Source organism: Cupressus sempervirens, chromosome 11 (genome assembly GCF_028749045.1).
Source record: "Cupressus sempervirens isolate cs-2001-9-10 chromosome 11, ASM2874904v1, whole genome shotgun sequence".
NCBI classification, from domain to species: domain Eukaryota; kingdom Viridiplantae; phylum Streptophyta; class Pinopsida; order Cupressales; family Cupressaceae; genus Cupressus; species Cupressus sempervirens.
In genome coordinates this window covers 683,725,987-683,798,075 of record NC_143128.1, presented here as the reverse complement: position 1 = coordinate 683,798,075, position 72,089 = coordinate 683,725,987, and positions in this window count along the sequence as shown.

Here is a 72,089-nt window from a genome sequence, read left to right as displayed (position 1 = left end):
TAGAGAAACTAGTAATAAAGGTAAGGGAAAGGTTGATGAGGAATACATCATTCCTAAACTAGACCCTCCATTAACTAAGGATCCATTCCTAAAATCCATCAAGGCATTGAATGGAAATTCCCTAGAAGGAAATCCTTTGTTTAGTGGAAAGATGGACACTAAATTTGTGATGGAATGGATTGAGGGGATGGAAAACCACTTCAAGTGTGAAAGTGTTATTGAAGCAAAAAAGATTAAAGTATGAAAATCTAGGCTAAGGGGATCAACACTGACCTTGTGGAAGTACCTCCAAGAAGAGAGGGAGAAGATGGGAAAGAAACTCATTGAAAATTGGAAAGTCATGGTGACTAAGGTAAAGGAACAATACTTACCTGATTATTACGAAATTCAATTTTACAAGAAAAGGAAAAGATTTAAACAAAAAGATATAGATGTGGAAACATATACTAAAGAATTCCAAAAGTTGTGTTTCAGATTAGGGATCCAAGAAAAGAGCCTTTTAAGGTGGCTAGGTATCTACGTGGGTTGAAGTGGAACATAAAAGAAGAAATTTGTTTATAGACACTTAGAACAACCTATAAATGTTTCCAATTAGCACTGAAAGTGGAAGAGAATAATAGAAAGAAATCAAACACTAATTTTAGAGACAAAGGTAGAGGTAGAGATGGTAGGAATCAAAAAGCTTATTGTGGCAGACATTTATATCCAAGGACCCAAGAGGAAACCAAGTTGACTAAACAATAGGAAGGGAATTTTAATAGAGGAAGTTTTAGTAGGGGAAGAAGCTGTAATAGTAGTGGGAGAGGAAGAAGCAAAAACCATGGTAGAGGATCATACTTTGTAATTGTAAAATGCTATAATTGCAACTAGATGGGACACCCTACATATAGATGCCCTATGAATTGTTAAAAATGCTATAATTGCAACTAGATGGGACACCCTACATATAGATTCCCTATAAAATGTTCTACTTCTGAAGGGAGTGTAAAAACAGGGTCAATTATATACAAGAAGAGTCTAGTAATAGTAAAAAACCATATGAAGTGCCTTTAGAATCAGAAGAAAAGGAAAATTTGATGATAAAGAGGACATTGATTAAATAATGCACAAAAGAAGAACCAAGCCAAATAAGACCACTATTTAGGGTGAAGTGTAAGATGATTGGAAAAGTGGGTAAGGCCATCATAGAATTAGGCTCCATAGATGATATTGTATCAGAGGAGGTAGCTAGCAGATTGAATATGAAAAGAGTTTGACATAATAATCCCAATAAAGTTTCATGGCTAAGAAAGGGAAAAAAATTTCTTGTAAGTGAACAAGCATGGGTGAAATTTTCAATAGGAAGGTATTATTGAATACAATTGGTTAATTGTGTATTGTCATTGATGCTACATGAAATGTCATATCATTTTCAGTTAGCTAGGTCAATGATGGGAGACCCCTCCAACATGGCCAATCATGGCAAGAGTTTGCAATAGTGGAAAAATTTCAAATCTGGGAACCATGGGGTACAAATTGTTTATGAAGTAGCAATATTATGTTTTAATGGTGAAATATAGCATTAAAATGTATTATAAAGGCATTTCCCTTGTATTAGGAAAGAAATCTCCATGAGGAGACAATAATGCATTAAAATAGGAAATATGGTTTTGTAACCATAACTATGTAACCGATTGCAACTCTTTAATAGAGAGCAAGTATAAGGAAAGAGGGGGATAGGGGAGAAAAGAGAGAGTTAGAGTTTTGAGATTCTTGAAGGGAAAAATATCTCAAGGGCTCTCTGGCAGCAGCCAGAGAGCCAAGCATTGTAAAAGCTTGGTTAAGCATTAATGAATAGTTTTTTTTGTGTGCAGTTTTGTTTTGTTCCTATCGTTTTGTTCTTCTCTTTATGCATTCGATTTTGCTTTAGATCTCTATTGAATGAGCATGGAAAAGAGTGATCATTATTTATTGGCAAAGAATATTGGTTTCAAAACTGTTATTGGAACCACGAACCAGCTTGGAAAAGTTGAGGAAAGCTGAGCATGAGCGACATCAACACATTAATTGGAGAAACATTTTGTTACAAAAATTTGGGTCTTCTTGCGAGGGTCATCTCTCACAAACCCACCGTTGGATTTTTGATATGTTTGAAAGAACCTAATTGCACAGCTTCTCACTAGAGCAATTTGGCAGATGTTATGTCTATAAAAATTTATTAAGGTCTGTTTACGAGTCTATGAAGAGAGGCAGCTTAAGTGTAGAAAGGTGGTAGCATTATTATTAAGGTGGTAAACAATATAGATTCAAATGCTATGATAATTAGAGTTTTATTTCTATAAGAATAAGCATAATGGAGCTAAGGTGATTAGTATGGTATTATCATAGCCCAATAATGTCCATCGTTAGGCTGATAGTGAGTATGACAACCCAAGAAACCTAAGAGCAATGCCAATTAGATTGAAGATTCAGTTATGAAAATGATTTAAGTCTGAAGATTGAAGCACCGGACAGACATTTAGTTGGTCTTTTCATTGAACATGGGGTTGAAGCATTTTTTTGTTACATCAGTCAAGCTCACTTAGGTGATAATATATTTTCCTACATCTTCCAAGAATTCCAAAGTTTTCCTAGTTTAGAAGACAATGTCTATGAAGTTCACTCCGGCGTCAAAGAAAACTTTGCAAAAGGTTGAGAGTTGACCAAGCTCACTCAATTAATGAAGGAAAAGTTGGATAGAACTAGTGTTAATCGAGCTCAATTGGTTACCAAAGGAACTTTGTGGAAATGTAGTTTTAACCAAGTTCACTTGGTTAACATAGGAAAATCATTTATGAGTTAGTGTTTAATGATTAGGTTCAAGAAACAAATGATTTTCTTGTTTTGGCATATTGAGTTTATTTAATTTGCTTGTTGGTTCTAGCAAACTAAGGAGATGAATATTAAGTATTCTAGGTTGTATTCAAGCCAACTTGATAATGTGTATGATATAAATATAAGGTCAAGTTGAGGAATGAATGTACATAAGTAAATAGAAGATTTGAAGATGCTCAGAGGAAGCAAATTACAAGGATAAAAAGAATATACATATTGAGTTGCATAGATACATTCAATTAGAAAGGATCAAGTATACAAGATAGAATTGAGATCTATAATAAAAAATTTAATTGCATTAGAAATCAAGTCATCTCATTGTTACTCTCTAACCATTTTAGTAGTGATCTAAATCTCTTAACAGAGTTGGCTTAACAACTATTTGTAAATCCTATAAGAAGGTGGCATTTTTAGATTGAAGTGTCTAAAGACCTCTAACAAAGTCATTCCTAATGAGGTGATTAAATCCTCTAAAAGTATCACACCTAATAGTGTGTTTTGTAACCTTTAGTAGGGTTGGCTCCTAATGGGGATCACTTTAGAAAAGTGAAAATCAATAACTAGTTACAATTGGTGGTTTTTCCCAAATTGGGTTTCCATGTTAAATCTTGGTGTCACTTGTGTGCATGCTATTTCTTTTATGTGTATACAACTAAGTTAAATATGATTAATCACTGATAATATCTTAAGATTTGGATTTGCTGAGTTACTATTGCTATTTTAGTGTTTTTTGAGTTACAACATTTATTAGTGTAAACTGAGTGCTTGTGTATTTATTGAGCATCAATATTTTTAGTGAAGTTTATGTATTGACATATAAGGGATCTAGGATTTATTTTGTGATAATTGATTTACCCTCTCCCCTCTTAGTCACTCCTCTTATATTTCCAAAAAATGGTATTGGAGCTTCTTGGTGCTCGTAGAAAAGGTCTGAAGGACCTAAGCTAAAGATCAAGATGTCTTACAGAAGCGAGATCAAAAAGGTGAATAGAGATAACTTCAAGGCATGGTAAGAACTCACGAGGATGCACTTGGAAACCATTGGAGATTCAGTGATAAAGTATCTAGATGCTAAACATGTGACACCTATTGGAACTATGACTATTGAAGAAATTGTTGAGAAGAAGAGTCATAACATCATGATGATTCATATTGCTTCATCTCTCAAATATGCCAAATTTGATGAGGTCAAAGACTATAGAACTGCTTATGAAATGTGGATCAAGCTGAAAGTCATCTATAGAGGAGATGATAATATAAGAATAGATAATTTGAAAGTATTAGAGGACAATTTGATCAGATAAAGATGAGAGAAGATGAGAACATTTCAAAATAAAATGATAGAATCAAAGCCAATGTTTGTGCTATCAAAGCTTTAGGAGGAAAGATTGAAGATGAAATAGTGGTAAGTAAATTTCTCAAAACACTTCTTCCTATATATGCAATCAGAGTATCAATAATTCAAGAAATGAGATGCAATCCAAAGAATGATATAACATTGGATGGAGTAGTTGGAAGATTGACAATATTTGAGCTAGATAACTATGATAATTATGTTCCTAGTTCTAGAAATCTTGAGTCTTCATTTGAAGCCAAGTTGTCATTCAAGAAGAAAGCCAAAAATTTAAAAGCCAAACAATCTGAATGTTAAGAGGAAGATAGTTTTGACAGTGATCTTGAAACTACTGAGGCATTACTTGCAAGAAAGAATCCCAAATGCAAATGAAAGTACAAAGGTAAAATCCCCTTGATCTGTTTCTCTTGTGAAGAAGTTGGACACATTGCTACAAGATGTCCAAACATAAAAGAAAAATATGAAAAGAAGCACATAAAGTAAAAATACAAGAATGATTTCAAGAGATACAAATACTACAAGGGAAAAGGTAAGAAATCTTGTTTTATGGCTAGAGATTCAGATACTTGTGAAAATGATGAAATGGTATATATTATTGTAAAAGATGAATTTGATGATGAAGGAGATAAAATGACACTTATATCTCATGTTAGAAAAAATGATACATGGATTATTGATAGTGGATAATCACATCAATTGAATGGTGAGAAAACAAAGTTTGAACATATGGAATATTATGATGGTGGAAGTGTTAGATTTTGAAACAATGAACCATGCTAGATAAAGGGAAAAGGTTGTATCTCACTAAACAATGAACTTAGATGTGATAACCCTTATTGGGTTGAAGGTCTACAGAATAATCTATTGAGTGTGGCACAATTGAATAACATTGGATTCAAGGTAGAATTCATGAATGGGAATGCCAAACTGTTGGATGGAAAAGGAAATCTAGTTGGGTCTGGTAATCAAACAAAAGATAACCTATTCTACCTAGACCACATTGAAAGTTCATTTTTTATTGCTCAAGTAGAAGAAAGATTATTATGGAATAAAAGGCTATTTCATGTGAACTTTGATAATATGATCAAGATAAGAAAAAATGAAAAAGTGAGAGGTATTCCTAGTTTGAGGAAACCTGACATGGGCCTATGCAAAAATTATCAAATTGGTAAGATGGGCAAGACAAGTTTCAAAAGCAAAAACTATCATTCTAAAGAAGTCTTGGAGATAGTTCATACATGCTTATGTGGACCTATTGGAATAGAAAGTTACAATGGAGATAAGTATTTTATTCTTTTTGTTGATGATTATTCTAGAATGATGACTATAATGTATCTAAAAGAAAAGTCTGAAGCATTTAAAAAATTTAAGTGTTATCTGGTAAGAGTAGAGAAAGAAATTGGAAAGAAGTTGAAGTGTTTGAGATTAGACAGAGGTGGTGAATTTATTTCCAATGAGTTCAATGAATTCTACATTGAAAGAAGAATTAAGAGACAAGTATCAGCCCCTAGTACACCACAATAAAATGGTATATCTAGAAGAAGGAATAGATCTATCATTGGTTGTGCAAGAACTTTAATGATAAAAAAGAGTGTTGCAATCAAACACTAGAAGGAAGCAATCAGGACTATAGTGCATACCTTGAACATAGCACAACTAAAGAAAGACTCAAATCAAACACCTTATGAATTATGTTATGGCTACAAACCTAATGTAAGTTACTTTAAAGTATTTGGTAGAAAATGGTATATCTTGAAGGAATCTAGGAAAGGTAAATTTTATGTCAAAGGTGATGAATGAATATTCCTAGGATACTCCTATAGAAGTAAAGCATGCAAATGTTTAAATTTGTCAACTCATAAGATCATAGAAAGTGAACATGTAAAAATTGATGAGCTTGCTAAAAAGAATGAAGAAGAAAGAAACAAACAACTTGAGGATTATAGAAAGTTTGTCTACTATGAACCCGATACATTGAAAAATCAAATTGGAATTCAACAGAACTTGCCTCCTAAGTCCCTAGAATCTCCAAAATCTACCGAGTTGCAACCAATGCAACCTAAGTCAGAGTCTGAAGATACCAAGCTACTGCCAGAGAAAATTGAGTCTAATGGACCTGAGTCATAGGCAGTGGGACCTGAGCTTGATATAGAAGATCATGGCAAGGCTAGTGGAACAAGTTCTAAATCCAAAGTACTTGTGTTAGAATGATATGTTAGAAGGAACCATGCACCTAATTAGATCATTGCAGACAAGTCAGATAGAATAATGACAAAAAATAAAATTGAAAGGTACATGTTTTCTTATTGAATTTGAAACTAGATTAGTGAAAGGTTATTTGAATAATGAAATTTGGATTAAAGATATGAATGAAGAAATAGAACAAATAGAGAGAAATAAGATTTGGAATCTTGTTCCTAGACCCTAGGATAAAAATGCAATTGGCACAAAGTAGGTTTTTAGAAATAAGTTGAATGAAGATGGAGAAGTTTACGTAGAATAACCAAAAGATTTTGTAGATCCTATTAAAAAGGATATGGTTTGTATACTAGAGAAGCTATTATATGGTCTCAAGCAAGCTCCCAAAGCTTGGTATGAAAGACTTCATATCTACTTGATAAAGATTGGTTTTCAAAGAACAAATAATAACAGTAGCCTTTATATCAAAGAAAGACCAGACAAGACGATTGTGTTGGCTAAAATATTTGTGGATGACACTTTATTTATAGGAAATGATGACTTATGAAAGGCATTTTCAAAAGAGATGAGTAAATAATTTGAGATGTCTATGTTTGAAGAGATGAAATTATTTTTTGAATTGTAGATCCAACCAAAGAAAGATGGTATCTATATCACTCAATCCAAATATATCAAGCAGATACTAAAGAAGTTTGGAATGGAAGAGTCAATACCAATTGGAAAACCTATGTCTATTGGACATAAGCTTTCCAAAAATGATGATTCAAAAGAGGTAGATTAGACCACAATAGATCAATGATTGGAAAATTACAATATGTAGTGCACACAAGGCCTGCTATTACATTAATAGTTGATATGGTGGCAATATTCTCTAAAAATCCCAAAGAAAATCATATGATGGAAATCAAGAGAATCATGTGTTGATATATGATTGAAAAGATTGTTTGAGTTAGAATATTGTTAAAGTGTTTTCAATCATTATTTTGTCACTAATGTCAAACCTGTTATATGTTGGTAAGACAATTGCTTATATATTTCAAGCACTATTACTTAGTTGATTGATGAAGAGAATTTGATCAACAAGATGTAACAAAAGTATCTAGAGGAAAGGTTGAGTTATGATTATGTACTGAAGTGCAAGAATTAGTTAAGATAGTGATAACATAATGTATAGATGATCTACTTGGGGTTACAAAATGATTGGATACACTTAGAAAGTTTAGATGAAAAAGATTGGAAAAAGTTCATTTGCTAAGCTTGATGAAGTTGATAGAAGGTGCCAAGTAAAGTTAGTGCAAGCCAAGCAAAATGTTAGTTAGAGCCAATTGAAAGCAATTTCTAGTGGATGCCAAGCAAACTAATAGGTATTGAGCAAGTTAGTAGATGTCGAGTGATTTTTAGTATGTGTTGGGCACTAGTAAAATCTAGTTGATGCTAAGTGATTTTATAGTAGATGCTGAGTAACACAGTATCATGTGTTAAGCATCAATAGATTGATAATGCTAAGCTACTACATTATGAAAAAGATTGAAGATTCACCAAATAAAAGATGACAAGTTTGTTTTCTTGAAACTTGAGAATTAGGAGGAAGATAAGATTGATGTGTTGGAGGCACAAAATCTTATGTAAACCATTTTGGAGGTGAATTCAAATGGATTCTAGGAGAAGTTTCTAGAGAATACAAGATATGGGGTAGATACATTGTATCCTACCTAATCCATCAATAACCCTAATTTTTGAGATGGATATTGAGCAGGAAAAAGAGTTCTAATTCCCTATATTTAGGAATGCCTGGTCATGAAGCAAAGGTTGAGAGGTCAAAGAGTTTATGGATGTGAAAATACAACAAGGTGAAGGAAGAAGGTTTGCTTCATCAGGTGACCTAAGTGAAGAATTTTGCAATGGAAAGCTAAGAAAGAAGGCTAGAGAAAGATGAATGCTTGAAGGGTGAACAAGCTATCAGAACTGCAAAGATTGGAAGCCAAGAAGAGATGATGAATGAATAGTGATTTGTAATCTGCAAGTAAGGTTGTAAGTGGTATCAAACCAAACCTATACTATTACTTTCTAACAATTGTATCAGATTAGGTTAAATCCTTTGGAGAAAGGTTGACTTAACAATCATTAGAAAATCCTTTAATAGGGTGACATTCTAGGTAAATGGCCTAAAGTCCTCTAACAAGGCTCACTTTTAACAAGGTGATTGAAATCCCTTAACTGTGTCACATTTAACAATGTGTTTTGTAACATTTAACAAGGTTGGTCTTTAATAGGGCATCACTTCAGAAGAGTGAGAAAGGAGTAGCATGTTACTAGTGGTTTTTCCCAAATCAAGTTTCTACATTGAATCATTATGTCAAGTGTACCAATGGATGTGTTGTGTTTTATGATTTACATTTTTGCATGTTAGTTTAATAGTAACATATCAATTTTGGTTAACTCACAATGAATGTGTGCATGGTTAAGAAAGTTTTATGGGTTCACTGATTTGAAAAAGTTTTATTTGGACATCCAAACCTTGAATAATTGATTCACCCCTTGCCCCACCTAGTTATTTTAAATAATTCCAACAATTGGTATTATATCATAGTTGCTTAAGAGGATTAGTTTCAAGGTACTAAAAGCATAAATATCAAGATGTCAAAGAGAAAGGTAGCCAAGATGAATAGAGATAACTTTCTTGCATGAAAAAGTTTGATAAAGCTATAGCTTGGAGGACTTGGAGATTATGCACTAACTTGCGTTACAACATAACATGTTGATACAACCGGAGCCCTAACTACTAAAGATTTGAAGAAAAAGAAGAAGCATAATCAAGCTATGCTGGAGATTGTCTCTTCCCTAAGCTATGCTAAGTTTGATGACATCAAAGACCTCAAAAGTGCAAAGTAGATGTGGGATTCCCTAAACACCATCTATGGAGGAGACAAAAATGTTCAAAGAGCCAAGTTAGAGAGCCTTAGAGGTAAGTTTGATGATATGAGAATGGAAGAAGGTGAAAACATTGCTCAATATGTTGTTAGAATAAAAGAGGTTGTTAGTGCCATAAATGGTGCAACTGGTAAAATAGATGATGAAACTATGATAAGTAAAGTCTTGAGAACATTGTTGCATGTGTATGCCATTAGAGTATCTACAATTCAAGAGTTAAGATGTATACTAGGAAACGATCAAACCCTTGAAGGTATAGTGGATAGACTCACTGCATTTGAGTTATCTAATTTTGACAACTACAGACCAGAGAGTATTGAATCAGCTTTCAAAGCAAAATTGTTACTAAAAGATTTTGAGGAGGTAAAGCCAAAGAAGAAGAAAAGAAAGGTACAATATGCATCTAGTGATAGTAGTATAGATGAGGAAGACATTGAACAATTGGAAGCATTGTTGGCCAAAAAATTCCATAAAGGAAATGTAAGCTGCCTATCATTTGTTTTAATTATAATGAAGTTGGTCATATTGTAGTAAGATGTACACAAAAGAAGAACTTTAGAGAAGGGAACAAGTAAAAAAATAGAAGAAAAGATGATGGAAGAGACTATAGAGATAAAGGCAAGAAGTCATGCTACATTGTTGATTAAAACAAATCTGATGAAAATGATGATGAAGTAGTATATATTGTAATGAAGGATGAATTGGATGAAGATGAAGCTATTGTACTTATGACTTGTGTGAACAAGAATGACAAATGGATCATTGACAATGGATTCTTACATCACATGATTGGAGACAAAAGTAAGGTCATTACCTTAACCTATTATGATGAAAATACTATAAGATTTGGCAATGATGCATCATGTTTAATAAAAGGAAAAAGGTCTATTAAGCTTAAAGACAAGATCTCATGTGGCAATGCTTATTATGTTGAAGGATTGAATTATAACTTATTAAGTGTGTCACAATTTAATAATTTGGGGTGCAAAGTTGAGTTTGAAAACAAATCAACCAAGATATATGATACAAATGGAAATCTAATTGGAAAAGGTGATCAAACTAGGAGTAATCTATTCTATTTGGATATAGAAGATATTACTTGTCTTATTGCAAAATTTGATGATGTATGGCTTTGGCACAAGAGATTATGTCATGTTAACATTTATAATCTGATTAGTATTAGTAACATGAGAAGAGTTAGAGGTTTTCCTAAATTGAATAAACCAGAAAATATAATGTGTAAACAATGGTAGCTAGGAAAGATTACAAAGTCAAGCTTTAAAGGTAAAGCTTATACCTATAAGGAAATACTTGAAATTGTTCATACTAACTTGTGTGGACCTATTGAAGTACAAAGCTACAAAGGAGACATGTATATAATGCTACTTGTTGATGATTACTCTAGGATGATGACTGTAATGTTTCTAAGACAAAAATTAGATGCTTTTCAAATGTTTAAATGGTACTTGGAAAGAGTTGAGAAAGAAATAGGTAAGAGTTTGAAATGCTTGAAATTAGACAGAGGAGCTGAGTTCACTTCACATGAATTTTAAGTGTTCTACAATGATAGAGGAATTAAAAGATAGACATTAGCACCAAGGACTCCCCCACAAAATAGAATTACTAAAAGAAGAAATAGATCTATAATGGATTGTGCTAGAACACTCATGATGGAGAAAAATGTTGCCTTGAAATACTAGAGAGAAGTTGTAAGTACTCTAGTATACACCTTGAACTATGTGCAAGTAAAGAAAGGTACTCACTCAACACCTTTTGAACTATGGTATGGTCACCCACCTAATGTGAAATATTTTAAGGTATTTGGAAGAAAATGCTATATTCTGAAAGATGTTAGGAGTGGAAAGTTTGATGCAAAGAGTGAAGAAGGTATATTCCTTGGTTACTGCACAAGAAGTAAAGCTTACAAATGTTTAATTACTAACACTAACAAAATTTTGGAAAGTGCAAATGTGAATTTTGATGAGTTTACAGAAGAACATGAAGATGAACTTGCAAAAGAAATAGAAGACTAGAAGACATTTGAATACTACTATGAAGGAATTCCTAGTAAAAAATATGCTACAAATCATGTAGCAAATCAACAACAAGTTTCAATAACTGCTAAGTCACATCCTATAAATGTTGAGTTGATTTCAAATATCAAGCTGCAAAATGAGAAGAATGAAAAATCTGACTCTAAGATTGGCACACATGAAAGAGATGCTAAAATACCTGACATAGATGCACATAGTGATACTGAAGTTGAGAGATAGAATGCAACCACAAGAACTAAGCCTATACTATCCAAATATGTCAAAAGACACCATCCTATAGATTAAATCATAAGAGACAAGGATGCAAGGCCAATGAAAAGAAATAGGTTGATAGGTGAATCATGTTTGCTAAGCATGAAGGAACCTAAGATAGTGAAAGATGAATTGGAAGATGATGATTGGTACAAGGCTATGGAAGAAGAAATTCAGCAGATAGAAAAGAACAAGACTTGAAGCCTAGTTCCTAATCTAGAGGACAAGAATGTGATTGGCACAGAATGGGTATCCAAGAACAAGCTAGACGAGAATGGTGAAGTAACAAGAAGTAAAGCAAGACTAGTTTGCAAAGGGTATGCTCAAGAAGAAGGAATTAACTATGGTAAAACATTTTCCCCTGTTGCAAGAATGGAAGGAGTAAGAATTTTACTTGCTTATGCTATCTACAAAGGTTTCAAAGTTTACCAGATGGATGTCAAGTCCACATTTTTGAATGGAATATTAGAAGAGGAGGTATAAATAGAACAACTAGAAGGATTTATAGACAATAAGGACATGGTATGTAGACTACACAAAGTTGTATACAAATTGAAACAAGCACCAAGAGCATGGTATGAAAGACTTCATATTTATCTTGTTAAGATTGGATTTGAAAGGATAGATGATAACAACAATTTGTACATGAAGACAAATGAAGAAAACAGTATATTGTTGTTTGAAATTTTTTTTGATGACATTATATTTTGAGGACAAGATGCTTTGTGTAAAGATTTTGCAAATCAGATGAAGCAAGGGTTTGAGATGTCAATGTTTGGTGAGATCAAATTCTTTGTGGGACTACAAGTATATCAAATGAAGTATTGTGTATATATTACTTAGTCAAAATATATCAAGGAGATATTGAGGACATTTGGACTAGAGGATTCAAAACCAATAAGTACACCTATGGTAACATCACTCAAGCTATCAAAGAATGATGATTTAGTTGAGGTTAATCAAACATTATAGAGGTCTATGATTGGAAAATTACAATATGTAGTACACAGTAGACCTTATATATTGCATTAGCTATATATGGGAATAGTTTCTAGATTCTCTACTAACCCAAGAGAAAATTACTTGATGGCAGTAAAAAGGATAATGAGATACTTGAAAGGAACAAAAGAGTATGGCTTATATTGTAAGAAGAATGAAAAGTTTGAGCTAAAAGCCTACATTGATGTTGATTGGGATGAAAATATTGATGACAAAAAGGGCACTAGTGGAGGAGCATTCTTCTTAGGTAGAAGACTTGTTACATGGACAAGCAAGAAGTAGAGTTGTACTTCACAATCTACTATTGCAGCAGAGTATGTTGCTACTGCTATCAATTACACAAACATTGTATGGATCAAACAACTACTAAAGGTAATGAAGGAAGAGATCACTAAATAGTGACACTTTATTGTGATAATACAAGTGCTATAAATATATAAAAGAATATTGTTATGCATACAAAGACAAAGCACATTGCAATAAATTATCATTATGTAAGGGAATTGGTTCAAGAAAAAGAGGTGAAGATGGAATATATCAACACAAAGGAGAAAATTTATGATATCTTCACCAACATTACCTAAGGATGATTATGAGTATCTGAGAGGTAAGTTAGGGGTGATACACCCATTAAAGGCTATATAAAAGATAGAGGGAGTACCCTACACCAAACAAGATAACATTCATTTGTAGTGGATCTTACTTTAGGTAGTTGCCTAAAGTAATCATAGAGTTGGAATTTCAAATTAGTCACAAGCAAGGTGATAGAAGGAGAAAATTGAAGAGCCTACAAAAGTCTACATTTGCATATATTAAGATGCCAAGTGTTGAGTACATGTCTTTGGAATTGTTGTCAAAGAGGGAGAATGTTCATTAAACTGATTAAGTGCACACTGATGATCAAAGTAGAAAATCAAGTCAGAGGGAGATTGTTGATGTACAATGCATAAGAGGAGCAATGAAGTGAGAATACATCATCAAAAGATCAGAAGACTGAAAGAAATAAAGAGGGAGAAAGAAAAAAATAAAAGAGGGAGATAATCTAATATTGTGTTGATCAATGACAAAAGAAAATTAGATAAGTGAGATTTTGTAACCAAAGAAGTAGTTGCTGATAGAGGGAGAAGTTTCATTCACAAGCTTTCTTTTTAGTATTGCTTTACTATTTTAACCTAGTTTGTTTTTCCATCAATGCCAAAGAGGGAGATTGTTGATATATGATTGAAAAGATCATTTGAGTTAGAAATTTTTTGAAGAAGTATTTTCAATCATTATTTTGTCACTGATGTCAAACCTACTATATGTTGGTAAGACAATTTCTTATATGTTTCAAGAACTATTACTTAGTTAATTGATGAAGAGGATTTGATCAACAAGATGTAACAAAAGTACCTAGAGGAAAGGTTGAGTTATGATTATGTATTGAAGTGCAAGAATTAGTTAAGATAGTGATAACATAATGTATAGATGATCTACTTGGGGTTACAAAATGATTGGATACACTTAGAATGTTTAGATGAAAAATATTGGACAAAGTTCATTTTCTAAGCTTGATCAAGTTAATAGAAGGTGCTAAGTAAAGTTAGCGCAAGCCAAGCAAAAAGTCAGTTGGAGCCAAGTGAAAGAAATTTTTAGTGGATGTCGAGTAAACTAATAGGTTTTGAGCAAGTTAGTAGATATCGAGTGATTTTATAGTAGATGCCAAGTAACAAAGTATGTGTCGAGCATTAGTAGATTGATAATGTCAAGCTATTGCATTATGAAAAAGATCAAAGATTCACCAAATAAAAGCTAACAAGTTTGTTTTCTTGGAACTTGTGAATCAGGAGGAAGATAAGATTGATGAGTTGGAGGCATAGAATCTTATGTAAACCATTTTGGAGGTGAATTCAAATGGATTCTAGGAGAAGTTTCTAGAGAATACAAGATATGAGGTAGATACATTGTATCCTACCTAATCCATAAATAACCTTAATTTTTGAGATGGATATTGAGTGGGAAAAAGAGTTCTAATTCCCAATATTTGGGGATGCCTAGTCATTAAGAAAAGGTTGAGAGGTAAGAGAGTTTATGGATTCAAAAATCTGACAAGGTGAAGGAAGAGGGTTTCCTTCATCAAGTGACCTAAGTAAAGAAGTCTACAATGGCAAGCTAAGCAAGAAGGCTAGAGAAAGATGAATGCTTAAAGGATGAACAAGATTGGAAGCCAAGAAGTTATGAGGACTAAATAGTGATCTATAATTTGCAAGTAAGGTTGTACATGGTATCAGATCAAACCTATACTGTTACTTTCTAACAATTGTATTAGATTAGGGTAAATCCTTTGGAGAAAGGTTGACTTAACAGTCATTAGAATATCCTTTGATAGGGTGGCATTCTAAGTGAATGGCCTAAAGTCCTCTAACAAGGCTCACTTTAATAGGGTGACTGAAATTCCTTAATCGGGTCACATTTAATAGTGTGTGTTGTAACCTTTAATAGGGAATCACTTCAGAAGAGTGAGAAAGGAGTAGCATGTTATTAGTGGTTTTTCCCAAATTAGGTTTCTACATTAAATCATTGTGTCAAGTGTACTAATGGATGTGTTGTGTTTTATGATTGATATTTTGCATGTTAGTTTAACAGTAACATACCGGTTTTGGTTAACTCACAATGAATGTGTGCATGGTTAAGAAAGTTTTATGGGTTCACCGAATTGAAATTTTTTTATTAGGACATCTAGACCTTGAATAAATTATTCACCCCCCTCTCAATTATTCTAAAGAATTCCAACATCATGAGGTATCAAAAGGATACTGAAGACTATGGATTATGGTATAAGAAAGGAGGAAATTTTGATTTGAAAGCATTCATAGATGTTGATTGGGTAGGAAGTGTCGATGATAGGAAGAGCACTAGTGGTGGATCTTTCTTTCTTGGTAAAAGACTAGTGTCTTGGACAAGCAAGAAGCATAAATATATTTATCAATCTAGAGTAGGGGCATTTATGTGGTAGCAATAGTTAATTATTCCAACGTTGTTTGGTTCAAGCAACTATTGGTAGGTATGAAGATATAAATCAAGGATCTAGTGGTTATATTCTATGATAAAAACCAATGCAATATATATCAAAGAACCCTATAATGCATACTAACACCAAGCACATTCCTATAAAATATCACTTTTTGAGAGAATTGGTGCAACATAAAGAGGTAAGATTGGAATACGTGAATACTATAAAAAAAAATTGCAGACATATTCACTAAGCCATTACCTAAGGATGAATTTTTGTATCAAAGAGGTAAGTTATGGGTCATTCCCTTATCTAAAGCTCACTAAAATGAAAATTAGTGATGCATCAACTAGAGCATACTGAGGATTAGTCAGTTGATGCACTATTGAAAAGACCATATTGCATATGAATCAGTACATGAGGTACACTAATATTATCTAAATATTCTCATTGGCATGAGATATCAAAGAGGGAGAGTTTGTTGTTATATCACAAGAATTTTGTTTGAAGATGTTGAAGAGGTAGAGTTTGCAGAAAGAGGAAAAAACTGAAGGCAGATGGAGTTCACACTAATAGAGGGAGTTCTCATAGATGAGAATTAGAGTGAAACTCACGATATGTTCCTAACTTTATTCTTGCTCTAAAATTTCATTGTATTATGACATGTTGTGTTGCCATCAATGCCAAAGAGAGATTGTTCAATATAATTGGTTAGTTGTGTATTGTCTTTGATGCTACACAAAATGTCATATCATTGCTAGTTAGTGTATGTCAAGATCACTTAGGTGATGAAGACAAGAATTCCAAAATTTTCCTAGTTCAAAAGATAGTGTCTACCAAGTTTACTCAGATGACAAAGAAAATTTCGTAGAAGGTTGAGTGTTAACCAAGCTTACTTGGTTAATGAAGGAAAATTTGGATGGAACTAGTGTTAACTAAGCTCACTCAATTACCAAAGGAACTTTGTGGAAATGAAGTGTTAACCAAGTTCACTTAGTTAACACATGAAATTTTTTTCCAAGTTAGTGTCTAACTAGTAGGGTTAGGAAATGAAGGATTTTCTTATTTTGGCATAGTGAGTTCAATTAATTTCTTTGTTATTTCTAGCCAATAGAGGAGATGAATATCAAGTATTTTAGGTAGTATGCAATCCAAATTAACAATGTGTATGATATAAATATAAGGTCAAGTTGAGGATTGAATGTGTGCAAGTAAATAGAAGATTTGAAGATGCTTAGAGGAAGTGAATTAAAAGGATAAGTAGAATATCCTTGTTGAGCTGCAAATATACATTTGATCAGAAAGGATCAAGTATACAAGTCACAATTCAGATATGTAATTAGAAATTTGTTTGCAAAGGTCATCTCATTATTAATCTCTAACCATTGTATTAGTGATGTAAATATCATAATAGAGCCGGTTTAACAACTATTTGTAAATCCTCTAAGAAGGTGGCATTTCTAGATTGAAGTGTCTCAAGACGTCTAACAAAGATACTCCTAATAGGGTGATTAAATACTCTAACAGGGTCATACCTAACAGTGTGTTTTATAACCCATAATAGGGTTGGCTCCTAATAGGGCTCACTTCAAAAGAGTGAAAATTAGTAACTAGTTGCAATTGGTGGTTTTTTCCAAATTGTGTTTCCATGTTAAATCTTGGTATCACTTATGTTCATGCTATTTCTTTTATGTGTATGCAACTAGGTTAAATAAGATTAATCACTAATTATATCTTAAGATTTGGATTTTTGGAGTTACTATTTCTATTTCAGTCTTTGCCAAGCTACACCATTTATTAGTGTAAATCGAGTGCCTATGTATTTATTGGGCATCAATATTTTTAGTAAAGTTTATGTAATGACATGTAAGGGATCTAGGATTTATTTTTGTGGTAAGTGATTCACCCCTCCCCTCTCATTTGAGTACATTGGACCATATAAGGGTGGCTATGCTAAATTTTGTAATGATATTCCATGTATTATGAAAGGTAAAGGGTCTATTCAATTGATTGACAAAATCAAGTGTGACAATATTTACTAGGTGGAAGGACTTAACTATAATATGTTAAGTGTTTCATAGATTAAAAAAATTAGGATATAGAGTTGAATTTCATTATAGAAAGGACAAGATATATGATTTTGATGGTAAGCTAATTGGAAGTGGTGATCAGACAAGAGGTAACTCATTCTATCTAGATTTATGTACTAAGACATGTTTGTTTACACAACAAGAAGATGTTTGGTTGCACAAAAGCTTATGTCATGTAAATTTTAACAATTCAGTGAACATTAATAAAATGAAGAAAATAAGAGCATTTCCAAAACTAAAGAAGCCTGACAATTCTATGTATAAATAATGTCAGTTGGGAAAAATGAAAAAGTCTAGTTTCAAGAGAAAAACATACACATCAAGCGATATTTTGGAATTGGTTCATACTAACCTATGTGGACCTATTGATGTTAAAATATATTTTGGATATAAGTATTTCACTCTATTTGTTGATGATTACTCTAGGATGATGACTACGATGTTTGTCAAAGCTAAATGTGATTCTTTTTAGTTATTTAACTAGTATTTGGATAGAGTTGAAAAGGAAAAAGGAAAGATTCTAAAGTGTTTGAGATCTGATAGAGATGGTGAATTCATTTATGATGAGTTCAATACATTCTACAATGATAGGGGAATTAAGAGAAAGATGTTACCACCAAGGACCCCTCCTTATAATGGGATAGCTTAAAGGAGAAACAAATCAATAATAGACCATGCTAAAAAAAATGATGATGGAGAAGAATATTTCACAAAAAAATTAGAAAGAAGTTGTTAATACTACTATGTATACCTTAAACAAAGTGCAAGTCAAGAAAGGTACAAATGCTACACATTTTGAACTATGGTATGGATATGCTCCTAATGTGAAATATTTTAAAATCTTTGGAAGAAAATGCAACATATTTAAAAATAATAAGAATGGAAAGGATATGCTCAAGAAGGAGTTGACTATGGAGAAACTTTTTCTCCTATAGAAAGTCTGGAATGAGTCAAAACTCTAATTTCATATTCAGCATACAAAAAATTTAAGGTATATTAGATAGATGTGAAATTTGCATTTCTAAATGGTATAGTTGAGGAAGAAGTATACATAGAACAACATGAAGGATTTGTGGACCCAGACAAGAAGAATATGGTACGTAAACTAAATAGAGCTCTATATGGATTGAAACAAGCCCTAAGAGCATGGTATGAAAGAATTCATAATTACTTAGTGAAGATTAGTTTTGAAAGGAAAAATGACAACAATAATCTATACTTGAAGACTAGTAAGAATATTGAGGTACTGCTATCTAAAAGATGTGTTCATGACATTATATATATGTGGAGGAAAAGAAGCATTATGTAAATCATTTGCTCATGGAATAAAGAAGGAATTTGAAATGTCAATGTTTTGTGAAATGAAATTCATTGTTGTATTGCAAGTATATCAAATAAATTTTGGTATTTTCATTACTCAGTCTAAATATATCAAGGAGATATTGAAAACTTTTGGAATGGAATAATCAAGTCCAATGAGCACACCTATGTCTATAGAGCATAAGTTATCTAAAAATTATGAATTTGTTTATGTGAAACAAACATTATACAAATTGATGATTGGAAAATTTCTATATGTTGTTTATACTAGGCCTAATATTTCATTGGCAATTGGGATAGTTGCTAGGTTTTCATAAAATCCTAAGGAGAACCATATGATGGTAGTGAAAAGTATATTGAGACATCTTAAAGGTACAAAAGACTATGGATTGTATTACAAGAGAGTTGATAGATTTGAATTGAAGGTATTCACTAACTCTCCTTGGGTAGGAAATATTGATGATAGAAAAAGTGCTAGTGGAGGTGTATTCTTTCTGGGAAAAATACTACTGTCGTGGACAAGCAAGAAACAAAACTGTTATTCCCAATCAACAACTGACGCTGAGTATGTGGCTTCTGTAGTGAACTATTCAAACATTATTTGGATCAAGAAATTATTAAATGGAATGAAGGAAGAAATTACAAATTTTGTGGTTATCTACTATGATAACACAAGTTCTATCAACATATCAAAGAATCACGTGATGCATAGTAAAACCAAATGCATTTTTATCAAGTATAACTAATTGAGAGAACTAGTTCAAGACAAAGAAATTACAACATTTGGGGTCAAATTGCAACAACGGTCTAATTTGTGGTAATTTTCATGTTTTTTTTTTGCAATGTTCATTGATGTCATTGCAATACTAACATAAACATTGTCATTGTGACACCCATATAAGTATATATATATATAAACCATGACATAAATATTTCCCCATTTGTTTTGATTGTGGAGAGCTATATATGAAAGAAGGTTTAGAGCTTTGAATGAGGGTGGAGAGCTCTAAATGTCATCATGCCCTTGTGCTTTGTGCATTTCATTCTTGTGAATATATCTCTACATTTCATTGTCATGACCTTGCTCTATGATTTCATTACTATAATCTCTACATTTCATTTCCATGCCTTTTCTCTATGATTTGGTTTTTGTGCCCTTGTGATATCTATGATTTGTTATCATTCCCTTGCTCTATGATTTTTCTCTATGATTTGGTTGTTGTGCCCTTGTCATCTTTGTGTTTTGTTACCATGCCCTTGCATTGCAATTTTGGTGTTGTGCCATTTCTCTGTAATTTTTTTCCATGTTGCTGTCTTGCTTTGCAATTTCATTTTTGTTTTGTGCCCTTGCTCTGTGATTTAATTTCCATGCCCTAGCTCTATGATTTTATTCAAGGGTGTGTAAATGTTGGGTTCTTTTCCTTCTAAATGGGCAACTCTTTATATCTCCTTTTGAACATGTATATTTATAGATCTTTTTTAAGGTACTTATTACATCTTAGTACAATAGAAAAATTGATCTAGCAACATATATATTTTAAAATCTGAATAAAAAAAAAAAAAAACTCACTTAACCCATGCTAAGTGACTTACCTCAAGATCCTCTACAAAAATAATGCAGACCTAGAAAAATGGTCAGAGTTCACAAGAAATTTAACAAAAACATATCATAGAAGATATTTTTAGAAAGAAACTAGCCATCATCAGTTAAATGCATATAGTTTCTAATTAGCTCAGTTAATTAAAAATTCCTATAGAATTGTCATCAAATTAGGTACAATAAAATGAACAATCAGTTGTTCCCAACTAGCAAGGATCAAACACAATTTTGTAGGGTGATAAAATACAATTTTGTAGAAGCCTCAGCCACAATGATATTACCTCTAAACCATGCAAAGGATGTTAAAGTGGTTCCCAACCTTGAAACACTCTTATAAGAATTTGATACTTGGGATCATCACAAGGAGACTGTGCTAATACTGGAAACACTCTTATGAGAATTTGATATTTGGACTATAATTTCTCAAAGACACTTGCAAGTGATTCCAATGTCATAGTACCTACCACAACACTTTCCTAGATTCTATCCAGTGGATCCTATAATATCCTCTATGTTGTCTAGCTATTGTTTCTATTGTGTGGTCTTTTTCTAGAAGCCGCTCCTTCTCCTTCATTCTCATGCCTTAAATTTTGATTATCAAAATTTTGAATATCTACCTCTACCTTATCTAAATTCAACTTCACATTATGTTGTAACTCTAGAAAGGGTGTTTTATTACTGATAGCTTTTATTTTAGCATTCATTTTTTCATGATTAGTCAACACCCTCACTTGTGGACCTGTCATGTCAAGCACTTTCTATACTATTTCAACACCATGTTCTTGCTTTTGAGCTAATAGTTCTTCAAGTGCATTTTCTTGTAAAACATTTTTTTTTTGAACAGTTGTAAACTCTTAGAAAGTGCATTGTTATTTTCATGTATGAATGTATATATAATAATGAATAATAATTATTTTTTCATTTATGTCAAAATAATAACTAACATTACCATTGGATCATATAATAATGAAGTAATCAACCCAGTTAATCAGCAACTACACCAATTTAACTATTGTTTCCAATTTCATAGTACCTACCACAAAACTTTCCTAGATTCTATCTAGTGGCTCCCATATAATCCTCTATGCTATCAAGCTATTGTTTCTGCCCTGCAGTCTCTTTCTAAAGTGCTCTTTCTCATTCTCTTTCTAAAGCCACTCCTCCTTCACTCTCATGCCTTAAATTTTGATTATCAAACTTCAAAATATCCACCTCAACCTTATCTAAATTCAACTTTTTAGTGTGTTGTAACTTTGGCATAGGTGTTTGATCATCGATATCTTTCATTTTAGAATTCAAGTTTTCAAGATTGGTCAACACCCTCATTTGCAGACCTCTCATGTCAAGCACTTTTTGTACTATTTCATCACCATGTTCTTGCTTTTGAGCTAACAATTCTTCAGATACATTTTCTTGTAAAATAGTAATTTTGTTAAATAATTATAAACTCTTTGAAAGTACATTATTTTTTTCATGTATGCATGTATGCATGTATGTCTAAAAAGAGATCTTGTGGATTGTGGGTTATGGATTATAAACAAAAAAAAAGTAAACATGACATTAATCATTCCCCATTTGTTCTGATTGATTGTGGAGAGTTGCATACGAAAGAGGGTGGAAAGCTCTGAATGAGGGTGAAGAGCTCTAAATGTTGGTGGAGATTAGTGGACATCTAGGATTTTGTTGTCATTCCCTTGTGATCTTTGTTCCCTTGCTCTATGATTTTATTCAAGGGGAGAAGAGGTACCTATGTAAATGTTCTTTTCTTTTCCTTCTAAACATGTATCTCTTATTCACATATAATAGCTCTGGTCAGATTTAAGGATAACTAATTATGATGATTGTACACATATGTTCATGTATGTATGTAAATCAGTTCACTATGTGAACTTCTTTACATGCATACATACACACTTTCATAGTACTTGTGCTAAATTAAATTAATAATTTATGTCTTGAATTAACACAAGCAATTATCCTTGCATTCAATCGAATTTATTCATGCCAAGCTAAGTATCTAGAAATCTATACTTATATTATATTATCTCTTGGTGATTGTGTAAAGATCTTGTACATAATATCATTTAGGTAATGATTACATGCATTCACACTAAGTCATAATATGATTGAGAAGATGATCCATTTATATTACTTCATACTTGTTTTATTGAACATTTTGTTTAACATAATCAATAATACTAGAGTTATACAACTACAACTAGTACTCTTATTTATTTTATTTAATAATATACATTTAAGACTATTATTTTTCTTAAAATAAGAATGTATATCTGTTTACACTAAAACACAAATATAGATTTTTGATAGTTATCTTTTTTAATTTCAAGATCCTCATATTTAACATGAAGAGTTTCTACCACTGGACAATGGAATAGCCACAATGTGGAGCCACATAGATCATGGCTTTTTCCACCAAATTATATTTTTATTATATTTTTATCCTTCAAAAATATTATAGGTGAATGTTTGTCTAATTTTCCATATATTCAATAATTTGTCGCTTGTCATTTGAGGTAATTTTCTATTCTGAGATAAAGACATCTATCATAACGATGGACATGCTAATTTTTATCATCCCACTTTCAAAGTTGATTCCCTTATCAAATTAGTGAAACCACTTGCAAGTGAAACCCTAATTTTCTACAACTTGATCAGCCATTCACACAACCATCTTCCTCCTACCCCACCATAGTATGCATCCCTTGTCTGAGGTTTATATCTTAGTCCCACAATTTTAGAAGACCAAGTCTAGTGATTTGTATCTAGAAAATTGATGATATAGAAATTCACTATGGAGGAGGATATATTGGCATCACAAATGAATCATCCCATATCGATAAACAACATCTAATCTCCTATAAGTCTCTCTCCTCTAAAGATCTAATATATGGAGCCATTATCATCATGAGTAGACTCACTCTCCTTAGATGAATTCAATTAAAACTATTCATACCAAACTAAGTATACTGAAATATTTACTTACAAATTATATTATCTCTTGGTGATTGAGTAAAGGTCAAACATAGATCTCCAAGGTGATCAAATTGCATATGCAGATGTATGTATGTATGCATTTATGAATCTCATTATCATGCCCTTGTGATCTCTGTATATGTATGTTTGTATGTATGTATATAAATAGGGAGAACTCTATATACATACATACATACATAGACACACATATGTGTGTATGTATGTATATATACATATACATTTACATAAAGTGAAGCTTCTCTATATATACATACATACATAGATACACGCATATGTGTGTGTATGTATATATGCACATACATATACATAAAGAGAAGCTTCTTTAATCACCTAATGGGAGAAATATAAAGAGATACATGTTTAGATGGAAAAGAAAAGACCATTTACATAGGTACTTATTCTCCCCTTGAAGGAAATCATAGAGCAAGCACCACTACATTTAAGCCCAAACACCACAAATTACACTGCGATCACAAATTGTCATTGCAATTTGACCCCAAATGTTGTAGTGTTGCAAAGGGAATAGAAGTCAAAAGGGCACAACATAATAATTAAGTCATAGAGCAAGGACATGCAGATTACAAGGGCATGACAATGAAATGAAGAGATCTCCATTGATCTTCGCCAAGGGCACAATAATGAAATCCTAGAACTATCATCATATTAGGTGCAATAAAATGAATAATTAGTTGTTACCAACTAGTAGGATCAAATATAGTTCTCCAAGGTGATAAAATTGCATATGTAGATTCATCACTTGAATGCTAGGCATGAAGTGCATTCCCCAATTTATAATGAATGATTAGATATAAAGGCTCCATAGGTTGGCCCAACAATGGAGCCAAGGATGTAACCATGCATATATTGGCATGCTCTCCTTGTGAGGATCCCAAGTATCTACTATTACTATTAATTTGGACATCACTATATGATCTATAATGTTATGAAGTACTAAAGTGAATAGTAACTTATCCCGTGTCTCTAGAAAATGCAGCATAGGTTCAGGGTCCCTTGGCTCCCAAGAATTTGTAGAAGCTATTCTCACTATTGGAAGAATAACTTTAATGAAGAGTTTTGTGTAAGGAGTTGAAGAAGCAAGTTCTTCTTCTATGTAAATTCCATAATCATGAGGCTCATTCCCTTGTTGAATCCATAACCTAGTTAAATATACATATATGTCAACCCAACTAATCAACAACTAGACACATTTAACTAGGTTATGGCTTGTTTCTTTCTAAAAATATCTGCTATAATATGTTTTTGAATTTTTTTTCCATTTTTCTTGTTCTACATTATTTTTGTGGAGGATCTTGAAGTAAGTCACTTAGCACCTTCAAAAAGATCTCTTTGTATACATACATACATACTATTGACATTCTAGTCATGTTTTTTATTAGTGACATACACTTATTCAAATTGTGAGTTCATACCAAGTATATTATATAGTTAACAATGTAAACCAAGCATTTAGTTGTTACTAAATTATATAGTTGCTATCGAGTCCTATGGATAGATTTTAGTTTGCATCGAGTAGTTACTACTAAGGTGATGATCAATAGTGTAAACTGAGTATCTTAGTGTATGCTAAGTTTACCAGTGCAAACCAAATTGTATAGTGCTTACCAAGTTTTTAGTTAATGTGATGTGAGTCTAGTGTTAACTGAGCTACTCAATGTTAACCAAGAGAATCATTTTATACCGATCTCACAGTGATAGTATTTATCGAGCTATGTAGTGTAAATCAAGTGATTCAGTTTATATGCCAAGTTTCATAGTATTCACTGAGTCACTAGTATAGATTGAGTTCAAGACTACTTGGAAGTGATTAGTATAGACTGAGCTTCTACATCTATTGAGTACATGATGATGGTGAGCATTCATAGTGGATGTCGAGTATCAAAACCTCACCAAGTTAGTCTTTACAGCTTGAGTTTCTGCACTTTGCCTAACTTTGTAATATTTGTGTAAACTTATACTGTGTTTGACATTGTAATTATGTAATTAGATTGATATATATGTAATGTATTGTATCACATCCAAATGTATGCAAGGAAGTAATGTAATCATCAGAGAAAAAGAAGAAGAGTGAATTACAAAGGCTACAATAGTATAAGGAGCAACAAAGATTCATCTATTATAGAAGGTGATTTTTACACTCAGAGGAATCTCATTCAACAAACCAAATTGCAAATCAAAGGTAAGCTATTTCTTCATCTTAATAGGTGGATCAATCAAGTCCTTTAACAAGGTAGACCCAATAGTCTTATTTAAATCTCTTTACTGAGTGCATACTTCATTGTATGTTTTTAAATCCTTTTGCAAGGTGGACCTAGCAGTCCTTATTGCTCCTAATAGGGTAGATCATCAGAAGTGATCATTGTAAGTCTTAATAGGCTTACTTTATACTACAATACTCAAGCTTGTGGGTATCATCCCCAACCCAATTTTACTTTCTATTTGGAAAGTTTCTGGGTCACCAAATCTTGTGTTAAAATGTTATGTATTTTTTAATTTTTTTAATTTCTCATGCATGTAGTTAGATCATAAATCACATAAAGGATTAATTTCTAATTGGGATAAAAGTTTTAAAAGTTACTGATTCAGCCCTCCCCTCTCAATAACTTAGCTTGTCATAATATTTCCAACAATTGGTATCAGAGCATTGTGGTTCTTAGTGAAAAGTTTAATAGCTTGAGCAAAGATCAAAGGTAATGGAGGTATTTAGACTAGACAAGGCTATTGACAATGAGAAGCTAGATTTGGAATTGGTCATTGGATAACTCAAGAAAGAAAAAGAGAAACTCTCTCAATCTTTAAAAAGAAGAAAATATCTTGCAATCCAGATGAATGATTCACTCCATATTAAAAAAAGAATTGAAGACATCCATTCAAGAAATTTAGATGAATCTAATGAAGCAATCAAAGAACTATTGGAAAAGAATAGTACTCTTCAAGAAGAAGTAAGAAAACTAAGAAGAGAGCAAGAAATTTAGTTAGTAAGATTGTGTAAAGTTATGGAAAAGAAAAACAAATAAGAGAAGATATAGAAGGAAAAAACAATGAAATTCAACACTTATCCCTTCAACAAGTAGACTTCATTGATCAACTCACAAATGCAAATGAAGAAATCATGAACCTAAGAATAGAAAATGAAAGATTGCAGAATGATCTAAACATTGAAAGGTAAACCAACGAAAGAATGATGAAATCCAAAGCAAACATGAATTAGTTGAATGAGAAAATTCATTATAGACAAAAAGAAAAAGAAAGAATTGGATATACAAAAGAAGGTGAAACATCCAAGCAAGGAGCTCAAAAGAATAAGCCTACTTATAGTCACTATAGTAAGATAGTTCATACTTCAAACAAGTGTTGGAGCAATGGGAAAGAAAAAATCAATGGAAAATGCTACAATTTTAATTAGCATGGTCATAGAGAAAATCAATGCAAGGAGAAACCAAGATTTGAAGGAAAATGTCACAAATATAAAAAGCATGGGAACAAGTCATCAGAATGCAAAACCAAGATATCCAATCCAACATAATAAATTAGGAAAGTTATATTTGGTTAGGACTATAACACTTGATGTAAATGTCATTACTATGGAGAATTTGGATACATTGGAATGAATTGTGTAAAGCATCACATGAGGAAAAGGGATACTACCAAAATATGTTCCATTTGTACAAAACTTGGTCATCTTGACAAGAAATGTATGAATATTGGAAGTATAGAAGATGAAAAGAAGGAAAAAGCCAATAACATTAGAAAAAAATGAGACAATAATGGGTTCCAAAGTCTACCAAGAATGCAATTCTAAGAAATGATGATCAAGTCACTCAAGAATTGGGTAACTCCACCATTTCCACTTGATTTCTCAAAGGAGAACTAGAACTAGGCTACTAAAGAAGACATCTAAATAAGTTCCAGTTGATAGGGAAAATGATCCATGTCAGCATTCAAAGATGCAAAGGGATCACTAAGTAAGAGATACTAGTCACTACTGAGTTACCTTCCCTACTAAGTGAGGTTTGGTTATAGGCTCTACTAAGAGGGGTTAGGAGTAACTAATTTTTATATGGTTACCAAGTCATGAAAGACTACACCAAGTAAACAATGCAAGCAAAGCAGGTGATATTCTATCAATTTGATCTAACATTCATACTGGGCATTTTCCAAAAAAATTGATAAAAGGAATGAAATCAAAGTCATTTTCACTATGAATTTTCAAGAGAAAATTATGCAGAGTAATCTTCAAGAGCATTCAAGTGATTTGAGAAAATTTTTACCTAAAGTTTTTGAATTCTCTCAAACCCTAGTGAGTGAAGATGGAAGCTAATAGTAGCAAGGAAAAATAAGGTTCAAACATGTTGGTTCATGGTGTAGAGTGGAAGGCACTAAATTTCAAGCTCACTCCTACAATTGCGAAAATCCTAGATCCAAGTGGAATGTAGTCACAAATCCCTCCCAAGGTACTGTTGATCAATGATATCCATTCTCATTTTAAATGTGTGATTCAAGATATTGGTACACTAGAAATGGATGAATGTTTAAAGGAGTTATGTGTTGATGGTGGTTGAAACCTGAGCATCAACATCTCATGGAAAAAGGTTTAACTCATATTCCTCACATGGCATGAGATTTCCAAGTGAAATGGCTTAGGTTTATCCTTAGTCATGTGCGTAATGGTCAACTATGGCTAGAGCAACCAATTCTGATAACCAAGAAGATGATCCACAAGATTACTAGTCTCCCAATATTGGCTAAAGCTAAAATGACTAAAACCCTAGGTCAGGTCAAACTAGAGATGAAAACCCTAACTGAGTGGGATGGAAGGGGGATGAAAATTAATAGTGTGACTAATATAGAACTCAAGTTCAGTATTCACATAATTGCTCACAAGATTTACAGTTTGAGTAGATTGAACAGTGTGTCTTGTGAAGTAGTTGACATAGCATACAAGGTAGTCAAGAATAACCTTTCTCTTGACCTTGCAGAACTACTATTGAATTAGTTCAAGAAAAACATGGAGAGCATCAAGACACTAAAGAATAATCCATGTAAGTTTGGCTCACTATTGACATGTTTATTTTTCTATGTTCAAAATTTCTTTCCATCAAAAGGTACTGTTGTTTGGAGGAAAGATGTGCTAGTACTTTCTCTCTCATTTTTTGTCTATTTATTTCACTTGAATTATTATTTCTTAAGGAGAATTTTCTATTATTGGATTCATTTTATGTAGGAGGCAATGAGAACATTCCTAGATGTACATGTGTGATGAATTTCTCATGAGAAATGAAGATGGACTTGCCCTGAGAGTAGCAGGGGGCACTGAGGACATTCTAGGTACTTTAAAGATTGATCCTTTCTTAAAGATTTTAGATGTTAATGGGGAATTCAGATGTTGCATGGGGAAAATGAGCTTCCATCTTCACTTGATTGTCCCTAATTAGTAGAGAATATTAAACTATTCTCGAAACTAAGTGAAGCTCAACATTAACCTATGATTGTATGACAACTAATTGTATGAATCCCTTGGTTTTAGGCAATCCAAAAGGGCACCATAGATCAATATGCAATGTCAATTCATATGCATATGACATCAGGCGAAGATGAAAAGAAAAGGTTTGCATTTTTGTTAGAGGTCTTTAATTAGGTATATTATGTTATAGACCATCATGAACATTGTTCATGATGTTCTATAATTTTAAAAACTTAATAGACCTATTAAATAAATGTAATTGTGTTTTTTTTTATCAGCTTTGCCGACTATCTATGCATTTGAATGCAGCTAGACATGCATTATTGATTCAGAGTGGCAAAATCTTATTTTGGATGTGATGAAAAAATAACATACACTAGAAGATGGGAAAACATTTCACTTTTTTAGGTTTGGAACCTTTTTTGTACTTTAAAGATTTGATCCATTCTTAAATATTTTAGATGTTAACAGGGAATTTAGATGCTAGGGAGGGGGGGGTCGAAGTGGGGCCAAATGATCTTCCACCTTCACGTGGTTGGCCCTTCTTAGTAGAGAATATTAAACTATTCTCAAAACCAAGTGAACCTCAAGATTAACATGATTATATGACAACTAACTATGTAAATCTATTGGTTTTAGGCAATGCAAAAGGATGCCATAGTTCAATATGTAATTTCAATTCATATGCATACGACATCAGGTGGAGCTAAAAAAACCCAACAAGTTTGCAATTTTTTTAGAGGTTTGCATAGACCTATTAATTAAATGTAAATGTGATGGGGTTTTTTCAACTCCTTCTATTGTCCATGCATATAGAATGCAACTGCATGTGCATTCTCAATTTAGAGTGGCAAAATGTTATTTTTGATGTGATGGAAAAATGACATGCACCAGAAGATGGGAAAATGATGTCACTTTTGCAAGTATAGAACTCTTTTTGTACTTTAAAGATTGATATTTTCTTAAAGATTTTAGATGTTAACAGGGAATTTATATGTTTGGGGGGGGGGGGGGGGGGGGGGGGGGGAAGGCGGGGTGGGTGTGGGGCTAGGCCAAATGAACATCCACCTTCACGTGGTTGGACCTAATCAGTAGAGAATATTAAACTATTTTTGAAACCAAGTGAAGCTCAATATTAACCTATGATTGCATGACAATATCAACCTGTGATTGCATCATAGCTATTCAATGTTTGCTGCCATTTTTGGAAACTTTACATTCCCTCCACACGCACATTGCAATTATGATAGACATTTCCAATGGCTTTCCATGGGGCCCATAGCATTTTTATCACACAAATATTAGAATTACAATGGTATCTTTGATAGATTTTTGTCTCAATGATTACGGTGAAAATAAATGGTTTGCTAGTATATTATCTCAATTTATGACACCTGTGGCTATCACAATTGTGATAGTCATCCTTACTATCACAACTTGTGATAGCAAAAGTCTGATGCTTGTTCGACAAGAGAAAATTATTCTTGATGTCGATTGGGCAATGTGTTACCATCATAATTATGATGGCCTACCATCTCAATTCTAGATGTAGTAGTAAGAAGTTAAGTTTGAGTATGTACACACCAAAGAAGAAATTACTAACATATTCACTAAAGCCTTATGTAAAGATGCTCATGTATATCTTAGATGTAAATTGGGGGTGATTCCCCTAAGCAAAGCAACTTAAGGTAAGATGGTGATATGCATCAAATGTGCTAATCAGAATACTTTACACATTGATGCAGATAGTTCTTCTAAAGGAGGTTCCTAAGGTAGTCGAGTAAAGATTAAGAAGGAGAACAAAATAACATATTAGTCTTACACAAATAACAAATTCAGCCTTGACATGTACTTATATACATAATCAAGATGTATGAAGAAAATGAAGCCAAGAGTTAATGTCTTTGGCATTTTTGTCAAAGAGGAAGAATATGCATGACATATATAAGAGGAAAATATTTTCATAGAGGGAGAGTATGTATATAAGAGGAAGTCTATACTTAGAACTTAGAGGAAGTTTCTAAAATTTCATGGATGAGAATAAAATTGAAACAAAGGATATTTTCATGAAAGTAAATTTTTGAATTAAATGGTAACAAAGAGGGGGATTGTATTCCTATACTTGAAAATATTTGAGGTGTTCACATCAATGCCAAAGAGGGAAATTCTTGGAAACTACAATTGAAAAAATTATTGTATTGTCATTGATATTAAATCTATTGATGACACATGTTGTTATCTTATCTAATGTCATATCTATTTGATTGATGAAGAGAATTTGAGAAATTTCTCATAACAAAAGTACCTAGAGGAAAGGTTGTGTTGGATTTGAGAAAATATGCAAATCAAATGCATAAGCCCTCGAATCACCTGCACATAGAAAAACTATCAAAGAGAAGAAAAAGACAAGAAGAGGCAAGGGTTTGGTTTGAAAATAAGAAAATTGTATTCTCAGATAAAATGTAAATTGATGTACAATATGTTATGATATGCAAATACACTAGGACAACCTATTTATAAAAGCCTCTAGGAAGCTTCTAGAATGAGCTAAAAAGCACTAGGAGATAAGCATGCCAAGTCAACATACATCTACAAAAGGTCAATTATCCTCCATGTAGATGAGAGGATAAGTATGACAAGGTAGGAACAAATTTATCCTAAGTAAACTTAAGTAAAGTGTAAATAATAATTATTTACACTAAAACCCCTCCTTAAGTGAAACTTAGGGGAATGCACTTAAGCTCACAAAAGAAATGATGAAATGCATAATGGGTCCTGACAACAAGGCCATGCTAGGTACCCATGTACAAATGCAAAAAAATGTAACCTCTAAAAATGGGGAAAGAGGGAAACTGCATGGGAAAAACCCTGCCCCAAAAAGAGGTAAGTACAAACATGCTGAAAAACATGAAGGAAGGAAGGCCTCAACAAGACCCCTCAAGGACAACTTCCATAATCTGAAGCATAGACCTAAAATGGCTCAACAGACTCTCTTAAAATCATAAGTACAACCAACCCCCCCATGAGATAGATAAGAGACACCAAAACCCCCTTAGAATGATGGAGCCCTTGTAGAAAGGATCAATCCAATGCAAATCCAATGCAAAATAAACAACAGAAGAAAATAAGGAAAGCCCTGAATGAGAGATGAAACTGTAAGACCTAACTAATGCTCAAAGGAGAAAACATGAGGATCCTGAAAGGGAATCCCTAGGGCAAGTGTGTTGACACTGTCATGAAAGAGGAGATGAATGTCCTCTATAGAATCCTCAACAAGTGCACTTGGAGGCTCAATGGATGGAGTTGGAGGTTTAGGCAGAGTTGAAGAAGAATCCTATTGAAGAGAAAAAACCTCAATTGGATGTGGTGCGGGAGTCAAAGTAGCGATCTCATGAATAATACAAAGATTCAAGTATCTTGATTGCACCACATGATATTCTTTCAAAAGAGAAGAATTGTGCTCTAAAAATGGAGATGGAGGACCAAAGTGTGAAAAAATATAGAGATGGGTGGTATGATCAACTATAACTATAGTAATAAGGCATCCTATTGCACAATCCCAAATGAAGAATAAATCTATAGTGAACTCAACTATCTTCCCTGATTCACTATGTGTAATCTAAAAAATCAAGATAAGGTTTGTAGATAGAGATGGAACATACAATACATCATTGAACACACCATGTTGAATTCCAACTAAACCTTTCCTACAGACTAGTAGGACAGTGTTGTTTACCATGAGAATATGAGGAATGGGAGAAGCCTCAAGAGTAGAGAAGACACCTTGAGAAGATGGCATATGGTGAGAAGCACCTAAATCTAGTATCTAAGGGACCTAGGAAAGGATACAATGGATTCCTATAATGCATGACCTTGTCCAAAATATGGTGTAGATGTGGAAGAAGAATAGTGCTCTTTTGAAGAAGACCTTGCAAATATGCAATTTTTTTCTCATAACCATCAAATCTCTCAACGTGACTCATCATGAGATCCCTTCTAACAATAGGAATAGGTAGGAATCTTAGTCTTCTTTTTCACCTTCTTCATAGAGGAAGATGATGGACTAGTAGAGTCCTGAGAGGAATTTGATATCTGCTTTGGCTTCTGCTCCTATGTATCCTTGGCAAGCAATGCGTGTGGCTATGAAATTGTAAGTGAATCCATTTGAGTGATCTTGGACTGTTTTCATGTCAACCAATCACAAAATGTCTCAAAGGAAAGCATCTGATGTTTGGTACCTAAGGCATCCATAGTGGAGTAGAAACTAGAAGAGAAGATATGATACTATCCTTACAACTTTGAGAGTATCAAAATCATACACTCATCATTTGTTTTGTTTTTCCCACATCTTTGCAAAACTATATGTAGAGATTTGAACTTCATCAAGAAGTCCTCAATGGTGCGAAAGTTGGTAGGTATTAAAAAATTCAACTCTGCATCAAGAAGTAGTGCCCAAAACTCATTGATTGTTCCAAACAAGTTGTGAAACTTGATCCAAATAGTCTAAGGAGTGGTCAAACCATCCAAGTGAAATAGGAGACTATCTAAAATGTTCAATGCAATCAATCCCATGGCTTCATCCATTTTTTTATGTGCTAAAGAACCTCAAAAGGGTTTTGTAGAACAAGTATTTCTCATCTAGACATGACCATAAGGCTCATGACATGAGAAGCCTTGTCATTTATGCTTTCTAGATGTAATAGTTCTATGGCATTAGCTGGGTCACAGAAGGGTCCGACATTGAGAGAAAAAGATGGGAGTTGAAGGGTCTATCCTAAAGTAAATTACAAGAAATAAAATTCTCCCCCCCATAATGTATAAAGATATCCCTCAAATACCAAAGAAACAACTATAGAAATTACAAAAACTGAGAAAAGAACCTAGATTCTGGATGCAGAGAGAGAGGAAACAAAAGAAACTACTTCAACACCAAAAATAGGAGCTCAATATTACTCCAAACTGATTCCAAATATGGAGAGTAGAAAAAAAAATCATGAACTTTTTAAAAAATAGCATTGAAATATGTTTCCATATGAGTCTGAATGAAGCCTTTGAATGTGCAAAAAATGGGACTTGCAATTCGTAGAATAATTTAGGAAAAGAGATCTAAAACAACCTACACTAATGTGTAGATCATGAAATCCTACCCCAAAACAAAAAAAAAAATTCTTGGAAAAAGGATTCTATATGAGGGAGATATCGGTATTTGAAAATCACCTCTATAGTTATTTTTTCTAAATCGATGTCGTCACACCTCAAAAAATAAATAAAAAACCCAAAGAATGTCAGATTTATTATGCCAAACCCTCTTTCTCTTTTCTCCCCAAATACTGAACAAGCCACAATAGATTTGGCTCTGATACCATGTTTGATTTGAGAAAATACGAAAATTAAATCCACAAGCCCTCGAATCACTAGCACGTAGAAAACATGTCACTAAGAAGAAAAAGACAAGAATAGGCAAGGGTTTGGTTTAAAAATAAGAAAATTGTATTCTCAAATAAAATGTAAATTGTTGTATACTATGATATGATATGCAAATACACTAGGACAACCTATTTATAAAGGCATCTAGGAAGCTTCTAGAATGAGCTAGAAAGTGCTAGGAGATAAGCATGACAACTTAGCGTGCATCCATAAAAGGTGGATTATCCTCCACATAGATGAGAGGATAAGTATGACAAGGTAGGAACAAAATCCTGTGTTGTCAACAAGTCAATACATAAAAGTATGCTAACTCCTAGATGACAACTAATAAATAAATGCATTTATCCTAAATAAACTTAAGTAAAGTGTAAATAATAATTATTTACACTAACAGTTGAGTTATGAAAAGGAAGCTACAATGGACATTGATTAGTTAGAATGTGGAAAGATAATTTGATCATTTATATTATGAAAACACATGATGAAACTGACAAATTGCATAAGCTTGACTAAGCAACAGAGTATAAATTAAGGAATTTTGAAGACTATGTAGAGTAATTCTAGTGTCAATCAAGCTACAATAAGTGTCGAAAAAATTTAGTGTTGAATGAGAATCTGTATCAACCAAGTGATAGTATTGATGCCAAGCTAGAAGCTTTATAGCAACTAAGCAATACAGTGATGACTGAGTGTCAAAACTTAGTGTTGGGCAAAGACCAACATTTTTATTGATTGTAAGAAATCATGATTTCTTGCCAACTCAATTAGTTTCTTGGGATATTTAAAGTGTGTTGAAGATAAGATTGATTGGTTGGATCATTTAATTCAAGGAGAAGATTAGGTAATATACCCAATGAATGTATTTTGATGAGAAGTTTCTAGAAAAGTAGGAACATGAAAAGATAAAATGAATCTATTGGATTAGATTGTAAACCCTAAGATCTATGGTGATCGTGGAAAACATAAAAAGACCATAATCACCTATTTAAGAAGTTATAGAGATGAACTTTAAAGTATGCACAAGGGATGAGAAGAGTGTGAATGATATAGAAAAGAAGAGAACAAAATAGAGAAGTTGTGCATGTTTCTAGTAAGATGGAACAAAGATATTAAGGTTGATAAGAGAATCTAAACATAAGGATTAAGTATGTTGTGAAGAGAAGGATGATTGCTTGAAGGATAGCCAAGCGAATCAAGGATAGAGGTAACAAGGAAGGCTTATCAAGGAATCATCACATGACCTAAACTGACATCTAAAACTACAAAGTGAGTTGTAATCATATAGATCAAACCCTATTGTTTTCTTTCTAAGAATTGTAAATAGTTTGTATTAAAATCCTTTTAATTAAAGGTTGACCTAATAGTCATTGAAGTACTTAACAGTTTGTGTAAATCCTTTAATTGGATGATATTCTAATGGAATGTTCTAAAATCCTCTAACAAGGCCACTCCTAATAGGGTGATTAAATCCTCTAACTAGGTCACATTTAACAATATGTATTATAACCTAAGTTAATAGGGTTCACTTTAGAAGAGTGAAAAAGTGGTGACATGTTGCCAATGGTTTTTCCTAAATTGGGTTTCCACGTTAAATCCTAGTGCCAAACTTTTGTTGAATGTTTTATGGTGTTTTAAATTTTAAATGTTAACATTCAACAAGTCTGTTATATTAAGACAATGAACTACTAGTTAGCAAAGTTATTCAAATTATAGTAGAGATCGAGTTACAACAGAATAATGTTTAAGTATTTGATTGTTCAATTGGTACTAATGGACCTTGAGTGAGTGATTCACCCCCCTCTCACTTATTCTAAACATTCTAACATTAACATCATCAAATTTTAGGGTATTATAACCAAAAACATAATTAATTACAACCATGATACCAAGCCATTCAAATTTTTTGGCAAAAGAATGAAAAATCAAGAGATCCCTAATTTATTCATCAAAATAAAAGTTTGCAAAAGATAAAAGACTAGTACCCATATTAAAATCATTTAACTAATCAATAATAGAGCCACCTTATTTTAAGTTCAGTTATTTTCATACAACTTTTCTAGGGTTTGCATCAAATCATTCATCATCTTAACTTTCATAATATTAAATTCTATTAATTGTTCCAGGCATAAATGAATAACTATCCCAGTCCTCATTTGTCATATAGCTATCAATTTCTTATATTTTCCTTGCAATGACCAGGCCACAAATCCTTCTAAAAAAGATAATTTTCCATTTTCATTTTTCATAACTAGAAGTTCTACAAACTTCTCAACCTTTATCTTAACCTCATCTTCTATCACTCCCCCACAACTATGAGACTCCCACTCAATCATGAGGCCTTCATGCATAGGATAAGTAAAGATAACTTTTCCCTGATACCACTTGTTAGGATTAACAAGATATAAATAATAGTTTCATGTAAATATTACCAAAATTAGAAAATAATAAACCACACAGAAGAGAACACAATACACAAAGATTCAGCTAGAATATTTAGAATAACTGAGAGGGAGGCGGGGAGGGGGGAGGGGGGGAATTAGTTATCCAAGTTCAAATGTACTAATTGAATAAACAAACACTTAATCAAATTTAGATATTATCATTTTATAGCCCGATCTCAACAATCAACTATTGGCAACATCAACTGGTTGTCCAATGTTCTAAAATAAAAGACTTGCAGAATGCAAACATTAATAAGTAAAATAATAACAATCACACACATTTGGCACTAGGATTTAACATGGAAACCCAATTTGAGAAAAATCACTAGCAACATGTCACCAATTTTCACTCTACTAAAGTGAGCTCTGTTAGGAGCCAACCCTATTAAAGGTTTACAAGGAACACTATTAAATGTGGCATTGTTAAAGGATTTAATCACCCTATTACAAGTGGCCTTGTTAAAGGACTTTAGAACATTCCATCATAATGTCACCTTGTTAAAGGATTTACATATGACTATTAGGTAAACCTTGATTAAAGGATTTTAAATATTGTTTACAATGGTTAAAAAGTAACAAAGGGGTTTTTATCTATCAAGTAAAACTCACTTTGCATGTATAGATCTTAGTCCATCTCTCATGCACTGATTCACTGTCTAAACTCCATTCTCATTTCTATCTTTGATTCACTTGGAAACCCTTCAATTAATCACTCTTCACCTCTTCTTGGCCTTCTTCTTTGATTCACTAGTAAATAACATCAACAACTACTTCAAACTCTCTGAAACATCTTGAAATTTTTCCTTTGTGCCTCATTATATAGGTAATTTTGATCTTCCTTTTAAACATCACTATAGATCTTAGGGCTTAGGATTAGATTCATCACCATTTTGTTTATTCTCTTCTTTGCTAGAAACTTCTCTTGGAATCCATTCCTTAATTCATTTACCTAATCCTCTCATGACATTAAATGATCCAACTCATTGATCCTTATCTTTGACACACTTTCCATATCCCAAGAAATCAACTTAGTTGGCTAGAAATTATGATTTCTCATAAATTGTTAAAATGTTGTTCCTCGACCAACACTAAGTTCTAACACTCAATCATCATTGGGTTACTCGTTCACTACTAAATTTATTGCTCAACATATATACTATCACTTGGTCATTACTAATGCTCATCCACCACTAATTATTCTCATCTTGTTCTAGTGCTTGGTTGACACTAGCATCACTTAGCATAAACTTCAATTTCTTTAATCTTCTTCTTTGTTACTCAATCAAGCCTATGAATTTGATCCATCTTTGATCACATCTTTAGGGATTTTGCATTACTTTCTTCTCTACTTGCAACATGATGCAAATATTCAATTTATCTTGTCAAACTCTAGCTAATCAAGTGTCCATTTGTAGTTTCCTTTTCATAACTCAACCTTTCCTCTAGATACTTTTATTATGGACAACTTCCCAAATCCTCTTCATCAACCAAATAGATATGACACTTAGATAAGATAAAAAAATGTCTCACCAACAGGTTTGGCATTAATGAAAACATAAAAATTGTTCCAATTGTAGTTCCTAACGATTTCACTCTTTGGAATTGATGACAACACCTCTAGTTACCATGCAATCAAAAACTTTTACTAACTCAAGAAACTCCCTCTATGTATAAAATCTCCCTTGATATCCTTATTTTCATTTTAATTCTCATGTAGGAAACACATCAAGTAAGTGTTATGAGATCCCTCTAAGTAATCTCTCCTTTTTTTGTTTTCTAACAACTTTCACTATTTCCCTCTTTCATTTTGATCATTATTCTTCTAAATAATCTTTAATCTATTGGATAATCTCTCTTTCTTTCTTATGGTAGCTAAATAATTACTCTCTCTCTCTCTCTCTCTCTCTCTCTCTCTATGACAACAATGCCAAAGACATTTAAACTTATGCATCTTTCCATGTAGATACTTTCATATCAGTTCTAAATTCTTCATCTATCATCTGCATATGACTAATCCATTATTCTATCCTTCTTCTTTACTACTAGCTTAGGCATCTCCTAAAGTAGAACTATTTGCATAAATTTGTAAGATAACCTGATCAAAACATTTGATGCAGAGATTCATTGTAACTTAAGTATTTTTTTCTAGGGGAATCACCCCTAGTTTACGTCTAAGATATTCATGAGCATCTTTAGGTAAAGCTTTAATGAATATGCCAACTATTTTTTCTTTAGCATTTCCATACTTCAATTTTACTTCTTTTTCTTGAACCAACTCTCTCAAGTAATGGACTTGATAGCAATATCCTTGATTTTTTTGTACATTATATGATTCTTTGATATGTTAATAGAAGTTGTGTTATCACAATAGATAACCATTAGATCTATAATCTCTTCCTTCATACCTTTCTACAATTGCTTGATCCATATGATATTTGATTAATTCACTTCTATTGCCACATAGTCAACTTTAGCTATTGATTGGGAAGTGTGGTTTTGTTTCTTTATTGTCCATGAAATTAATCTTTTTCTAATTAGAATTAGTGAATACCTTTAGTTTAAACCTACCATTCTTCTTATAATGAAATCCATAGTCATCTGTTCCTTTTAGATATATTAGTATTCTTTTTACTACCATCATGTGATTTTCCTTAGGACTTGTAGAAAATATTGCAACAATCCTAACTGCTAATGTAATATCAGGTTTTCTATGAACAACATATTGTAGTTTACCAATCATTGATTTATATAATATTTGGTTCACAACACTAGAATCATCAATCTTAGATAATTTGTGTCCCATAACCATAGGTGTACTAACTAGTCTTAAATATTCCATTCCAAAATTTTTTAGTACCTCCTTGATATATTTGGATTGAGTAATGTAGATACCTTGCTTCACTTGATATACTTGTAATACAAAACAAAAATTGATCTCATGAAACATTGACATTTCAAATTCCTTCTTCATTTAATCAACAACTGATTTGCATAATACTTCCTTGCCTCCAAATATGATATCATCAACAAATATTTCAGATAGAAATACCTCATTATTCTTACCATTCATCAAGTATAGATTACTATTGTAATTTGTTCTTACAAATCCAATCTTCACCAAATAGTTATGCAATCTTTCATACCAGGCTCTAAGAGCTTTTTTCAAACCATATATAAAGCTTGTACAACTTACACACCATATTTTTATTTCTAGCATCCACAAATCCTCTAGGCTACTCTATGTATACTTCTTCAAGTATCCCATTCATAAATATAGATTTGACGTCTGTCTAATATACCTTAAATCCTTTATAAGCAGAATATGCAAGCAATGTTCTAACTCCTACTAGTCTTTATAGGGAAAATATTTCCCCATAATCAACACCTTCCTCTTGTGCATATCTTTTGCATACCAATCTAGCCTTCATTTTGATTCATCTTGTTCCAATAATATTTTTTATATTTTGGTCTAGGTACTAGGGTCTATGTTTTGTTCTTTTCAATCTGCTCAATTTATTCATTCATTGCTTGTATCCAATCCTCAATCTCCAAAGCATCTTTCATAGATTTGGGTTCAAAATCACAAAGTAAGAATGTATTACTTCTAAGTTTTTTCCTTGTCATAACACCATAATCTTTGTCTCCAATGATTCTCTTAGGTGCATAGTGTATTCTTACATATTTTTCTAATATAAGCTATTTTATTCTTTGTTCTTTAACAAGTTCATCTTGAAAGATTATTTCAAGCTCATTATGTCTCTTTTGTTCAAGTTTTGTTTCATGCTCTACATGCTTGACATTGTTGTTAGGATTAAACATAGATAGAAATAAAAATAAGATGCAAATATAAACAATATCAAAAACTAATAAATTGCATAGAGGACAACATAAGACTACAATATTTAACGTGGAATTGATTAGCTAGTTGTATTGATCCTCAATTGATCCTTTACCCTTCACATGACATGCAACATCATTACCAAATTTAACATAGCTACCCTTGTATGGTCCAATGTTCTCAAATTTAATTCTATCACCAATCATGTGATTAGAACAACCACTATCAGTTATCCATCTATCACTTTTATTTACATAAGATATTAATGTAGTTTTCTCATCTTTATAAGAATCTTCTTTCATAGAAATGTAGACTACTTCTCCATCATTACCTTCAAATTTAGTATCTTTTTCTTCTTCAGCAATATAACATGATTTCTTACCTCTTTCTTTGTAGTCCTTTCACTTCTTATTCTCTTAGTCATCTCTTCTTCCTTTGTACTTGCTTTCCTTCTTCTCATCCTTATCTTATCTATTAGAACATCTTACAACAATATGACCAAATTTTTTGCATGAGAAAAATATTATAGGAAGTTTACCTTTGTATTTCCATTTGCCTCTTTCAAGTCTCATAGCCATCAATGCCTCAAGTTCAACATGTTCATCATTAGAGGTATCACTATCACTTTTCACATGTTTACCTTTTCCTTTCTTGCTAAGAACCAATTGTGATTTAAGAGAAAATTCAATAGTAGTAGGAGTTTAATTATCAAAATTAGACATCTCAAAAGCAATAAGCCTACCAATCACAATTTCTAGAGTTAAAGTATTACCTAGTGTACATATCAGTTCTTGTATTGTAGAAACCCTAATAGCATAAATAGGAATTAGAGCTCTCAATATCTTTCTTATTACTATTTCATCCTCAATCTTTCCATTTTCTCCTCTAATAGCATTGGAAACCTCTTTGATTCTTGTAAAACACTAAACTATATTTTCACCTTTTGATATTCTCATTTCATCAAATTTTCCTCTAAATCTTTCTAATTTTGATCTCATGACATTATCATCTCCTCCATAGATGGTCTTTAGTTTATCCCACATTTCCTTACATTTTTGCAATCTTTTATGTCATTGAGCTCAACATAGCTTAGGGATGAAGCAATATCCAAGATTACTTGATTTTTCTCTTTCTTTTCTTTTAGTTGTTGAGCAGTCAGAGGGACTATTGCAATGGTCACATGAATTTTCTATGAATTTTAGTGCAACATTATCAATAATAGCTATATGTAGCCTCATCAATCTTTTTCATGTAGGAAAATTCTCTTTTCTCAACTTTGGCACCTCCTTTTTGTATATCATGATCTTTAGCTTTGCGTACATTCAAACTTCTCTCTACAAGCACTAATTCTCTGATACCAATTGTTCAAATATTTAGAATAACTGAGTGGGGGAGGGGGGTGAATCAATTATCTAAGGTCTAGATGCACCAATTGAATAATCAAACACTTAATCAACTTCAGATCTTATCATTCCATAGTGTGGGCTCAATAGTCAACTATTAGCAACATCGATTAGATGTCCATTATCCTAAAATAACAGACTTGCATAATATAAACATTAATCAATAAAAAAATAACATCCACACAATTTTGACACTAGGATTTAATGTGGAGAACTAATTTGGGAAAAACCACTAGCAACATGTCTCCATTTTTTACTCTTATGCAGTGAGCTCTATTAGGAGCCCACCTTGTTAAAGGATTTAATCACCCTATTAGAAGTGGCCTTGTTAGAGGAATTTAGAACATTCCATTAGAATGTCATCCTATTAAAGGATTTACATATTTCTATTAGGTTAATATGACTATTAGGTCAAAATTGATTAAAGGATTTCAAATACTATTTACAATGGTTAGAACATAAATGCAGGGTTTTGATCTATCAAGTATAACTCACTTTACATGTATAGATCTCAGTTTGGATCTCAAGCACTGATTCACTATCTAGCCTCCATTATCATTTATGTGTTTGATTCACTTGGCAACCCTTCAAGCAATCATTGCTCACCTCTTTTCAACCTTCTACTTTGATTTGCCAGTCAATAACATTAACAACTGCTCCAACCTTCAAACTCTTTGGAATATCTTGAAAGTTCACCTTTATACCTCCTTAAATAGACAACTCTAATATTTTCCCACTTAAACATCACCATAGATCTTAGGGTTTAAGATTATAATTTCCACATACAATGAATCTGATCACCATTTTTTTAATTCTCTTCCTTTCTAGAAACTTCTATTAGAACCCATCCCTTAATTCATTTACCTAATCCTCTCCTAGAATTAAATGATCCAACTCACTGATCCTTATCTTCAACATGCTTTCCATATCCCAAGAAACCAACTTAGTTGGCTAGAAATTACAATTTTTCATAAGTTGTTAAAATGTTGTTCCTCAGCTAACACTTGGTCATCACTGGGTTACTTGGTTGCTACTAAATTTCTTGCTTGGCATATATACTATCACTTGGTTGCTACTAATGCTCTGTCAACACTAATTATACTTGGCATGTTCTAGAGCTTAGTCAACACTAGCATCACTAGACATAAACTTTGGGTTCTTTAATCTTCAACTCTGTTACTCAATCAAGCCTATGCATTTGATCTACCTTTGATAACATCTTCAGGGATTTAGCATTAGTGTCTTCACCACTTGCAACATGATGTAAAAAATTAATTTAACTTTTCAAATTCCAACTAATTAAGTGTCCATTTGTAGTTTCCTTTTCATAACTCAAACTTTCCTCTAGATACTTTTTTTATGAACAACTTCTCAAATCCTCTTCATCAATTAATTAGATATGACACTTAGATCATATAGAAAACTATCTCACCAGTAGGTTTGACATCAATGACACTATTACAATTGTAATCTCCAATAGATTCAACATGGTTCACCCAATCCTTGGGCTACATCCACCAACAATGAGTGCCATATTATTATTATTATCTAGTGATTACAACCTAATTATAATTTGAAACCCCTTACAACACAATAATGCTGGAAGAAGCTACAATCTCATCATACATTATGAAATCCCTAACCCTTAGCCATTTAATACAAGTTTTTTTCCACTTACAAAATTAGGGCTAGAATAAGATGTCCAATAGAAAAATAGTAGCTCATGCCTTTTAAAATAATAAAGTCAATTGATATTTTAGGGGTGTTGCCCTTGAAAATAACTATGGGAGTGTTGCCCCTCAACCCCACCTTGTATTTTGATAGGGAGTATACCTAGGGTCTTCTCTAGGACCCTACAAGGTGTGCTGCCCCTTTACCTCATCATGGGGGCACTTCCCACTAACCCCCATAGAATAATCTAGGGGAAACCACACTGAATGAAGTAGGGAGGAATTAACCTCTGAGTCTGATTGGGCTCTATATAAAAAATTTTAAATTCCCATTCCCCTTACAAGTTTTTATTTCTCCTCCAAATATCTATCTTGTTTCTTTTCCAAATATGTTTTGTTTCTTTCTTGTTCCCTTTCCTTGCAAATAATATATCTTCTATTTGTATTATAAATCAGTAAGTGTGATTATTAGCCAAAAATACTTCTCTTATTAACATCACATCTTTTCATTAACTATTTTCTCTTAATTTATTTTGGATTAGTATAACTTTATTTTCATGTTTCAAAATCAATGATATGACATGAATGATGTAGTCTTTAGAAGCCATTATGTAAGGGGATTTGGTAGGGATTTATCTGCATCTCCTTTTGAAAATGTCTCTAGCTTATCCTGATACCATGTATGGATCTCATGAATTATATAGCTAGACATTGAATAAATCTTTATCTTCATTGAGGGTTTTATTTTGGTCAATATTACAATGGATTCATTTTAATTCATTAAAATGTAATCCCAAGCATGTTGCACTATGGAGCATTTCCTATCTATGATACATAGTCACAACGGAAGAGGATGGTGATGAATATCCTCATTTATGTATCTTGATATACAAGATTTAGCATTAAAATTGATCACTGAGTCAATAGCTAGCATGTGATAAATTAGAGGTTGTAGAGACTGGGATTGTATGGATATTCACATGGTTTTAAATTTTGAGCCCAGTAGAATAATAGGGATATCTACACATAACTACCATGATGTTGAGGAAGAAGAGTATTGCTACAGGCCATAAATGAGTCACATTGCTAGATTATTCCAATTTTAATCTTCTTGTTGGAAATACAAATGGGAAAGTAAGTTCTGAGAGGGGGAGGGGGGGTGGGGGTGGGGTGAATCAATACTTAAAATAATTGCCTCCAGAACATATCACCAACATCCATCTCATAACTTAACATGCATCACATCCATAGCATAAAATAAATAACACCTAAAAAAATAAATTGGTTACCCAAAAAGTCTCCAATGAGAAGGTAAAACTGGGGTGGGGATAAAACTCACAAGTCTTCACTACTACAATTCAAAAGTGTGGCCAATTATGGTTACAAAAAAGTGATGATCATAAACTATGATCTACCTTGTTAGGGGTCTACCCTATTAAAGGCTTAAAAGACTATTAGGTCTCATCTTGCTAAAGGATTTTAAACTCATAATTAAGTAAGTACTCAGTTAAGAGATTTACAACAGCCCATTAGGAATACTCTATTAAGATATTTACTTTGTATCACCTATTGGAGTAATTCAACACCTAATCCTTCAATTAGCACCTTACTACTTGATGTCATATCTCCTCCTTACCATTTAATCCTTGATCCTCCTAATTAGATCTATCCTTTATAATCCTGTCACTACTTGTCTCTTCTTCTCTTAGATGAATTTTTCTTTGCATATATTTGTCATAGCCATCATTGCCCACATGCATACCATCTCAAATCTTAAAGTATTCATCTCCTTGTGCAATATGATAAAATTCTTTTGGTTTTACTTTCTTAAATAAGAAATGATGGAGATGGATTAGGTTAGAATCAATGACTATGGTTGATCCATATAGTCACCTTAACCTTCCCTTAATCTAATTGGTTGCATGTATTGCATAGGGATTCATAATATGAATCCATACTTATCTCTTATAATCATAAATTCATGATTATGTTAGCCAAGAATAGTTTACATTTGATTTTGTGCTATAACAAACAACTACTCCAAAAAAATTTCACTCGACCTCCAAAGGTTCTACTGCTCAGCCTTCACCGTGCTCTAAACGTTGTAACTCAACTTTTGTATAACTCAAAAATCATTGATACTTGGCACCTAAATTACTTAGCATGTGTAGACTACTCAAAACTTGAGTGTCTCAACACATACTATCTTCTTGGCACATATTAAGGCTTAGCACAGACTAGTCATATTACTTAGCATATACTATCTAAGAACTTATACTTGACATGCTTTGATTAATTAGCTTGCATTGATTGCCCAACTTGCTCTGATCAATCGACATGCACTATGCACTTGGCTTGCACTATAATTCTACTAGATAATGACTAAATGTTTTCTCACTACCTTCTCAAAACCAAAATGAGATCAATGATCTCCCCCTTTGACATGAGTGGAAAAAACACTTTGTCATAGAAAATACATCCTTATTTTCTGCATAGGTCAAACAATGTATATTAATTTCTCAACTTCTACACAAAAATTTGAAAATTTGCAAAATTGTATAAAAAATGATGCCTGCCTTCCATACTTTCTTACTACCTTGAAGTAAATACTTTTTTTTTTTGTTTATGCTTCTATTACTCCTATTGAATAGATATCTTCCTTGACAAACATTTTTCTCCAAAATTTCATAATCCCCCTTTTTTGACACTTATTTTATTTGGGTTGTACACGGATAGTGTGTTTATCCAAATATGGTTTGTGTAGCTCCATTATTATCTTCAATGCTACATCACAATTTTTTGTTACTGCATCTAGGGATTGATATTGAATGTCTAGTTGGGCAACAAGGTCAACTAAGCCTTCATGTGTAGAAAGATGGGAATCTTTCTTCAACAGTGTCTTTGTATAGGCTAGTGACTTGTGCAATACTTCTATATAAAGTTTTAACATAGATTGGATACTAAGTATAGTAGACCTAATATTAGCATCATGTGCTTATAGCTTGGCAAACCTATTCTAAGTTGACAGTAACATTTGAAAATGTAACTAACTATTACTAGGAGATTGTTGCAATGTGGTACCTATGAATTGCAAATCTCCCTATAACTAGTCAATAGCCTATTGAGTCCCCTTAGTAAATATCTAAACATTGCATAGCTTTTTGTACAAAGATAAAATGTTCTCTAACACCTTCTTTACATTTTCCATTTTGGTTACTAGATCAACCTATCTAAGTGTAATAGCACTAGATATCTTCTCCAATAGCTTGGTATGAAACTTCCTTTTAGACCATTCTAATAATTTTACATTTGTATCTAGGCCTTCATCCTTAATCTTTTCCATAATGTTGACAAGTTTCCTTGTAATAGGATTATCTTCATTTATTTCTAGGTGGCTAAAAGCATCAATGAATATGTCTTTGATTTCATGCAATACTTGCTTTTACTTATACTCCCTCCTTAAGATTTCTTACATTTTCTTCCTTTGTAGAGCATCTTGAAGAATTCTCATTTCTTCATTAGTGATAGTATTTAAATCAAAATTTGGTAGCTCAATCACCTCATCTAAGCTTACATTCTCAAATGATGTAACATTAGTACCCTTGGGTTGGCTAGAACTTGGCCTTGATATTTATAGTTGAATGTCATGTGTACTCAACCTCTAAAGAGTTTGACTATTGAGAGGAGATGTAGAAGTTGGTATGGTAACTAGTGTCTATATGGAAATTTGCTCCTCAGGCATAACAATCAACTTATCCTCTTTAGTTTTTCTCTATCTTCTTGCTAAACTTCACCCTATGATAGTGGAATAGGTACAGGACCTGCTTCCTTACCCTTGTGCAGTTTTGTTCCATCACTATCAACAATTACTAGAGCTGGTAAACCTGAATTATTTAGGCTTGGCACTAATATACCCATAGATTGTGCTTCTACCTCTTTCATTTGAATGACAACTGTTGACATTGTAGATGGTGTCTTTGTCATAACAACTTTTTGTTCAAGGTTTACACTTTGATTTGTATGTAGATCCAGTGATTCCTTTTCCTTTACCTCTATAATTTATGGGGGCACATTTGATGTGTCTTGTTTCTTCCCCCCTATAGATGCAAGTTCTTCCTTTTGTATCTCATCCAATTTCACCAATATTGGATTACTGCATAGAATTTCTACATTGGTTGAGTCTTGCAGTATTTTCTTCAAATCATCCCTAGTCAAAGGATTGACATTATATGATGTAGTATTAGGAACATCCTTTATGCTCATTGAGTCCTATTGACTCCCTTGGTCATCATGTGAGGGAGTGACACTCATCACATGTACATCCTTTTTCTCTTCTCCAGTTGTGGCTTTGTGTATTGTTCCTTTAGCACCCACACAATACCTTCCTTGATTGGGTTCTCTTTTTCAATATCTACTACTTATTTCTCACCTTCCATAGTCATTGATTTAGTGGATAGCCCATTAATAGATTTCCAAATTAACTCTTGGTTACCATTTCTTCTATTTGCTTCTTTAAAATATCGAATGATCAGTATTTGTGAGAAAATTTCCCTTTGTGCTTCTCCATTTCTTCAACAATCATCTACTTATCCAATTTAGGCATCATTTGGGCTAAAATAGTTTCCCTAATTTGTCTTTCAATAATTAAATTAAATTTCCATTTTTGCTCAACTCTTTCATATAAACTTGTTAGCATTAATTTGAGTCACCATATTTTAAAAAAAATTTGATTTCCTTTGAAGCCCAAAGTCCTACATAGAACAAGCCTTTCTTGGTCTCATATCTTATGAATATCACTAATCATTTTTTATAGAGATTAATCTTGTGATGTCCATCACAACTCTCATGTCTTGAACCTCTTTGCACCTGATTGAACCTTAGTTCAATTATTTGAGATTTTTGGGCAAGCATTTATGATTCTCCAAGGATGACTGGTTCCCAAGAAACTAATTAGGATGTCAGGAGTAATGATTGGGGATTGTGTTGGATTTAATTTTTATTTGAGACATGAGATTGGTTGTCATCATGATTCAAAAAGGAAAATCTTTCATTCGAAGGTTAGATTATTTGTCAAAAATTTATAATTATTGCAAAGACACCCATGAAAGATGATCATTTAATTGAGATGTCTTATCATAGTTTCAAGCATGCAAATCAAGCCACAATGAAATCACCATGAATTACTCATAATGGGGTGGTACTATTTCCAGTATGTATCCTTTCCTTTTAAAGGATGAGTTTCCTATTTCATTGTCTTATCATGCAAAAGTGTGAATTGAAGGAGGAGCAACCATAATTGAAGGAAAAAGATTTGGTTTTCTCTCAGCAAATCATAGGTGAGAACACAAGAAACCCCTTGTTCTTTCCTCTGTGTGTGTGTGTGTTTTGAAGAACAAGGAAGTGTTGGGTTTTTATTTCCTTTACTTAAAATGAAGTTTGTTCTACATTTCTTCAGGATCATTTCCATTTTGGAGTGTAGGAGGCTGGGCATTATTGCTACTAATTTTGAAGGTGTCAAGGTTGAGAAACTACAAGGGAATTTTCTTGAACAAGCCAACAAAGTTAATGATTGTCTAGAGATTTTGACAAGTTGTTTGGTTGAAGTTGTGGCTTTTCCCCTTGCCCTTTTGAGTCCTGAGTTAATCTAGTTATGTATTGACCACTTTGATGTGAGGACTAAGAAAATTTTGATCAAAGATGGAGAACCAGTGGTATCCATCTCTAAGGAGACTATTTCATTAGTCTTGCATTTGTTTGAGTGTACTTTTGTTTCTTTTAGCCCTACCTAGTCTTTAGTTGAGTATTAGGAAAGCCCAGACAAATACTGTAACATGTTGGCTAGGAAGTGGACACAAACAAATTATAAAGGTAGTTCAAGACTTCCCAAAGTAATCACCAAGGATCATATGAAACCTCATGTTCATGACCTCATGGTCTTATTGCACCAGGTTAAGGGTTCTTTAGATGTTTTTTCTTTGAAGATTGGATGTATTGTTATATAGAAATCATTCTAAAGGGAGAACAACTATTGGATTGTGCAGAATTGATAGCCAACTCAATGAGAAATCAGCTAAAACATGCTAAGGTGCTTAGAGAATATTTCTACATGTCTTCTTATCTGACCCATTGCATTGTTTATGTCAACAATATTACTTCCCTCCCTCATGAAACTTGGAGTGAAGACATAATTCTCCAATAGTATTATCCTTTACTCCAAATGGATAGAGTGTTGGAGGATTTTAGGAAAATGCATGATGTGCTAATAGAAAGTGTGCACTTCAACCTCAAAAAGGAACCCATGCCTAAATTATCCCCAGAGGCCCAAAAGCTAGTTTAGGTTTATGGGAGCTATTTTATCCAATTTCCTAAATTCACATACTTAAGAATAGGAGGATTTGAAAAAAAAACCAATAAAAATGCCTCATTATGCTCTAGATTATTTTGTCATAGCTGAAATTTGTATACAATTGTTTTAGTAATTAAAGATAACCTACCTCAGGAAAACTAAGAGTCTTTTTTCCCTATTAAGCTTGGTAACTTAACTTGTAGCAACATGATTAATGCCTCAGTCATTGGAAGCAACCTACTCAGTTTATATCTTGGATCCTACCAAGGAAGGAGAAATTTAAACAACAAAGGTTTTGTGGCTAAAGTATTTGGTCTGAAGGGTCAATCACCCACAGTTCCACATTTAGAAGATTTATGGAGGGATTGCAATGATGAAGAAGAAGTGATAAAGAAGGATCATTCAAGATTAACACTCCAGCAAATAAATTCTCTCAAATTGAAGTTTAAGTTGGAAGGAGTAGTTGAGGATGTTTTGGATATTTTTGAACCAGGGTGGGAAGAAGCAAGTGAGCTAAAACAATTGGAGGTAGACTAGAACCAAGGGGAAGATAATGATATAAATTTCAAAACTAGATCTATCTTTACTCATACAGATAATTGGTTAAGAATAAGAAACATGAAGGCTACTAATGAAAACAAACTCAAAAATCTTTGAAGAAAGTTTCTTTCTCTAAGACATTGACCTTTGACACATCAATTTCGTCTCATGTTGTAGGTAGTACTGTGGTTCCCAATAAGTAGAAAAGAACATCGTCCCCTAAAAAAAGCATGACCCTAGAACAAGGTCAAAGAATAAATCTAAGGCACTCATGCAACATGATATTCAAAAGGAGAAAATGATGTCTCAAGGATAGGGTTTGGGAGAGGAACTCAAATTTTCAGATACTTAGGATGGTGATGTGCAATTAGTAGAAGCTCCTAGATTGGATCAACATAAGTTCATGACTCCTCCTAGGGGAAGTCAAAGGATGATAGCTACTCCTACTATTTCATTATGGCTATTTAATTTAGTTAGCAAGAAGTGAACCCTGCAACCTATGTCTACCCCTATTAAAGATATTGTCACCAAGTATGTAGCTCGTGGTTCTAAGAGTAAAAAGATGAAGATTAATGCATGGCTGATCAAAGATCCACTGAATGGAAGGGTAATGGTAGAAGTAGCCACATACAAATAGAAAGATGAATCTAGAGAAATTGATGCCAAAGGCTTTAAGGTGACCACTATAGAATTAGGGGCTATTAAGAGAGACACTGGTAATCATTTCTTTAAATTCTCTATAGACCATATGCTAACTCAATCAAAAAGGGATAGCAAGGAGAAGAAAGAGTTAAAGGTACTGGTAGTCACCATGGTAGCTTATATAGATTTTTTGATAAATTTAGGTACCCTTCCATTGGTCTATAACCCACAGTATTTTGATCCTAATTCATTAGACAACCAACAATTAGTTAAATAGATGCAAAGGGGCAAACTGCTCTTAGACGTTGTATAGGAACGTGTGGCATCCATTGTAAAGAAAGGTAGTAAATTCATTTTAGATTTTACCGCCACATTCATTGAAGGAGAGGTGCTATTGGGTGAAATTCAAACCCTCATGCTAGTTTGGGAAGCCAACCAAAATCACTACCAAGCCATTGTATTCCAGGTTTATGAAGTTGACAAGTACAAGGTATTGGAGTTTCTAAATAAAAATCCCATGAGAACTATGGATTCATGCATGCTTTTCATTCGTAAGATAAATATGGGATTTAGGAATCAATTTACAAAGGAGCCATTGAAGAAATGTGATTAGTGGAAACTGGAATCATAGGAATGTAAAAAGAACTCCTCAAGGGCATGTAGGTTGTTAATCCTACCAGAATCCTACAATTCAAAGATGGTAACATGGACTCTGAGGTCTTGATCAAGAACTTCAATGATGTTGTGAAAAAAATTAAAGAAAACAACATGCCTACCCGCAAAGACTTCACTACCCTAGGAAACATGGAATTCATGTTATATCTAAACAAGAATCTCATGCCGAGACAAAGCCAAATAATTAAAGAACCAAAATGGTAGAAGGACGCTTGTATATCAAAGTTACTAAGTCTAAAGAATCCTCATTCCCATCAAGAGTTCAAAAATGTCTTCAAGGGCTATCAATTGGTGAAGAAAACTATGGTAGATGGTGGGAATGTTGGCGATGGTGTTTAGTTAGGAGTAGTTATTTTCTATTTTGTTTCCAAGCCATTTTTAAAACTATTTCTTGTCCTTGCAATTATTTCTAACTAAAAGGTTGGGCTTTAATGGAGGCCTTTTCAAGTTTGTAATGAACTATAAATTCTAGGGTATTTAGCTAGTTGGGAGTTAGATTTTTAGTAGCCAAAATATTCTTTGAAAAAATTAACACTTTTTAAAGTTAATTATCTAGAAGTAGTGATAGATAGATAGTCATATATTTGAAAATGCTTTCTTAAATGACTTCATGCTAAATAATTATTTTTGAATATATATCTATGACATTTTTCTATGCTATAAAACTTAGTGTTTAAAGTGGTTCAATCATAGTTACTTTGTGAGCTGTGATGATTGGTTATGTATGACATCTATTGTTGTTTCTTTGTTGTTCACTCTGATTTATCTTTTCCTAGTTTTAGTTTGAATTATTGTAAAGTTCAATTTCCTAGTTAAATCTTGCTTTTTTGTGGAAATACTATGAGCTTTTCATTCATTAAATATTTGAGTATGTAAGTTATTACCTCAGTACCCAAGAGTACATGAGCGTTCCTTATGCACTTTCTGGCAAAATTGTGCATTTAGTTAATTTTGATATTTTGAATTTATCGATAAATCTTTTGTAAAGGGAGTTGTACCTATGAAATTCAAGGGGAAATAAATAACTCAAAGTTTAGCCAATTGTTATGAACTTTACTGGATTTTTTGAGCCTTGGGCATAGATTGAATTGTTGTTTTAGTAGGAAAAGACAATTTGTTCACTAACAAAACTCTTTCGTATTAAGTTGTTAATCTCTAGAGGAGTGGTCTTAAAAGTTACCATCATGTCATATATGGTCTCCTCTATATTATTTTTTGTACACTTTGTAAATTATCAAAATCCACATGTTTGAAACCTAAAAAATCTACATTGGTCTTAATATTTTCACAAAAGTTATCAATGTCAGAAGAGGGATTGTGACTTACCACTTTGAATTGACTCAAGTCACCAGACTCTATCTTCTCCTCATCTAAATCTTCCTATGGCTTATATTTCTTCCTCAATTTCTTGAAATATTTTGAGTAGGTTGGCTTGGCTCTACTGTAACATTAGCTCTTTTTCCTTCTAACTTTGCAACTTATTTCACTTGTGCAGTGGTTGCCCTAGTGGTTAACCTAGTTAAAGGTACAACTGCCTTTTTTTGTGACTATTTTATAGTCTTCTTTGTTTTCACCACTGCCTTTTTCTTTTCCTTTCTATTCTTCTTAGCAACCTTAAGTTCTTCCTTGTTTCTTCTTCCTTAGCACCTTCAACATCATTACCTTTATCTTCTCCTAGGCCTTGTATAAGTTCCAATGATGCTTGGCCTTCTACTTCTTCTTCTTCATCATCATCATCATCATCTTCTTCTTCTTCTTTTTCTTCCTCACCACCTTCACCAAATTTCTTTTTAAGATTATGTACTATCTTGTTCTTCTTTCTTATTACTAAGGTAGTTTGTAAATTTATTTTTATTCTTGATTTAGCATCAGCATAGTTACCAATGGATGTAGCATCCTTGCCAATTTCCTCAGCCATTAGAGTCGTTACAGCTACACAAGATTCATCCACATTAATTTCATATGGTAAGGGCTTTAATCATCTAACCCTGGATATTGCTGCTTGCACATATGTTTAATCTACATCAACTAGGAAATACATATGATTGTAATGTTGTTACACTAATAATACAGGAGTCATGAATCTTTGCTTCATAGATTTCTTGAAATACTCAAAATAGCTAGTCATTACTAGTTCAAAATTGTCTCCAAGTTGCTCAATGAACTCTACTATCTATTGTGTAATTGATCTTTCGTTCTTCCAAACTATTTTACCAAAGCTAGGGAATGTATTATGCACATAGAAAAATATGCACATGATGAGTGAGCCAAAATTACATGATGCACTTTTGGCCTTCCTAATGGCTCCATGTTTTCTTATAATTGTTAAAGTTGCAACTCAGCTAGGTCATAAGAATGATCTGTCTTTAAAATTTTATAACCTAAATAAACTACCATAGATGAAACACTATTTAGTTGGCTTGATTGAAATTATTTGTGAGCTATAACTCAAACTATAAAGGCTACCAAGGGATCTAAAATTATATCAATTGGCATCCCTCACTTGTTCCATATGACACTTGTTTTCTTCTCAATAACTTCCTTTGTATCACTCTGTATGCTCCTTGGTCTATCTAGGGTAAGGTACCCTAATACTCTATGCACAATCCTTTTTGTAATTTTGGTTGGTGCATTCTATAACCAAGTTTTATTGTCATGTATATCACTCAACACAATTGTGATCCATTCAGTTTTAAAGACTTGAGGAAAGTCTAGGGCATGTGTCAACCTTTTTTGCTCAACAATCTTATTTTCCTCCTTCAAAACACCATTTTCACATAACTTCTAGTAGATTTTATTAATCTCCATGTCTCTAGCCTCTACAACCTTACCAGTGTAGAAATATATCACATCTTGAATCGTTAAGACCTTTGGTGGTATCATGGATAACACACTAGGAAGATCTCCTTTGTACACAATCTCAAAAATTTCTTGGGGGGCTATCTCACATCATTTCTAATTAACTAAACATTAAAAACTTCCTTGCCCTCTTTCCTAACTATTTCAAAAGAGCTAGCTTTCATTTTGACTTCCTAGGGTTTGCAAAAAAATAAAAACAACGTAACTTAACATAAGCTAAATACTTTTCAAAACTAATGAGTGATGTCCAATAATAGTTAAATCTAGTTTGCAAACACTTGAGTCTCCTTTTACAATTCACCTTCATTCTCTTCATGCTCTTCAAACTCTAGTAGGTGAAAATGAGTCAAAATTCAACTATACAACCCTTCAAATTTGACATTAATTTCTTAGTGCTTACAGAACTATAAACTCATCTATTATAGTATTTTCAACATGCTCAGCTAACATAGTGTGCCCAACTCACACTACCATATCTAGATTACTCAAAAACAACTACAATTCTTTCCATGCTCGAAAAAAAACATAGAAATCAAGAAAATGATAGATTTTCTCTTGGTTGTAATCACTTCATTGCATCTTAATTCATGCTAATATGATTTTTTTAGATCATAGATATTTGGAATTGATGAATAATATAACTTTTCAAATGTCAATTCCACAAATACCTTTGATTTCCTAGTTGGGGGTGATGTAATTAGCTAATCCATTGGATGAAGTGACCTCATTTGAATTTGATGTACTAAAATCTTCCTTCTTTTTCCATGTATTGTTCATATGCATCTTCACCTTTTCAACATCAAACTTTCTTTTGCCTTTGCTAAATTCATTGCTCGGTGTAGGTGACTGAGTTGGACAATTTGTACTAACACGACTAGCCTTAACACAACTAAAGCATACAATCTCATTCAACCTTTTATTGTAGTTATCTCTAAAATGTGTTCTTATGTAATTTTGAGGAATGCAACCATATTATTGGCAATAGTGACAACTATACCTTGTGTTGTAATCCCAATCATAAGAGTTTCCATTGTGGTGTATCTTTGTCTATTTGTTTGATGTCCACTTGGATTTGGATTTGTATTCATATGCATTGTGTCCATAATTCTAATAGTTGTAACAATAACCTTCAAATATTTGAGTGTTGGTGGTCTTGGTTCTACATGCATGTTCTTGATGTCCTTGCTTCTTGCAATTGTGACAGTGTCCCTTGACTTCCTTCTTAGGGTTTTGATTTCTAGTGTTGTTCCTGCAAACATTTTTGTATGGCTCAATTTTCCATAGTGATGACAAGTGGGTTTGTTGTATTTTGCTTTATTATTCCTTTGTTCATGACTTTTAGATGATTCTTATTTTTCACTTGTGGAATAGCCTAAGCCAATAGTGTCATTGTTTGACCTTGGTGACTCCATGAGTTTTTCAAAATACTTGATGGCTTCACTAGGCTTATTGATGTTTTATTTTTTATTCTTCAATTTTTTCTGTAGTAGGGCATTCTATGTTTCCAAAGTTGTAATTTCAATGTATTTCCTATTCAATTCTTGATTTCATTAGCTTATTCATTGTATACAATTGCATGTTTGCAAGATTTTGCACATCTAATGCCTTCTCTTCAAGTTTATTAGCCAATAGTCTTTTTTCCTCTTCAATCATAGCTCTATCTTCTTCAACTTTGTTCTTTAGTTTAGTTGTCTCACACAATAGTATTGATTGAGCTTCTTGTTCTATTTTTAGGATCCCAACTTATTCACTTAGGGCATTGTTCTTTTCCATCAGATATGCAATTGCTACATTACAATCTTTTGAGTTTCCATCATCAAATAATCCAATAGTTTCTACTTCTTGATATTGAGTGCCATCTTTTTGAATAGATAAATCTTTCCTTCTCTTCAAGGAATGTTGCAATTCATCTCTTGCCTCCTTGAGTTGATGTAGGGCAAGCTGTATTTCAATCTTTTGATTCTCAATATTCTTTCCCAACTTTTTGACTTCCATCTTCAAGTTCCTACCTCCAAAGATGTCAAACTTTCCTTTCTAGAGAACTAGGCTCTAATACCAATTGTTGGAAATACCAATGGGAAAGTACATTTTGAGAAGTGGGGTGGGTGAATCAGCACTTAAATTTTTTTCCTCTAAAACATATCACCGACATCCATCTCATAACTTAACATATAAACTAAAATAACTTAACATGCATCTTATCCATAGCATAAAGTAAATAACGCATAACACAATAAATTGGTTTCCCAGAAACCCTCCAATGAGAAGGTAAAATTGGGGTTCGGATGACACCCACAAATCTTCACTACTTTAAAATGTGGCCAATTATTGTAAGAATTTGGTATAGCTCTAATACCATTTAAGAATTTTCCTTAGGGAAAAATTCACCCAAGAACAAGGAACTCAAGAACAAACACAACAGTAGACCAAAAAGAGTATGATCAAAATGATGATATGATATTCATTCAATATGGATTGATATGAATTAATATGAAAGTACACTAGGAGTGCCTATATATAAAGGCCTCTAGAATGCTTCTAGAATGCCTAGAAATTAGCATACTGATAAGTCATACAACCAAGCATATGTCCACTAGATATGGGTTATCCTCCATTAAGCATAGGAATAAGTGTGATGATGAGAGGATAAGCCTACAAAGGTGTAGCATGAAAAATTATGTTGTAGAAACCATGTGTTGAATTAGAGTTTCTTGCTCCAGTGTTTTCAACATGACAACTCATAAGAGTAGGCAAACTCCTAAGTGTCTCACCTAAGAAATAATAAAATAATGCATTAACCTAAGTAAACTTAAGTAAAGTGTAATAAGTAAATACTTATTTACACCAACATCCCCCCTTAAATGCAACTTAGGGGAATGCACTTAAGCTTATGAAAGCTAGAATGAAGTGCATGATGGGTCTTGGCTACTAGGCCATCTTAGATACCCATGTACATAATAAAAAGAAATCTCTCATACAATGAAGCAAGAGGGAAAACCTCATGGGAAAAACCCTCCAAAAAGATAGATGAAAAGACAAGATGCATGGATAGATGGAGTAATCAAGACCCCCCCATTATGACATATATCAAGTATATACAATAGAGAAATATGAGAAGAACACAATCCCAGAAGAGGAAAAGGTCCCCCCCACAAGAGAGAAGAAGAAGAGAAACAAGGTATTTCCTCCCCCACCCCCACCCCCTTTACCAAATGTAGAGTGCCGATTAGTGATAGCTACTCCAATGTAGAAGTTGATCTAGGAATTTGGAATAATGTTTCTCCCCTTTGGAAGAAACAATATCATAAGTACATAAGAGATGCTTCCCCTGTGTGTAGAAAGAATTTTGATGATGAAAGGTATCTCTAAAATTTGCTCAACTGTCCATGTGTCAATGATGATAGTTTCCCCTTCCAATACTACTAAAAAGAACAAGTTTAGATCTAGCAAGGATGAATGTAGAACCTACTCCAAAGTACAAATTGTCTCCTCAAATGATAAAGACATGTCCTACAACTGCTATACATAGGAATCCACAATCATATCAACCTGTAAAGACTAATCGTGTAGATAATGGAAAAGAGGGTCAGAGTGAACCCTCACAACAACTAAAGAAGGATCTTATCCATCAAAGAGAAGATGTATATCATCAATCATTTCTCCCAAATATACTATGTATGACTCCACAAACAAACCTGAAATATCTACTATGTAGTCATCCTTTGATGTTGGAACTGGAAGATTAGGTGTACCCAGTTGTGCTAGACCTATCACTATGGCAATATGTGCATGTAGAATTTGTTGATGTTGTGACCTCTCCTTGTATCTGTCAATAGGACCCCACATATCTAAATCTATTGAAGCACTATTGTTGGTGTCATGGTCAGTTTTCACAATGCATGAAATAGTCTTCTCAATAAAGAGAAGATGAATGGTATCAATGATGTCTCCCACATCTTCAATGTGAGACTTCATGTAAAAACCTACAATATTTGGAAGGAAGTTGTCCCATGAAGTTGAAGTAGGAAGACATAATGTTTCTTGTTGCACTAAACTAGGAGCATCTATGGCTGGAACTAGATCATTAGAATCAACAAGAGTATCTGGAGGTGGAGGAACCAATATTGAAGCTGCTAAAGATAAAATGTCCATTGGAAATGGAGGAACTCATGGATATCCATATGCTTCCCAAAGAGCCTCTAAACATCATGAGGAAAACTTTCCATAAGAAGAGGAGCAAAAGATTCCTTACTCATGCTTTTATACATAAAGTGAATAAGAAGATGAAGATGTTCTGCCCAATTAGGATTAGGTGGTAGTATCTTTGAGCAGAGATAAGGAATCACTTCCTAATGTTCTCTTTGATGATCAAGCATCAAAGCACTCCATTTCTAATAGTTCCTTAGTGTCAAGTTTAGTATTATACTAGACTAAAATATGTGACAAGACTCCATGAGATCAATATATATATGCGCCCCCCAAAATAAAGAAATAAGAAATTAACCCTATAACCACTTGCCAATTTAGGGCCTATTTCTGAAAGTAGTATTTCTATCCACAGAACCTATAATCAGATTATAGATTTGGAAAGTAGACAAAAAAATGCACTTTCAAAAAGAATGGAACTTGATAATGTGTCTAGATGAGCCTATACTAAGCATTTGAAGTGGCAAAAATGGGGATTTGCAAGTTGCAAAAAATTTAGGAATAGAGATCTCAAACCACATACACCAATGTGTAGATCATGAAATTCTACCCCAAAACTTAAAAAATTGCTCACAAAAAGGAGTCTATATGAGGGAGATATCACTGTTTGAAAATCACCTCTATTGTTATTTTTCCTGAATTGTCATTGTTGCGCCTCCAAAAAGCAAATGGCTCTAGATTTGGCCTCAGATGTATAATTTGGATGAAACAAAATCTAATCAAAGGTTTTTTTGACCTTCCAAATGTGATGCCAGTATATGATTAGCACCTACAAGTTCCAATTTTTGCCTCCAATGATCAGAGATTTGAAATGATCATACCAATTCTGTAAATCAGGCCTTTGGGTTCTAGTTTACAAAAAAAAATTGCCTCAATTTTGACTATTGTTAGATAGGAAAATATATAGTCAAATTTGACTAAATTGATATTCTAGATGCAATGGTGAGGTCCACTTTGGCTCTAGATGCTCCCAATATCTGTAGACTCTCTAGATCTAGGTCGAGGTGCTAAAGCAAGAATGACCTCAAATGGCTATGTGAAGAGAATCTCCCTCAACTCTGATACCATGTAAGAATTTTCCTTAGGGAAAAATTCACTGAAGACCAATGAACTCAAGCACAAGCACAACAGTAGACCAAAAAGAGTATGATCAAAATGATGATATGATATTCATTCAATATGGATTGATATGAATTGATATGAAAGTACACTAGGAGTGCCTCTATATATAGGCTTCTAGAATTCTTCTAGAATGCCTAAAAGTTAGCATATTGATAAGTCATACAACTAAGAACATGTATACTAGATATGGGTTATCCTCCATTAAGTACACTAGTAAGTGTGATAATGAGAGGATAAACCTAAAAAGGTGTAACACACAAAATTATGTTGTAGATGCCATGTGCTAAATTAGGAGTGCAAATAACTGTGTTGTCTATGTGAGAACTCAGTTAATTATGAAAACTCTGGTGTTGTAGACACCATGTGTTGAATTAAAGTTGCTTACTCCAATGTTGTCAACATGACAACTCATAAGAGTATACAAACTCCTAAGTATTACAGATACAAAGTGTTGATCATAAGCTATGTTCTACCCTATAAGGGGTTTGCCCTATTAGAGGCTTACAAGACTATTAGGCCTCACCTTGCTAAAGAAATTCAAATTCACAATTAAGTAAGCACTCAATTAAGGGATTTACAACATGTTAGGACTACTCTATTAAGAGATTTACTCTATATCACTTGTTAGAATGATTGAGCACCTTATTTCTTGATGTCAAATCTCCTCATTATAGTTTAATCCTTGATTCTCATGATCAGATCTATCCTTTACAATCCTCTCACTATTTGTCTCTGTTTCTCTTAGACTGATTCTACTTTTCATATCTCTGTCATAGCCATCATAGCCATAATGAATTCCATATTAACTCTTAGCATTCATCTCCTCATAATAAATGATAAACTTCTTAGGGTTTTCCTTTCTTAAATAAGAAATGGTGGAGATGGATTAGTCAAAATCAACAGTTGTGGTTGATCCATATTGCCACCTTAACCTTCCCTTAATATAATTGGTTGCATGTATTGCATAGGTATTTGTAATATGACTCCATATTTATCTCTTATAATTTTAAATTCATGATTATGTCGGCCAAGAATGGTTTACATAGGAGTTTGTGCCTAACAAACAACTATGTCAAAAACTATTCACTTGACATCCAAAGGCTCTAATGCTCAACCTTCATTGTGCTCTAAATGTTGTAACTCAAATTTTGTATAACTCATCACTTACTGATACTCAACACCTAAATCACTTGGCATGTATAGACTAGTCAACACACACTATCTTCTTGGCGCATACTAGTGCTCAACATAAACTAGTCATATTACTCGGCATGTACTAGCTGGAAACTTATGCTCAACATGCTTTGATCACTTGGCTCACACTAAATGCTTGGATCACTCTGATCAGTTGGCATGCACTATGCACTTGGCTTACACCATAATTTTTCTAGATAATGACTAAGTTTTTTTTCATTGCCTCGTGGAAATCAAAATGTGATCAACAGTACACAGGTGCACTCTTAGGGAAAATGACAATAAGACTCAAGGTAAGTCAAGAAAGTGAATGAGGTGTCATGTATTAGATTTTCCAATCTAATAGGTTGCAAAGATTTCTTGCTAGGTAAATTATTGATCATTTGAAGCTTTTGATTTCTATAGGAGTTAGGTTGTAGACCACCACTAGGAAGCATGGTCCAACGAGTTTCCATCCTAGCACTTATTTCCTAATTATATTTGCAATTTCTAATTTTTTGTTTTGCTAAGTACCCTATAATTTAACATTTCTTCTGCTGCTTCAATATCTCCTTTCAATATAAAAATAGAATAATTTCCCCTAAAAATTGTATGACATGTATTTTATAGAGTCATAATAGAAACTTCCAAGTTGTCTACTTTAGGTGATTGTGTGAAAATGGATTTCAATAGGAAATTTTATTCCTAGTAAAAATTGGAGCCATATCAAAGTATTCGCTAAAATTTTCTACATCTAACATCACACTTAATATAAGAAGTTTTATATCTAGATGAAAGTAACAATATCCTTGACTGATCCAAATATTACATTTGTAGAAACAATTCTCTCATTAGCTTCGTCAACCATGATAACATTTTAGGTTGCTAGATCAAGTTCACAACCAAACACCAACTCTAACTTGATAATGATTTAAATTTTTTGAGTATTCCTTGTCTTATGTCAATATCAATGTCTTTATTAGACCAATCCACACTAATACAAGCTTACAATATTGGTTACTAAGGATTGTATAGTCTTGAGTCACAATCTTAGATAGTGGTGACCTTTTGATTGGTAACCCAATGTCTTGTATTTTCTAATTCTCCCCAGTATGATTTGCATGTCAAAAACCTTTGTGATTATTTTCTTATGTTTCTCTTAGGAATTTGACTTGTTGCTATCATCAATTTAGGTGATATTTTGGAAGTCTCGCTAATTCTTTGACATCTAGATTTCTTCATTTTAGAATTAGAATCTCTCAGATCTGCATATTAGTCTCTTTATTTGAAAATATTCATAAATGGAGACTCTAAAATCAAGCCTCCATCACAAGGTATACATAAATTATCCTCTTACATGACTTATAGATCTTGTTAGCATGAATGGTGATGATACTACTTTGGGGGAGTATCCTAAGCATTGAAGAGTATTGACATGTTGCATTCATGACTATGTTTGTCATTGATGTCAACATAGCAATAAGTTTGTGAAGACTGGCAAAGTAATAGAGAAAGATTGTAGTTGTATGAACAAGGTTTTTCTTGTTTGGTGTTGTGTATTCATGGACATGTTTAGTACAATATCCTGATGACGTGGTTTAATGTGCAACATGTAAGTCAAAGATGTATAGAAGTTGTACCTAATTTATAGAGAGTAGTACAGAAACAAAGTATTAGGAAAGAAGTTCCTAATGTTTGTTCACAATCTTACATCTGAGATGCAATGAAGAGATGTGCAGTGACCTAGTGATAGAGGATAGTGTATTGGTGACATTAGCAAGTGCACAAGCCTTAGTATCCCATGTGTAAATTTTTGTATAAACTATGAGCTGACAGTGCTCTTGTAATTGTAATTAATTAATTATCTTATTATAATTATTTGGGAAAGCCTCCAGGCCAACTCAAGGAATTATTTTGAATATATGATATAAATAAAAGATGTACAAAAGTGAAAAAAGGAGAAAAGTAGTTGGTGAATATAAGTAAGCAATCTAAGGGATTATTGGATGTGAGATTTGTGATCTGGTTACAAGATTAGAAGGTGCAAAGGTTTGGTTGATAGGAAAGAGGAAGGAATTAAATTTCAATAATATTATTCTACAAGGAACATCATAGAGATCATTTTGACAATGGGTTCATTGGTCTTGCTCTTGAAGTTTTTTGGGTAGTGGGTCCAACTATCTTCCACAACTCCTAACAGGGTTGGAATCTCCTAACAGGAATTCAAAGTCTCCCAATAGGGACTAATATGTATCGAATGTTGTTATAGACTCCTAATAGGTTCCATCCTCTAACAATGAATATTTATATTAATACATCATCTTGTGGGTACCATCCCCACTAGGGTTTTCCCTATGATCAATAGTTTACCTATTTAACATATTCGGTGTTATTGTGTGTGAGTATCTTGTTCTAGTTTCTAATTATATTATTCATATGGTTAAAGTTTAATAAGGTTGATAATTATGATATTAGTTGGATAACTGATTCACCCCCCCACTTATATTGGTGGACTATATATTCTAACAATTGGTATTAGAGCATTAGGTCTTTGAAGAGAAAGTCTAATAGCTTTGGGAGATTAATGGCAAGTCATTTTAGTAAAGATAGTCTTGAGTCAATTAGAGGAAATTTTATCTCATAGAAGATAGAATTTCTTCGTGAGTTATCAAATATGTGTAAAGATTTGAGCATTGGTTTCTTAGATCTATAATTTTTTGTTGCATACAAAAGAATGGAAGCAGACCCATATCTAAAGAACACAAGAAGATTAAAGAAGATGTTAATATGCTTATCAAAAGAAAGTTAAAAGGTATGGAAATATTTTTTTGTTGGACATGTAAAGAGTTTGGTCATTTTTCTTCTAGATGTCCTAAGAGAGAGAAAATCTAGAAAGAGTTCACTTTCTAATGAAGATGAAGAATTTAAAGCAAGAATGGAAATATTCTTGAATGACTGTGATGATAAAGATAATGAGCCTAAATTGATTAAGAAAGAGGAAGTAGTAGAAGAGATAGCTTTGGTAACTATTGTTGATCCAAAGGCTAACTGTGAAAATGTGAAAGTTATCATTGAGACTCACAATGATTTGTAGAATGGGAATAAATTTGAAGAGCAGAGATCCAAGCATTGAGTAGAAGAAAGAGTTGAGTTGAAAATTCTTAGTAGAAGTATATTCAGAAACAAGATGAATGGACAAGGTGAAGTTGTAAGAAACAAGGATAGACTTGTGTGCAAAGGGTATTCATAGCAAGAAGGCATAGACTATGAGGAGACATATGCATCTATAGCTAGAATGGAAGCAGTAAGATTGTTCTTGACTTATATAGTGAATAAGAAGTTCATGTTATATTAGATGGATGTTAAATCAACCTTCCTAAATGGAGAACTTGAAGAAGAGGAATATATTGAGAAGCCTAAAGGTTTTCCTTTGATAGAAGACAAAGACATGATATGAAAACTAAAGAAATCTCTATATGGTCTGAAGCAAGTGCCTAGAACCTGGTATGCAAGGTTGGACAACTATTTGGAAAAGCTTGGGTTTGCTAAAGGTACAACATATAGTAGCTTGTATTTAAAAGAAATTGAGAATGGTTTTCTAATAATAGTAATATTTTTTGATGACATCATATTTTGAGGAAATGATGAAGCAAGTGATAAGTTTTCTAAAGAAATGAAGAATGAGTTTGAAATAAGCATGATAGGAGAAATGAAGTTTTTCCTAGGATTGTAGATTGTGCAAAATAGTGATGAAATTTTCATTTCACAAGCTAAGTACTTGAAGAATTTTTTAAGAGATTTGGATTGGAAAGTTATAAGCTTGTTGGTACACCTATGATAACTAGTCACAAGTTGTATAGGAAGGATGCGACACCTACAATTGAGCAAATGAAGTATATATCCATGATTGGAGGTTTGCAATATCTAACTCATACTAGACTAGATATTGAAATTGCATTTGGGATTGTAGCTATATTTCAAGTTGATACTAAGGAATATCAATATGTAGAAGTAAAGACAATATTTAGATACTTGAAAGGAACATTTGAATATGGAATTTGTTATGATAGATTGAGTGATTTTACTCTATGTACATATATTGATGTAGATTGGGCAAGTAGTATGGATGATAGAAAAAACACCAGTGGTGGAGCATTTTTTCTTGGAGGGAGATTGATTTCTTGGCTAAGCAAGAAACAAGATTGTATTTCTCAGAGTATAGATGATCTACAGAGTATGCTGCAGTAAAAAATAACTAATGTGGATGAAACATATGCTAAAGGATATTAGCATTGAGTTTTTAGAGCCTATTATCATTTATTGTGATAACACAAGTACAATGAGTATGTCTAAGAATCCTATGTTGCATTCTAAGACTAAACATATATCTATTAAGTATCATGTGTTGGGAGAGGAAGTAGTAGAAAAGGAGATCATATTAGAGTATGTGAGCACTAAAGATTAGATTGTAGATATCTTTGTGAAGCCTTTACCTAAAGATACATTTGAGTACTTGAGAGATATTCTTGAGGTTATACCTCTATATAATTCTAAGTAGATGATGCAATAAGTGCATTAGTTTAGTGGTACAAAGCACTACTGTTAGACTGAACTGAATGTTGATTCTTCCTATATGGGCGAGTATCTGTGATGAGTTGAGTCATTGAGGACTCTTAGTATTTGGTCTAGAATAATATCTTTGGATACTTGAGTTTCCTAAAGACTTGGAGCAGTAAATTGACATAATGAGGACTTTGTCATTGATGTTAATGGGGGAGATAATATTCATGATAAATATCTCCTAAGTATGTATTGAGAGAGTGCATGGAAATCTCTACCTTATTAGGGAGCTTTATAAAGATTCTAGTAAAGAAGAAGGATAAATATCTCTATGGGGGAGATATGTATTTTGAGTTATTTACTATGAACAATTGTTGCTGATCGTAAAGAAGAAGAAGAATAGTGTAATGTTCTAGAGGATTTCAGATTTGATTAATGAAGAGGATCTAAGAAGATGAGAACAACAACAACAACAAAGTATTGTTTCGATATTCTTGGATTTTTGATGTTTTTCATCTATGTTTCTGTCAATGCCAAAGGGGGAGATTGTTAGTATGAGTGCTAATTATGGTACTTTGGGGGAGTATCTTGAGCATTGGAGAGTATTGCCATGTTGCATTCATGATTTTTTTTCATTGATGCTAACATAGTTGTAAGTTTTTGAAGACTAGTAGAGTAACATAGAAAGATCATAGTTTTATAGACAAGGTTTTTCTTGTCTAGTGTTGCATAGTCATGGACATGTTCAATACAATGTCCTAACAATGTGGTTTAATACGTAAAAGGTAAGTCAAAGACATATGGATGTTGTAACTGATTTATAGAGAGAAATATAGAAATAGCATATTAGGAAAGTAGTTCTTGATGTTTGTTTACTATCTTACATCTAAGATGCAATGAAGAGATGAGTAGTCAACTAGTGATAGAGGACAATCTATTAGTGATGTTAGCAAGTGCTCAAGCTCTAGTATCGCACATGTGAAGTTTTCTATAGACTATGAGCCAAAAGTGCTATTGTAATTGTAATTAATTAATTATCTTATTATAATTAATTTGGAAATCATTAAGCCCAAATCAAGGAATTATTTTGAAGATATGGTATAAAGGAAAGATTTTTTCCTTTTTTTTAATGTGTTGTGATTGTTTGGTGAAAAGGAATAGAGTGTTTGGTGAATGCGATTAAGTGATCCAAGCGATTATTGGATGCAAGATTTGTGATCTAGTTACAAGATAAGGAGTATAGGTTAGATTGATAGGATAGAGGAAGTACATTTCAATTCTATTATTTAGTAAGGAAGAATACAAAGATCATTTGGATAGTGGGTTCATTGGTCTTTCCCTTGAAGCTATTTTAGTAGTGGGTCTAGTTGTCTTCCACACAACTCCTAATAGGGATTGATATGTATTGAATATTGTTATAGACTCCTAATAGGTCCATCCTTTACCAAGGAATATTTATATTAGTACATCATCTTGTGGGTACCATCCCAATTAGGGTTTTCCTTCTAATCAATAGTTTCTGTAGTTAACTTATCTGATGTTATTGTGTATGATATTCTTATTGTGGTTTCTGATTATATTGCTCATATGGTTAAAGTTTAATAAGGTTGATAATTGTGATATTAGTTGGATAAGTTCCCACCCACACCCCCCCCCCCCCCCCACTCTTAATTATATTGGTGGAATATATATTCTAACAAATCCTTTCCCCAATCTAATGTAGGAGGCCATCACATTTAGAGGTCCCACTTCTAGCTATAGAGGATTGAGTTAGGGGGGCATTGGGGGGGTTTCTCCCAAACTTTACTATGGAATAGATAGAAAATAAATTATTATCATAAGATCTATTCCTTCCAAACAAGTCAAGCTTCCCAAATGGCTAAGATTCACTCATCAACTATACAGGATTAAAACATGCTCTAAGAGACACCTAATAAGGTGTACATACCTTACCCTCTTATGAAGGACTAAGGAAGGGTTTTAGGGAGGGGGCTTGAGATCTATTTGTGAGGAGATGAGGTCCCATGAGAATCTTTAGAATATTTTTCTAAAAAATACAACTTCCTACTTTTTTAGATTTTTGAGTTTAATCATTTTTGCTTAAGATTCCATACAAAATAAAAGACTCCCTCCAAAAAATTTAGAGGGAGATTGAAATAAAAAAAATTAGATAGAAAATATTTTTGTTTTGACCCATTTCTAATCACTATGAAATCCATCTTCCTAAAATTAAGGGGCTTAAATTTTTAAGTTGAAATTCATGGTGAATTTCTTGGGACTAGCAAGCTTTAAATATTCCTATGAAATCTTAGCAATATCAACTCTATTTTAAAGGAATCCCCCCCTCATAGGACCCTAGCCTAAGAGTAATGTATGACTACCTTGTACTCCTTGGAGAGGTACATGACTCTATTACAAACAAGGTGTACATACCTTTCCCCTTTACAAATGACTTATAAAAATATAAGACTACCCTATACCCCTTGGAAGAGTCACCTAACTCTACTACTACCAAGGTATACACACCTTACCCCATTTTGTTTGACTTATAGGAATATGGAACTATCCATCACTCCTTATAAAAGGCATCTAACTACTCTACAAACAAGGTGCATACATACTTAAGTTTTAAATCTAAAAGATTTAAAATATGACACTATTATTATTAATATCATGAATTGGTTGAATTGGGTGTTGTAGTTGTTGTCCCCAAGACTCAAATCTCTTTGGAGTGTTATTGTTGATTGTTATTCTAGGAATGAGGGTCCCATTTTTAACCTCACCACTTGCACTCATGTTGTCTTATGAAAGTGAAATATCATAATGTATATAACTAAAATATATTAGTGATTTTTTAAATTTATTTTGGTAATGGAGGAGTGTCTTAAAACCTAACCAAAGTATATCTTAGAGAGATAATTCATTACCATTGGCTAAGTCAAAGTTAACAAAATTTACCTGAAGACCTTAGTGAAAAGAATCCAAAACTCTTACCTATCACGCCACCCCTTCAAGGTCAATATATTATGAAAATTTTATTATTATCAATTAGAAAAAATAGATTCTATGTAAATATTTTATTAAGAATAATATGAATATTAAATTTAGTCCATAAGTTTTTATTATTTTAATACAATTTATATTATTTGTACATGGTTCATCTAAATAAATTAGATAAATTTTTATTTATGTAAAAGATAACATGTGTGACATATTTTGACTATCACATGTAGGTAAAACTATGAAATGTTTATATATGGCCAATATATTTAAATGAATACTACTTAGTATGAACATTGAAGCAACTCCAGAGGTTCACATTTGTGTGTACACAAAATAATAATAATGACTTCTAATTTTATAGTTGTATTTATCATAGCACATGTATAACAAATTTAATATTTGAAATAACCAAATTTATTATGCATCATTGCTTAAAAAATTTCAAAATAGAATGAGTAGTAAAAGGATCTTATGATCTCATCTAGCCATCATTTGAAATTTATTTGTTATTTATATATAGAAACACATAGTTTTATATGTAATATTTGATGATGAACAAATCCACAGATCCCTAGATATCTTGCATACGAATAACCTATTGCAAGGAAGTAAGAAAGGTAGAGAGGGAAGGGTTTTCTCAATAAACAAGAAGATTTTATTCACTTGTGCAAAAATATAATGAATAAATTTACAACCAATCAATTCTTGTGAAGGAGATCAAAAACCTAAAAGGGAAACCCTAAGAGGTAAATGTCATTTAATAATTACTAATTAATTATTAAATAGAAATGCAAGTGCATAAAGGGAAATATTAAGAAGAGAGTAAAGGTAATTTAATAAAAGAAATTAAATTAACCTTTTAGTCTAACATCCCCCTTAAGATGAGAAACAACACGGCTATAAACAAGGTAGATAAAGAAAGGAAACAACAATGCAATGTTGAAAGCAAACTTGTGTCCCAACAACAAGGCCTGATGAGGTACCTAATCACAACAAAATCTCTATAAAACAAAAAAAAATAGGGAAAACCACATGGGTAAAACCCTACTCCAAAAAGAGATAGCAAAGAAAAAATTACAAATGATATGTCCCAAGAGAACCTCTCAAGACCATAAGTGCAATGAAACCCCCAATGATAGAGGCTTGAGACTCCATAGCCCCCCTAGAATAGTAGAACTCCTATGTTGATGAACATTCCAATGTGGCTCCAATCTAAAAGAAATAAAGGTGGTGGACAACAAGGGTTAAACCCCTGAATGTAAGGTGAAGCTAGAAGTCCTAGTTAATGCTCAAAGGAGAATGCATGAGAATCCTAAAATGGAACCTCCAATGGAGGTGGGATAATTGATGTATTCAATCTGTCATCTAAGAGGAGATGTGTGTCTTCTAATATATCCTCAACAACTATAGTAGGTGCATCAATGATTAGAGATACAATGGCAGGAAATGTTGAAGGGAAATCCTCTACAATAGATGGAATTTGAACATGAGGTGGAGGTGTAGAGGTCACAATACTAGTCTTAGAATACCACATAAGTTCAAGCAACTTGTCTTCACCTCAATAGTCTCTAGTGAAGAAGGAGAGTGATTGTCTAATAGTGGAGATGGTGGACCAAAATGAGAGAAAGTGTATAGGTGGGAAGAGTGATCAAAATCCCTTGTAGAAACAATATTGTTTGTCTCACTATCTCTGATGTGTATTGAATCTTGTGCAAACTCAATTTTCTTCCCTATCCCACTGTGTAATATGATAGATAGATAGAAGGTTAGAGGAAAAATATGGAACAAAAAGTAAATCATGAAATATACCATCATCAATGTCAATAGAAGCTTTCCCACATATAGTCATAACAATGTTGTGTTGGAAATATGAGGTAGGCAAGGTTATTGAGAGGGGAGGGGTGGATCAAAATCCAATAAAACTTAATATTATTTCATTCTCATGTAATACTTATTTGGATATGATATAGTGCTTTACAAATATACCAATCCAAATCACAACTTACTAAATTTGGCTACATTATAAGTTTCACCAAAATCCACAAAATCAATCCAACTACTATAACTCGAGTTTTGAAGACAAACTCGGTGATGTTCTAATACTTGACAACCACTATCAACACTCGGAATTGTCTAGAACTCAGTTGATGAAGAGGATCGGTTCATATTGATCACTTCCAAGTAGCTTAAACTTAGCTAGCACTATGTGACTTGATGAATACTATGAAACTCGACATATATTGAATCACTCGATTGACACTCCATGGCTCGATCAACACTAGATTCACATTGCTAACACTACAAGCTCAATAAACACTAGAGAGCATGGTTAACACTAAATAATTTGGTTAACACTATGTAACTTGGTTAACACTATGTAACTTGGTTAACACTGTGTAACTTGGTTAACACTATGGAGCTTGATTAACACTAGACTTTCCATCACTTGCATTGAAAAACTTGGTAGATATTGCTATGCTTTACATGATTTGTGCATAGGTTCTATAGCTCAATAGCAACTATATATTAACTAAGTGTGAGTCATTGATAGATAAATTTACCTTAATGTCAACAATCTCCCCCTTTTGCATTAGTGAAAAAACACTTATTATCCCAATAAATGAATGCTCAAAATTACAAGTCAAAACATTCTTTTATCACCATTCTATGTCTACAACTCAGTAACATACTCTATTTTTCAAAATTTTCAAAATTGCTTTTGTAAAAGATGTTTTCTTCTTATCTATTCATGTATCTATATAGTACTATACTACTCCCCCATACATAAACCTTATATATCTAGAGTACTTCTCCACCATACATATATTCTTTACATGTCTTTACATATACTTCTCCCTCTTTATACACATATACATTCATGTATACTTATACTTCTCCCCCTTTTTGATATAAATGCCAAAGGTGTAATACCAAAATATGACAAGAATTTAGAGTGTACCTTCAATATTAATTCCATTTTCTTGTCCCAATTTTCCTATAACACCTTACTTTCATGCAATGCAATCTCAACTTTTGTTGATAA